The sequence below is a fragment of the Ascaphus truei genome, chromosome 5, assembly GCF_040206685.1.
Source record: "Ascaphus truei isolate aAscTru1 chromosome 5, aAscTru1.hap1, whole genome shotgun sequence".
In the NCBI taxonomy this organism is placed as follows: domain Eukaryota; kingdom Metazoa; phylum Chordata; class Amphibia; order Anura; family Ascaphidae; genus Ascaphus; species Ascaphus truei.
The window spans coordinates 172,269,164-172,341,252 of NC_134487.1; the positions used below are offsets into that span (position 1 = coordinate 172,269,164).

At 44.9% G+C, this 72,089-nt stretch overlaps 1 protein-coding gene and 1 long non-coding RNA gene across 2 annotated transcripts; one reads left to right on the forward strand and one right to left on the reverse strand.

Annotated features, from left to right (window-relative positions):
* Nucleotides 1–26,506: 26,506 nt before the first annotated feature.
* Nucleotides 26,507–27,868, forward strand: LOC142494495 (uncharacterized). The gene is made up of 3 exons (XR_012801486.1): nt 26,507–27,203; nt 27,313–27,385; nt 27,773–27,868. It is a non-coding gene; the product is annotated as an uncharacterized LOC142494495 (long non-coding RNA).
* Nucleotides 27,869–32,829: 4,961 nt separating this feature from the next.
* Nucleotides 32,830–35,857, reverse strand: LOC142494496 (uncharacterized). The gene is made up of 3 exons (XM_075598987.1): nt 35,739–35,857; nt 34,272–34,349; nt 32,830–33,908 (listed from the first exon to the last, which is right to left on the reverse strand). Exons 2-3 carry the CDS (start codon nt 34,318–34,320, stop codon nt 32,830–32,832), a joined length of 1,128 nt encoding a protein of 375 aa, XP_075455102.1. The 5' UTR covers nt 34,321–34,349; nt 35,739–35,857.
* Nucleotides 35,858–72,089: the final 36,232 nt, after the last annotated feature.

Here is a 72,089-nt window from a genome sequence, read left to right on the forward strand (position 1 = left end):
TGTTTTCTAAGATTTTTCTTAAACTGTGTAAGGAGAAAAGTTACATACATTAACACTTATTCAGTTTATCCAATAATTGGGAGTGTGGTTAGACTTAAGTTGCTGATAATTGCCCCCATAATAATTTCAGTCCAAAACATTCTTTGAACATTATAGATTACTTGGTCAAATACAGAGACACAAAATTGTTACAGTTGATGCACCTAATGTTACACATCGATGACCTTGGAGCGATGAGACTATGCACACTACATAACTATCTAGAGAAATCTGACCATAGATTATTTCAGAAAGTGATTAATGCTCCATTCAATGTTAATTCCATCTGGATAACGGGTTTTTAGCATGAAAATCCAGAATGATTCCCTACAATCTAAGCGTTGTGTCAAATCGCCACCCCTCATTTTGGGTAAAATTCTCTCAATTCCCATAAATGAAAAGCTTTCGGGGCCGCCCTTGGCGCATTCTATGAAGTGCTTGGAGACCGGGTGCGCCAAGTCTCCTCTCTTGATGAGTCTAAAATGCTCTTGCATTCTAGTCTTGAGGGACCTTGTTGTCCTTCCGACATATCTCTTCCCACAGCCACAACTTATTACATAGACCACAAAAGATGTGTTGCAATCAATGAAGTTGTTAATGTTGAAGCGTCTATGTGGGCTGTGGGAAGAGACAAATCTGGAGGGTTTCATGTACCGACACATATTGCAATTATTGCACCTGAAGGAGCCCTTTGTATTGAATGTGTTTGTATTGGTCCTAATATCTGGGATGACACTCGGAGATAGGTAATTGGCAATGGTCTTAGCCTTCCTGTAGACTATTTTGGGTCCCATTTTGGTATACTCCCCCAGGATGGGATCCATACGTAGTAGACCCCAATGTTTGTTGATTATTTTATTTACTTGGCCACTGGCCTTACTGTATTGGGAAATGAACAAGGGGGATGGATATACACTATCTCACTATCGTGAGTACTTACCTGGGGCCAGCCCAATGAGGTTAGGGGGGGTGTCTTTGTGCATTTACCCCTGCCTTCAGGGCAACTGGAGCTCTTTAAAAGGTTTTATATCTCATGTCCCAGAAGTGTCCCCCTCATATACTTAGAACAATGGGATTCCATGCTTGAGCACCAATCACCTTTACTGTATATCTCAGGGACAGGAGCCCACCGTCTGCGTACGTCCTCTTCGTCTCTCACCGCTCCACGGGTGCTCCGTGCGGTGTATGGCGTTCTCCCCCTGCAGCTCCAGGCAGGTCCCAGCAGGCCGTGCGCTCCGGCACTGCTGACGCTCGGGAACTGACGTCAGACGCTGGGAGGGATCGTAGAATCCCATGCAACAGGATTGCCAGCGTGCTCCAGCCGGATAGGTAGAAATAGTAGTGTAGAAAGGTGGCGGTCACTGCAGAAACGGAGCTCAGTCAGGATACAATAAAATCAGCATAAAATCTCTCTCAATGAGCTCCGGGTTCCCGACGAAGCTTATTGCGAAACATGTTGTTCCCTGCCGGAGCTCATTGAGAGAGGGACCCAGCACACTACAGGACATCCGGTACAGATCCCCTCTTCCGGTTCCGCTGCCGGACGCGCCAGTGGGAACAAGAACGGAGGAGGAGACCGTGCAGGAGTGTACCGAGCGGCTGAGGCTGGGCCATTTTATCTGACATCAAGTGTGAGTGTAGTCCTTGTGTTTGCTTTATTTCATTTCATTGTGTCTTATTTTATTGTATTTCATTGTGTTATGGTTCACCACATGTTTGCATTTCATATGCTTATGTCTCCACTGTATACCCATTAAAGACCTTTTTTATTGTTGTTAACCCTTGTTGGCATACACTCCTTTTGGTCATCTGGGAAACGGGGAGAGGAGACACTCACACACTACACCCATCGGGGGATAATTCTGCTGAGACAACCCAGACACCATCCATACAGGACATCACCCTCTGAGGACAAGGACTCACATCAGGCCGTGTGAGTTTTATATATATTGAGACTCCAGCATATGAGTCTGTAATCAATCCACTACAGTCAGCGTTGAGGGAGAGACACCACACAAGCCCGTGTGAGTCACTGAATCCATAATTTTATGTATTCTTTGATTAGTTAAAGTGGAAAACCAATTATCAACCCCTCCAGCATTATCCTCCTCCTTGCTTCCACACCCTGCCCTTACCCCCCTCCCCCTTTCCCCACCCACCCCCCCCCCCCCTCTTCCCCCATCCCCCACATGTGTATCTAATACACTGAGATTTTAATTATTTTTTATTTCATTCGGTTCCATCGACATCGGGAGGCCCATGAGGTTTGCGCTGACTATCTTCACACTACAACTGCCACGCTAAGAAGGAGACGGGATTCCCTTCTCCGAAGTCAAGCAGCAACCAGGAAATCATCAAAAAAGGGCCAGTATATATTTTTATATACTCTTTTACACTTCGTACACAATCACATATCTATATTCCAATTTATTTGAATAGCTTAGGTGTTGCAGCACTTTCTCCGCCACAAATCCTAGGGAGCGCCCCAGTTCAAACAACCTCCTGTACCTGGCAGATACCTGGAATGCGCCGCTCCTCACCTCTGACAAGCCCCGTTGCGTTTGCCTTCCCAGCCTGGGTTCATGCCTGGCTGACGGGCGGCTGATCTGTTAAATGATAATAGTAGAAAAGGTGGAGGTAAACCCCAAGTATCCTGCGCTCTAACTGGTGCAAATTCTTGTTTGTGTTGAAGGTATGCAGCCTCTATATATAGAAATGTAGGCAATGATGTTGCAGATTAAAGGAATAAATGGATAAAGTCCAGAAGGGGGGGGGGGAGGTATGGTTGCTATGAAGCCACGGTGGGGGGGCCGATTAGCAGAATATAGATAGAGGCAGGAGAAGAAGCCCTGATGGGAGCCTCTCTCATGAACTCACGGCAGTCTACATCTGCTGCCCTTACCCGACCTGGTTACCTCGCCGCTCGTCTCTCATCGCTGTCCCCGCTTCACGAATATCCCACAGGGTGGATGTCGTCTAGCAGCCTCTCAGGGACAGGACAAATGGGTTGGTGCAACGCACAGCAGAAAAAGGGGGTGATGGCAGGTCTGGCAAAAATATTTCTTTATTGGGTGGACATAAAAACAGAAGGCTGCAACCTTCTACGCGTTTCGTGCAGACAAATTGCACTTTATCAAGAAGTGTATCAACATGGTATACATCCGGTATATATAGGGGCACAGTCTGCCGATTTTGGCGCCAAAAACTCTCTAATTGCAAACCTCAAGCCCCTTACACTGCTTAAACAATTAGTGTATATCTGTTTAGGGCATGTGGGGATGGCTAATTACCTGTTGGCATTCGCAGGAGAGCCGCCTCCATACACCCAGCTCTGTGACACGCACCGCACTGCAATGGAGGGCCAAATCTCGTGAGATGCGCCTCATGCTAGCCACGTTCGCTCCGCGCATGCGCAGAGCTAAGTATGTCATGAAGCAGTCAGGAATCACAAGGGCGATGCCCACAGAGTACTATGTGCTCGCGCATGCGTCCCCATGCCCATTGGTGACAGGAAAAATATATAAACCCCACCACATAGTGAGGATATTGATGGAGATGCCTGTAAACATATTGACACTCACATCAAATATCCAAAGTGCAGAGGGGGGGAAAAAACAAGAGGAAGGGTAGGGAGGGGGGGGGGGGAAGGGGAAAAAAGGGGAGGGGAAAGAAAAAGGATAAGAAGAAAAAGAAATAGAAGGATAAGAGGAAAAAGAACAAAAGAGACGTAGAAAAGAAGAAAAAGGGAGAGAAGGAAAGGAAAGGGAAAGATAAATAATGGGAGAAAATGAAAGAAGAGAAAATAGAGTTGAGGGGGAAGAGGAGAAGGGAAAGAAGGAGGGGGGGGAGGAGGGAAGGGGAAAGGAGAAGAAGGAAAAGAAAGAGAGGAAGGAAAGAAAAAGGGGGGGAAGGGGGGGGAAAGGAGAAGGGGAAAGGAAAGGAAAAGAGCTGGGGGGATGAAAAGAAAGAAGAGAGAAAAACAAGAAGAAGAAAGAGAAAAATAGAGAAAAAAAGGGGAAAAGGAGAAAATTAATTGGAAAAGAGAGGGAAGTAGGGATGGGAAAACTAAATATTCTAAAGTGTATGCATTGTTCATGTTGGGGGCCAAATTGGGCAGACTGCACATCGCCTATACAAAACATACATTGATTGTGACCTTTAAAAACAAAAGATATACATATATAATCAAACATAGTATAACATTATTGTGAAATTCTAACTTATACCTATATTAAAAACATATAAGCAGCCTTCCAGAAGAATAAAGGATGACTAATAAATGGAAAATACATATATTCTGTTTTCTAAGATTTTTCTTAAACTGTGTAAGGAGAAAAGTTACATACATTAACACTTATTCAGTTTATCCAATAATTGGGAGTGTGGTTAGACTTAAGTTGCTGATAATTGCCCCCATAATAATTTCAGTCCAAAACATTCTTTGAACATTATAGATTACTTGGTCAAATACAGAGACACAAAATTGTTACAGTTGATGCACCTAATGTTACACATCGATGACCTTGGAGCGATGAGACTATGCACACTACATAACTATCTAGAGAAATCTGACCATAGATTATTTCAGAAAGTGATTAATGCTCCATTCAATGTTAATTCCATCTGGATAACGGGTTTTTAGCATGAAAATCCAGAATGATTCCCTACAATCTAAGCGTTGTGTCAAATCGCCACCCCTCATTTTGGGTAAAATTCTCTCAATTCCCATAAATGAAAAGCTTTCGGGGCCGCCCTTGGCGCATTCTATGAAGTGCTTGGAGACCGGGTGCGCCAAGTCTCCTCTCTTGATGAGTCTAAAATGCTCTTGCATTCTAGTCTTGAGGGACCTTGTTGTCCTTCCGACATATCTCTTCCCACAGCCACAACTTATTACATAGACCACAAAAGATGTGTTGCAATCAATGAAGTTGTTAATGTTGAAGCGTCTATGTGGGCTGTGGGAAGAGACAAATCTGGAGGGTTTCATGTACCGACACATATTGCAATTATTGCACCTGAAGGAGCCCTTTGTATTGAATGTGTTTGTATTGGTCCTAATATCTGGGATGACACTCGGAGATAGGTAATTGGCAATGGTCTTAGCCTTCCTGTAGACTATTTTGGGTCCCATTTTGGTATACTCCCCCAGGATGGGATCCATACGTAGTAGACCCCAATGTTTGTTGATTATTTTATTTACTTGGCCACTGGCCTTACTGTATTGGGAAATGAACAAGGGGGATGGATATACACTATCTCACTATCGTGAGTACTTACCTGGGGCCAGCCCAATGAGGTTAGGGGGGGTGTCTTTGTGCATTTACCCCTGCCTTCAGGGCAACTGGAGCTCTTTAAAAGGTTTTATATCTCATGTCCCAGAAGTGTCCCCCTCATATACTTAGAACAATGGGATTCCATGCTTGAGCACCAATCACCTTTACTGTATATCTCAGGGACAGGAGCCCACCGTCTGCGTACGTCCTCTTCGTCTCTCACCGCTCCACGGGTGCTCCGTGCGGTGTATGGCGTTCTCCCCCTGCAGCTCCAGGCAGGTCCCAGCAGGCCGTGCGCTCCGGCACTGCTGACGCTCGGGAACTGACGTCAGACGCTGGGAGGGATCGTAGAATCCCATGCAACAGGATTGCCAGCGTGCTCCAGCCGGATAGGTAGAAATAGTAGTGTAGAAAGGTGGCGGTCACTGCAGAAACGGAGCTCAGTCAGGATACAATAAAATCAGCATAAAATCTCTCTCAATGAGCTCCGGGTTCCCGACGAAGCTTATTGCGAAACATGTTGTTCCCTGCCGGAGCTCATTGAGAGAGGGACCCAGCACACTACAGGACATCCGGTACAGATCCCCTCTTCCGGTTCCGCTGCCGGACGCGCCAGTGGGAACAAGAACGGAGGAGGAGACCGTGCAGGAGTGTACCGAGCGGCTGAGGCTGGGCCATTTTATCTGACATCAAGTGTGAGTGTAGTCCTTGTGTTTGCTTTATTTCATTTCATTGTGTCTTATTTTATTGTATTTCATTGTGTTATGGTTCACCACATGTTTGCATTTCATATGCTTATGTCTCCACTGTATACCCATTAAAGACCTTTTTTATTGTTGTTAACCCTTGTTGGCATACACTCCTTTTGGTCATCTGGGAAACGGGGAGAGGAGACACTCACACACTACACCCATCGGGGGATAATTCTGCTGAGACAACCCAGACACCATCCATACAGGACATCACCCTCTGAGGACAAGGACTCACATCAGGCCGTGTGAGTTTTATATATATTGAGACTCCAGCATATGAGTCTGTAATCAATCCACTACAGTCAGCGTTGAGGGAGAGACACCACACAAGCCCGTGTGAGTCACTGAATCCATAATTTTATGTATTCTTTGATTAGTTAAAGTGGAAAACCAATTATCAACCCCTCCAGCATTATCCTCCTCCTTGCTTCCACACCCTGCCCTTACCCCCCTCCCCCTTTCCCCACCCACCCCCCCCCCCTCTTCCCCCATCCCCCACATGTGTATCTAATACACTGAGATTTTAATTATTTTTTATTTCATTCGGTTCCATCGACATCGGGAGGCCCATGAGGTTTGCGCTGACTATCTTCACACTACAACTGCCACGCTAAGAAGGAGACGGGATTCCCTTCTCCGAAGTCAAGCAGCAACCAGGAAATCATCAAAAAAGGGCCAGTATATATTTTTATATACTCTTTTACACTTCGTACACAATCACATATCTATATTCCAATTTATTTGAATAGCTTAGGTGTTGCAGCACTTTCTCCGCCACAAATCCTAGGGAGCGCCCCAGTTCAAACAACCTCCTGTACCTGGCAGATACCTGGAATGCGCCGCTCCTCACCTCTGACAAGCCCCGTTGCGTTTGCCTTCCCAGCCTGGGTTCATGCCTGGCTGACGGGCGGCTGATCTGTTAAATGATAATAGTAGAAAAGGTGGAGGTAAACCCCAAGTATCCTGCGCTCTAACTGGTGCAAATTCTTGTTTGTGTTGAAGGTATGCAGCCTCTATATATAGAAATGTAGGCAATGATGTTGCAGATTAAAGGAATAAATGGATAAAGTCCAGAAGGGGGGGGGGGAGGTATGGTTGCTATGAAGCCACGGTGGGGGGGCCGATTAGCAGAATATAGATAGAGGCAGGAGAAGAAGCCCTGATGGGAGCCTCTCTCATGAACTCACGGCAGTCTACATCTGCTGCCCTTACCCGACCTGGTTACCTCGCCGCTCGTCTCTCATCGCTGTCCCCGCTTCACGAATATCCCACAGGGTGGATGTCGTCTAGCAGCCTCTCAGGGACAGGACAAATGGGTTGGTGCAACGCACAGCAGAAAAAGGGGGTGATGGCAGGTCTGGCAAAAATATTTCTTTATTGGGTGGACATAAAAACAGAAGGCTGCAACCTTCTACGCGTTTCGTGCAGACAAATTGCACTTTATCAAGAAGTGTATCAACATGGTATACATCCGGTATATATAGGGGCACAGTCTGCCGATTTTGGCGCCAAAAACTCTCTAATTGCAAACCTCAAGCCCCTTACACTGCTTAAACAATTAGTGTATATCTGTTTAGGGCATGTGGGGATGGCTAATTACCTGTTGGCATTCGCAGGAGAGCCGCCTCCATACACCCAGCTCTGTGACACGCACCGCACTGCAATGGAGGGCCAAATCTCGTGAGATGCGCCTCATGCTAGCCACGTTCGCTCCGCGCATGCGCAGAGCTAAGTATGTCATGAAGCAGTCAGGAATCACAAGGGCGATGCCCACAGAGTACTATGTGCTCGCGCATGCGTCCCCATGCCCATTGGTGACAGGAAAAATATATAAACCCCACCACATAGTGAGGATATTGATGGAGATGCCTGTAAACATATTGACACTCACATCAAATATCCAAAGTGCAGAGGGGGGGAAAAAACAAGAGGAAGGGTAGGGAGGGGGGGGGGGGAAGGGGAAAAAAGGGGAGGGGAAAGAAAAAGGATAAGAAGAAAAAGAAATAGAAGGATAAGAGGAAAAAGAACAAAAGAGACGTAGAAAAGAAGAAAAAGGGAGAGAAGGAAAGGAAAGGGAAAGATAAATAATGGGAGAAAATGAAAGAAGAGAAAATAGAGTTGAGGGGGAAGAGGAGAAGGGAAAGAAGGAGGGGGGGGAGGAGGGAAGGGGAAAGGAGAAGAAGGAAAAGAAAGAGAGGAAGGAAAGAAAAAGGGGGGGAAGGGGGGGGAAAGGAGAAGGGGAAAGGAAAGGAAAAGAGCTGGGGGGATGAAAAGAAAGAAGAGAGAAAAACAAGAAGAAGAAAGAGAAAAATAGAGAAAAAAAGGGGAAAAGGAGAAAATTAATTGGAAAAGAGAGGGAAGTAGGGATGGGAAAACTAAATATTCTAAAGTGTATGCATTGTTCATGTTGGGGGCCAAATTGGGCAGACTGCACATCGCCTATACAAAACATACATTGATTGTGACCTTTAAAAACAAAAGATATACATATATAATCAAACATAGTATAACATTATTGTGAAATTCTAACTTATACCTATATTAAAAACATATAAGCAGCCTTCCAGAAGAATAAAGGATGACTAATAAATGGAAAATACATATATTCTGTTTTCTAAGATTTTTCTTAAACTGTGTAAGGAGAAAAGTTACATACATTAACACTTATTCAGTTTATCCAATAATTGGGAGTGTGGTTAGACTTAAGTTGCTGATAATTGCCCCCATAATAATTTCAGTCCAAAACATTCTTTGAACATTATAGATTACTTGGTCAAATACAGAGACACAAAATTGTTACAGTTGATGCACCTAATGTTACACATCGATGACCTTGGAGCGATGAGACTATGCACACTACATAACTATCTAGAGAAATCTGACCATAGATTATTTCAGAAAGTGATTAATGCTCCATTCAATGTTAATTCCATCTGGATAACGGGTTTTTAGCATGAAAATCCAGAATGATTCCCTACAATCTAAGCGTTGTGTCAAATCGCCACCCCTCATTTTGGGTAAAATTCTCTCAATTCCCATAAATGAAAAGCTTTCGGGGCCGCCCTTGGCGCATTCTATGAAGTGCTTGGAGACCGGGTGCGCCAAGTCTCCTCTCTTGATGAGTCTAAAATGCTCTTGCATTCTAGTCTTGAGGGACCTTGTTGTCCTTCCGACATATCTCTTCCCACAGCCACAACTTATTACATAGACCACAAAAGATGTGTTGCAATCAATGAAGTTGTTAATGTTGAAGCGTCTATGTGGGCTGTGGGAAGAGACAAATCTGGAGGGTTTCATGTACCGACACATATTGCAATTATTGCACCTGAAGGAGCCCTTTGTATTGAATGTGTTTGTATTGGTCCTAATATCTGGGATGACACTCGGAGATAGGTAATTGGCAATGGTCTTAGCCTTCCTGTAGACTATTTTGGGTCCCATTTTGGTATACTCCCCCAGGATGGGATCCATACGTAGTAGACCCCAATGTTTGTTGATTATTTTATTTACTTGGCCACTGGCCTTACTGTATTGGGAAATGAACAAGGGGGATGGATATACACTATCTCACTATCGTGAGTACTTACCTGGGGCCAGCCCAATGAGGTTAGGGGGGGTGTCTTTGTGCATTTACCCCTGCCTTCAGGGCAACTGGAGCTCTTTAAAAGGTTTTATATCTCATGTCCCAGAAGTGTCCCCCTCATATACTTAGAACAATGGGATTCCATGCTTGAGCACCAATCACCTTTACTGTATATCTCAGGGACAGGAGCCCACCGTCTGCGTACGTCCTCTTCGTCTCTCACCGCTCCACGGGTGCTCCGTGCGGTGTATGGCGTTCTCCCCCTGCAGCTCCAGGCAGGTCCCAGCAGGCCGTGCGCTCCGGCACTGCTGACGCTCGGGAACTGACGTCAGACGCTGGGAGGGATCGTAGAATCCCATGCAACAGGATTGCCAGCGTGCTCCAGCCGGATAGGTAGAAATAGTAGTGTAGAAAGGTGGCGGTCACTGCAGAAACGGAGCTCAGTCAGGATACAATAAAATCAGCATAAAATCTCTCTCAATGAGCTCCGGGTTCCCGACGAAGCTTATTGCGAAACATGTTGTTCCCTGCCGGAGCTCATTGAGAGAGGGACCCAGCACACTACAGGACATCCGGTACAGATCCCCTCTTCCGGTTCCGCTGCCGGACGCGCCAGTGGGAACAAGAACGGAGGAGGAGACCGTGCAGGAGTGTACCGAGCGGCTGAGGCTGGGCCATTTTATCTGACATCAAGTGTGAGTGTAGTCCTTGTGTTTGCTTTATTTCATTTCATTGTGTCTTATTTTATTGTATTTCATTGTGTTATGGTTCACCACATGTTTGCATTTCATATGCTTATGTCTCCACTGTATACCCATTAAAGACCTTTTTTATTGTTGTTAACCCTTGTTGGCATACACTCCTTTTGGTCATCTGGGAAACGGGGAGAGGAGACACTCACAGACTACACCCATCGGGGGATAATTCTGCTGAGACAACCCAGACACCATCCATACAGGACATCACCCTCTGAGGACAAGGACTCACATCAGGCCGTGTGAGTTTTATATATATTGAGACTCCAGCATATGAGTCTGTAATCAATCCACTACAGTCAGCGTTGAGGGAGAGACACCACACAAGCCCGTGTGAGTCACTGAATCCATAATTTTATGTATTCTTTGATTAGTTAAAGTGGAAAACCAATTATCAACCCCTCCAGCATTATCCTCCTCCTTGCTTCCACCCCCTGCCCTTACCCCCCTCCCCCTTTCCCCACCCACCCCCCCCTCTTCCCCCATCCCCCACATGTGTATCTAATACACTGAGATTTTAATTCTTTTTTATTTCATTCGGTTCCATCGACATCGGGAGGCCCATGAGGTTTGCGCTGACTATCTTCACACTACATCTGCCAGGTACATACTGGGTATTTGCTCGAATAAAGTGTGTCGGTGCAGTAAGTGCATTACTTTTATACTTCAAAATAAAAACGAAGATCTAATCTATCTATCTAAATATATATATATATATATATATATATTTATATATATATATATATATATATATATATATATATACACATATATACATGTAACGGGTGTTCCCCCACCCACTCGCAGATAATACTGTGGAAGTGTAGGAACATGCAAAGTTACTCAGGTGTGGTGCATTACCTGTTGGCTCACAGGAGGGCTGAGCTTCCGCCTTGGGGAACCTGGGGTACATACATCTCATACATCTCTAGGTGCAACGCCTCCACCTGTGAGGGATCCCAACGGAGTGGGAGGAGGCCCTCACAGGAAACAACCACACAAAGCGAATGAATGTAAAACAGGACTGACTTTACTGCAAAGCAACATATATCAACACAAATCAACATGCGCCACGGCGGACGCTAACCACACTGGGTGTCACGGCGGACACTAATCACACCAGGCGTCACGGCGGACGCTACCACCTCTAGGCGTCACGGCGGACGCTACCACCTCTAGGCGTCACGGCGGACGCTACCACCTCTAGGCGTCACGGCGGACGCTACCACCTCTAGGCGTCACGGCGGACGCTACCACCCACAATGTGACCCCACCCTGTGTCCAGTAACCCCCCACCCAAATGTCTCGTACTCCCAGAGTCAAATACCACTGTACATGTGTGTGTGTGACTGCGCAGCCACTATGTTTGGTGATAGGCCTGGTTGGTGCACGTGAGTTGCCGGTTACCTGCCCGGGCTTCAGCCACGGGTACCGCGATATCAATCCGCCCGATCCGACGTCGTCCTCCACACCGCGTGGGTTGAAAGTCCAGCGCGAACAATGTCTCTCCTTGTGTTAGAGTCTTTGGTGGTGTTCTGAGCCCAGAACCCACCTCGCAGGGCCGCACGGCTTCCGCTCTGTGTCCCTGACTACTTGATCAAATAATGAGGCAGTGTCCCTATCTAGGGCCTGTCCCTAAGCTCCACAAGCTATTAGGTGGCTCAGGACCTAACTGGGACCTTGGGGGCTGCTGGCCTATGCAGAGGGTCACTGACCCCTGCACCCACCTCTTACCCCTAGCTGGTCCGGATCCTGAGTGACCGCGTAGCTGCAAAACCCCGCGAAATGTATCCCCTTGCTAGCAGGGGAATCTGGCCTTCTGATTGGCTCCCTGGCGTCAGGTGCCTCTGCCCCTAAGCACCCTGGGGGCTGGCAGCCTATTCTCGCGCATGCGCGAGCTATCTGGGGCCTCCCGCGCTAGCGGCCTCCTGCGCATGCGCGAGCTCACTGTCATGGCGGTGCCCTGCTCTGCTAGCCGCCGGGCCGGTGGCAACGCGATCGCGGCCTTAGCGACGGCCCGATCGCGTCCCCGGCAACCGGCCTGCTCGCCGCTCGCGTCCCCGGCAACCGGCCGCAACCACGCGCGCAACGGGGAAGAAGGGGTGAGTGCGCGAGGGGGACATGGCTACATCCTCCCCCTGGTGAAACTCCAACGTCCCCGCTTGGACCACATAACTTACTACTATACACAACGTTATATAATAAAAATGCATCTGGTACGAATACAACTTAGCACATTGCATTAACTTTAAACAAGGTTACACAATTCTGTGAGCATCACAATCACGGATTGGATTTTGCTCCGAGACCACTGCTGAGCCTCATAATGGGGTGCCCCTATTTGATCATAGGTTACCCGAGTTGGAGGGTACCTGGCCCTTTGGCTCCTACGGAGTTGTTCTTCAGCAACTCCCTCTGGTGAGTAATAAGTACAGTCCTGAGGCTCCGCCTCTTCCCTTGAGGGGAGAAATGTCTCTGAACAGTCTCTGTTAGGCACAAAGCACGGGCTCTGTGGATCCAAAGGCTGGCCTGTTGGTGCCACCTTAGTAGGCATTGGCCTACGGGGCCCCTTACCCGTAGCTCCTCCGGGAGATGCCCCTTCTGTGGAATAGTCCCTTTGAGAGGGTCCCTCCATAGGGTCTTCAGGAGTTTCAGAGTGGGTCTCGTTATTTACAGTCTCTTGACCCACCTCTGATAGATCGGACTCACCGTTGAGCGGTGTGGCCTGTATTTCTTCTTCTTCGTCTCCCACTTGGGGGATAGGGAGGAGGTGATTATGATGCCAAACCTTTACCCGGCCGTCTGTGTCTTTAATGCGATAGACCGGGAGGCCGGGCATCTGTGACTCTACCTCATATACGCCATCTCTCCATCGGTCTGCCAGTTTATGTTTTCCGGGGACTCCCAAATTACGAAGTAACACAGCGTCCCCAGGACGTAACTCTCGATACTTGACTTTGTTGTCGTATCGTCTCTTATTGCCAGCATTCAATTTAGCGGTAGACTTCTCAGCCTGTTGGTAAGCTCGCTGCAAACTGTCCTTTAGCCTTTGCACATACTTGAAATGGGTAGCATTGTGTATCCCATCCGTTGAGACTCGAAGACGCACATCCACGGGAAGTCTTGCCTCCCGCCCAAACATGAGGAAGTACGGGGAGAACCCAGTGGACTCATGGCGAGTACAGTTGTACGCGTGTACCAACGTTTCTACGTGACGACTCCATTCTGTTTTCTGCGTTCCCTTCAGAGTTCCAAGCATGTCCAGCAGGGTTCTGTTGAATCGTTCGGGCAAGGCATCTCCTTCGGGGTGGTACGGCGTCGTCCGGGATTTGGCGACATTCAGCATTTTAAGTAATTCTCGGATTAGAGTACTCTCAAAATCTCGCCCTTGGTCAGAGTGGAGTCGGTTTGGAAGACCGTAATGGACGAAGAACTTTTCCCATAGCACTTTCGCGACCGTGATAGCCTTCTGGTCTTTTGTGGGGAAGGCCTGGGCATATCGGGTGTAATGGTCCGTGATGACCAGCACGTTACCGATACCTCGGCTATCAGGTTCGATACATAAAAAGTCCATACACACCAAGTCCATTGGACCAGAACTCTTCAGATGGGCCATAGGAGCTGCTCTGGTAGGCAACGTCTTGCGTTGAACACACCGGACACAACGGCGGCAGTGTTGTTCCACCGCTTCCCGCATCTTGGGCCAGAAGAACCGGTCTCGGACTAGCCCAAAAGTCTTCTCTACACCGAGATGCCCGTGTTCATCGTGTAGGGACTTCAACACCAGGTATTGTAAGTTCTTAGGTAGGACTAGTTCTCTCCTATCCGGGTGGTTGTGGTATTGCACCACCCGATAGAGCAAGTCATTGTCGATTTCAAATTTGTCCCATTCTCGCATGAGCAAGGCCACCAAGTCATTGGGCGCACGTTTCAGAAGAGCTGAGTTCCTCTTTTCAACGGCGTGCCTGATGATACTAGCAACCGGATCTCGAATTTGATAGTCTACCAGATCTTTCCACCGGAACACCTTGTCATGCGTGAGGTGCATCCCTTTTGGGTCGCAGTAGGCGGCGGGGACAGCCTGCGACTGGCATCCCAAGGAGTCGGCCACTCGTAACTCGGAGAAGGCCACTTGGTCATTAACTATGGCTGCAGTTTTACACATAGCCCGCACTCCGGGGCCGGGAAGTTCTTCCCATTCCTCGTCATCGGGGGTAGCGAGTAGTCCTGGCCTTCGGGAGAGGGCGTCCGCCCCAATATTCAATGGCCCCGGCTTATACTTCAAGGAGAAGCGGTAGTTACTGAGGGCGGCCTGCCATCTGTGGCCGGCTGCATCTAATTTGGCCGACGTATTGATGTACGTGAGGGGATTGTTATCCGTCCTTACCTCGAAGGTGACACCGTACAAGTAGTCGTGGAGCTTCTCGGTGATCGCCCACTTGAGAGCCAGAAACTCCAACTTGTGGACGGGGTATCTCTGCTCACTGGGTGTCAGACTGCGGCTGACGTAGGCTACAGGCCGAAGACCTTCGGGGTGCTTCTGATGCAGGACAGCACCCAGCCCATTGAGGCTGGCATCCACATGCAGGACATACGGTTGTTCTGGATCAGCATAGGCCAGCACTGGTGCTTCTGTCAGACTTTTCTTCAAGTTCAGGAAGGCCCGTTCACACTCAGGCGTCCACTTATCGCCAAACGGTTGCCGGGCCGACGTGGCCTTTCTCCCAGTATCTTCAGGGTATATCTTTAGCAAATTGTTCAGGGGTTTAGCTCGACTAGAGTACCCCTCCACGAACCGACGGTAGTACCCGCAGAAACCGAGGAAGGACCGCAGTTCCGTGACATTATCGGGACGTGGCCAGTTCACCACAGCTTCTACCTTGGCTGGATCAGTAGCAATCCCCTGGGCAGACACGATGTGTCCCACGTAGGTCACCGAGGTGTGACAAAACCTACACTTGTCGAGTGATAGCTTCAACCCTTCTTGACCAAGACGATCTATCACCTTCAGCAGCCTCTCCTCGTGTTCTTCTAAGGTCCTCCCGAAGACAATAATGTCATCCAGGTAAACCAGACACTCCCGGGGAATCATGTCTCCGATAGTCTTTTCCATCAGTCTTTGGAACGTAGCAGGCGCCCCACATATACCTTGGGGCATACGGGTGAATTAATAGAATCCCAGGGGGCAGACGAAAGCTGTTTTTTCCTGGTCTTCCGGTGTCATGGGCACCTGATAGTATCCTGATCGGAGATCAAGAACGCTAAACCAGTGACTCCCATTCAGCGCATTCAGGATCTCTTCAATGCGCGGAAGGTTGTACTGATCCGGAATCGTGCGATTGTTCAGGGTTCGGTAGTCGATACACAGTCGTACGGACCCGTTCTTTTTCCGCACCACCACTATGGGCGACGCGTAAGGTCCTCGTGATTCCGTCACAATCCCAGCGGTTTCCATGTCTTGTATGGCGTTCCTCACATCGTCCACATCCCGAGGGGCAAGGCGACGAGAACGTTCCCGGAATGGAGTGGCATCACTCATCCGAATGGTATGTTGGGCACTGCGGCTGCACCCCACATCCATCTCGCTCGTGGAGAACACATGTCGTCGTTGCAGCAACTGGGTGGTCAACCGCTCCTTCCACTCTGTGGACAGCGTCGACTCACCGAAATTGAAGTCCAGATCGAGTATCCGCTCCTTCGCGGTCGCCGCCTTCACCTGAGGCGTGGCTCCCACCCGGCTGACCGGATATATGCATCCCAACTTCTGGTCGACATCAAACTCCATCGGAAAAGGGGAGAGATTCTGCACATACACGTGGCTTCGAATAGGGATCTTAGCTGTCCATTCCCTTACTTCGGGTAGTACTCTATAACCTCGCTGAACCTCTTCTTCTTCAGGCTCACTCTCCAGCGAGAACAGTTGGTCGTTCTGGTCTCGGTCAGGATAACAACACCAGACGGCCATCTTTTGCACTCCCCCTGGTAATATGGTCGTCAGTCCTCGTTGACGATTGTAGAGGTCCCCATGACGCTCCAAGGCATACACCCGATGGCACTCCTCTCGTAAGACGGGGTCTAGGAGCGAATCGGCCAGCGGCAGCTCGTTGGTCTCTTTCAAGTAAGCTCGAATTATAGCTTGCACTATGTCCGCATTGGTTCCCAAGATGATGGGGTATTTGCAATGGTCGTGGGGCTCCGGGCATACCATGGCCGCTACCTGCATAGGGTGCTTCTTGCCGGTGTTCAGTTGGAGTATGTCCAGCTGGACCCTTGCAATCCCATCGATGGGGTAGTCTTCATTACTCAATCCCCTAACCTTCATATGTTCGGCCGGCCTCAGCGGGCAGTGTTGAAGGTGCTGGTCATAGAACTTGCGATATATTATGGTCACTTGTGACCCGGTGTCCAATAGGGCCGAGGCGTATATCCCTTCTATTACCACGGGCACGATGGCCGCGGGGCCCACTTGACTGCAAGCTTCACCGGGGGAGGCGTCCTCACTGGGGCCAGCGTCAGCCGGAGAATCCGTGGTTCCCTGAGGGGTGTTCACCTCAGGCCCGACGGTCTGGGCTCGGCATACCATCGATCGGGCTGTGCTTCTTCGGTCGGGAGGTTTTTCTTCCGGTTGGTCCTCCTTCTCCGGACAATAGTACGAGATGTGGCCCTTCTTCCCGCAGTTGTAGCAAGATACCTCACGGCGGTCCGGACGACTCTTATACGTGGATGAGGACCGCTCAGAACTACGACTTTCCCGAACAGACGACTTGGGGGTCATTTCCTCCTCTGGTGTGGAAGGTTTCTTACTCTTTGGGGCCGAGGGGGCCACAGGGTCATTCTTGGGGGTAGTTTTGGATTTCTTTGATTCATGGAAATGGCGCTGCACTTCATGGTCTCTTATGTAGTCCATTAGTTCCCCGTACTTAGGGGATACTGCTGCGATCGGGGCGGCCCGCATCATTATAGCTATGTTGTGATCAGGCAACGACCCCTTGAGTAGCTGTCTGAACCGGTATCGGTCTGCTTCGGCCGCGGAAATGATATGCTTGTCCAGGAGGGTGCCCAGGGACAGCTGTAGGTCACAAACGAAGGCAGATAAATCTTGTCCTTCACGTTGTCGGAGGGCTTTGAATTGAGCCAGTAGCTCATCTTCGTCGTCTTTTCTGGCAAAGGATTTAATTAGCATTTCCACTAGTTCCTGGGCAGTAACTTCTCCTTCCACGCTCCGGTGCGCTCGCACTAACCGAGCGGCGGGGCCTCGGAGGCACTCGACCAGTCTTTGTCTCTTGCTGGCTTCAGAACACGACCACTCCTCTATGATTTGAAGCGTATGGTCCCTCCATGCCTCGATCCCCTCTTCTCCGGTGGGCGTCGGCAGAATCCCAGAGAAGGCCTTGAGTTTCCGGTAGTTCTGTGCTTGCGTCGAAATGGTTACAGCTTCTGCTAGTTGGGAGACTATCGTGTTCACGTCAAGATTCCCACTAAGGGCCTGACTACGGCTCCCCATTCCTATGCTAGGCATGGTTGGGGTCCCGCCAGACCGTTGATCAGGGTTGGGTGGGATGAGCGGGCTCCGTGCCCAGCTGGCGGTACCTCCTAATCCGCTTGGGGTGAAAGAGACCCTAGGGGGGTCCACTCGGTGAGGCGTACTGGTCACTCGTTGGCTCGGGTGTAATCCAGTACTAGTGGACGCTTCTTCAGGAGATTGAGAGTCAGCGTAGATCATGCGGCAGTCCTCTGCGGAGGGCTCGGGTAGGTTTAATACCTGGGGGGCCGTTTCTAAGCATATGTCACTCATGGTGTACAGGAGACAGGTGATCCCCTGGGCAGCAATATCCAGTTTATAGTCTATCACCCGGGCGGTGGCCAACCCCGGGCAACTTCTTACTTGTGTGCGCACTGTAGATAATTCTGTATCCATTGCTACCCCGGTCACTGCAACCGCACGTCTTGGGGATACTTGGTGCGCTAAGGCCCAGGCATGGACATCCTGCGGTGTCGGCACGGACATGATAAAAATATGAATCGGGCAATTTAGAAAAAAAATTGGAACAGGGCACCCCAGGACTCGATCTCAGCAGCGCCTCCAAATGTAACGGGTGTTCCCCCACCCACTCGCAGATAATACTGTGGAAGTGTAGGAACATGCAAAGTTACTCAGGTGTGGTGCATTACCTGTTGGCTCACAGGAGGGCTGAGCTTCCGCCTTGGGGAACCTGGGGTACATACATCTCATACATCTCTAGGTGCAACGCCTCCACCTGTGAGGGATCCCAACGGAGTGGGAGGAGGCCCTCACAGGAAACAACCACACAAAGCGAATGAATGTAAAACAGGACTGACTTTACTGCAAAGCAACATATATCAACACAAATCAACATGCGCCACGGCGGACGCTAACCACACTGGGTGTCACGGCGGACACTAATCACACCAGGCGTCACGGCGGACGCTACCACCTCTAGGCGTCACGGCGGACGCTACCACCTCTAGGCGTCACGGCGGACGCTACCACCTCTAGGCGTCACGGCGGACGCTACCACCTCTAGGCGTCACGGCGGACGCTACCACCCACAATGTGACCCCACCCTGTGTCCAGTAACCCCCCACCCAAATGTCTCGTACTCCCAGAGTCAAATACCACTGTACATGTGTGTGTGTGACTGCGCAGCCACTATGTTTGGTGATAGGCCTGGTTGGTGCACGTGAGTTGCCGGTTACCTGCCCGGGCTTCAGCCACGGGTACCGCGATATCAATCCGCCCGATCCGACGTCGTCCTCCACACCGCGTGGGTTGAAAGTCCAGCGCGAACAATGTCTCTCCTTGTGTTAGAGTCTTTGGTGGTGTTCTGAGCCCAGAACCCACCTCGCAGGGCCGCACGGCTTCCGCTCTGTGTCCCTGACTACTTGATCAAATAATGAGGCAGTGTCCCTATCTAGGGCCTGTCCCTAAGCTCCACAAGCTATTAGGTGGCTCAGGACCTAACTGGGACCTTGGGGGCTGCTGGCCTATGCAGAGGGTCACTGACCCCTGCACCCACCTCTTACCCCTAGCTGGTCCGGATCCTGAGTGACCGCGTAGCTGCAAAACCCCGCGAAATGTATCCCCTTGCTAGCAGGGGAATCTGGCCTTCTGATTGGCTCCCTGGCGTCAGGTGCCTCTGCCCCTAAGCACCCTGGGGGCTGGCAGCCTATTCTCGCGCATGCGCGAGCTATCTGGGGCCTCCCGCGCTAGCGGCCTCCTGCGCATGCGCGAGCTCACTGTCATGGCGGCGCCCTGCTCTGCTAGCCGCCGGGCCGGTGGCAACGCGATCGCGGCCTTAGCGACGGCCCGATCGCATCCCCGGCAACCGGCCTGCTCGCCGCTCGCGTCCCCGGCAACCGGCCGCAACCACGCGCGCAACGGGGAAGAAGGGGTGAGTGCGCGAGGGGGACCTGGCTACATATACATATATAGTCTTCCTGAGAGGATTATAGAAAATCTACAACGGGACCACGACAACAGACAGAACCATTTCCTGCCCTAAACTGAGAGTTCCAGTTTACACCTTTTTCATGGAGACACGCTCTACACAAAGAAAACAAATTGTGAGTTCATTACTTACTTGCTTGTGGAGAGAGTGGGAATTTGTAGAACGTACAACTCTGTTTTTTACTTTTTTTTCTTTTCTACTCTATTCTTCCCCTGGTTCCGTTTTTTGCGCCTAGGCATTTTTGGGCTTATGTACTGTGATGGGAGGGGGTAACCAGGCTATATAATAAAGGTGTGTAGAGAAGCAAGGAGCACAGCTGAAGTAGAAGTCTGCAGGGAGAATCCTGTAGAAAAAATGAATAAAGGGCACAACTCCGTGCTAAAACTGAGGGTGATTTATTGGATAAATGCACAGGGACAGAAACACAGCCCACACACCGACATGTTTAGTCCCACGGGACTTTATCAAGGTGTACCACATCACTATACCTCCTTACCTTTAATACCCCCGTTTGGCGCCAAAATCGCCCAACCGAGTACACTGCGCATGCGCGCCGGCGACGCGTCGCATCTCCGTGACATCGCCACCCCTCTGGCACCAGTCCTGGAGTCAGAGACCACGTCACTGGGATGCATCCGTTTCCACCCTGGAACGCATGCCAGCTGTGCTCCTATTGGGCGAAGGCGATTTTGGCGCGAAACGGGGGTATTAAAGGTAAGGAGGTATAGTGATGTGGTACACCTTGATAAAGTCCCGTGGGACGAAACATGTCGGTGTGTGGGCTGTGTTTCTGTCCCTGTGCATTTATCCAATAAATCACCCTCAGTTTTAGCACGGAGTTGTGCCCTTTATTCATTTTCTCTACAGGATTCTCCCTGCAGACTTCTACTTCAGCTGTGCTCCTTGCTTCTCTACACTCTGGTTTCTCTGATCAGGATTGCATGCAGTGGAACTTCGCCTGGATGGATTTCGTATCCCTATACACTCAATGGAAAGGTAATGGGCAGTAGCCCTCATTCTATGTTACCTTGGTCCCTATTTAGGGAAGTGTATATGTTAAGGGGGGTAAGCAGGGTAAACCATATCTGCGGTAGTCGCGCTGACTGACCGCTAGGTCCCATGTTCATGTCCCCCCTTGACCTAGTATTATATACATGCTGGAATTATTTATAGAAGTTCCTATCTACTTATATGCTGTAATACAGCTTGTGAGTCCATACACTTGTATGAGCGTCAATCTCTACGTTTATACATATATAATAAAGGTCAAGCCGTTTGGTTACCACTGCTCCGTGTTTAAGGGTCCAAGAGAGTTAGCTCTTGGACCCAGTAACATTGTAATATTGCATTGTACTTCATGTAATAAAACAATTTTTTGCCATTTTGGGCATGCAATCAAGCAGGGATTGCTAGTGTATGAGTTTCAAGGGGGGTTTTGAGGAGGAACTATTGCCCGAATGTGCCTAGGATGTTGAGGTCCAGAGTTACTGGTTCTCCAACACATGTACCCAGGAATTATGCCTGATTCTCGGATACATGTAGGCACATTATCCCAGCAATACCTCCCCCTTGAAAACGTAAGAGCTACTCACCACTAGGGTACCCTGCTTCAGCACAGCCCAGAAAGGAGAATGAGGCACAGGGATAAAAAATGTATTCTGTTATTGGAGGGAATCCCCAGGTTAAGGGGGGTACCCCAGCTAGTGCCAAGGTGACCCTGTGACGGTGAAGGGGTACCCAGGCCAGTAAATAAAGGTATTATGCCTGGCTGGGTGCCCCTGATTCATATTGTAAATGTGAAGTGTCAGCTCTGCAGCCCACTGCTGGCTGCAAGTCTGTAAATGCGTTAGAATTGTCTGTGTGTCCTGCTAGGAATAAGGGACCACATGTATTATACTAAGTTACATTGTATGAGTGCGGTCACCGTTATGGATTAGTTCAGAGTATTGCAACAATGTTTCACTGCCAAACCGCAAAGCGGAAAAAGGGTTTTAACTCCAGCCGTTTTTTCACACAGCATAGAAGTAGAGAGCTAACTTAGGTTAGGAGTATGCGAGCGCTATGAAATTTCGTGTGAGTGCTGCTGGGGTACAAACAGTAAAGCAGTTATGTTTTCCTTATTATTAACTTTAATACAAAATCATGAATGAAAGTTCCTCGCTTTTTAGTGCATTAAAGTTATGAGAGTAAAGAAATTAACATTCAGCCAGGCAGGGCAGCGGATACATTGGGGATTCACAAGCACAGTGTATGACCGGCAATTCCGGAGAGTTAATCATGCATACCCTAAGTGCGGACTTCTGAGGCACCCCGCTGATGCGTCGCTGGGCTGTCGGCAGAAGTCCGGACTTAACAAAAACAAGTGACAGATCACTTTGTTACTTTAGGAGGAGTTATTATAAACAGTTTGCCCAGATGTCTGGGACAGAGGTAGACATTCTGCCGCCAGAGAAGGGGGCTTGGATAGGTATACTAAGTGGCTCAGGTGTGAAGTTAGCGCATGACCCTTGGCATACCATGAAGCCTCTTGCCCGGCTGCAGGAACTGTTGGCAACTCTGCTTTGAATAGTTTTAAAAGTCTGTGCAGTCAGTGGGGACGGTAGATTCATCTAAGATACATTGTGCGGTACAAAGACTATTCCATCGTAACTAAGGCCTGGGACATAGTGGCTTTTAAGCTCCTGCTCTGCCTCGCCTGCTGAAAATGACGCTTTTCCTGTCCTTGCAGGCGAGGCAGTGAGCGTGCTCAGGGGGCGGGGTGGGGCGGGGGCCGAGCGGGAGGCGGGGCTAGTCCCCCACTCCCCGAGCGACAAATTTCAAACTTGGGTGTCTGTTCCAAGTTTCTCAGCCTCCGCACGCATAAGCGCACATGCGAAGGGAGAAACTATAGCCGCGCTGATTACAGATGCAGGGGCTTTGTGCATCTGTTCAGCATGGCTCAGCCCGCCTCAGCGACGCTGAATGTACTATGTCCTAGGCCTAAGGATTGTACCCCGCTTCAGGCGTTCGTTAGAACTAAGGATTTGCGAACAAATCCTGCAAGGGCAGAGAAACAGGGGTCGAATGCAGCGCCCCTAGCCAAGGACTGTCGCATGGCTCTATTTGTGTACCAACCCCGCTCCCGGGAATTGGTGCCTGGAGACTTTATTTTTGTGAAGTTTGTTCCGTGGACATTTTATTTCGTTTTGCCCAGTTCCAGTAAGTGTTTATTCGTGTTATTTTGTAAATCAAGCTACAGTATGCGTGTTTCTCTTGTAAAATAAATTTATTTTATCTCACGTTTTGCTCAATCAAAGGATCCGGGTATTTTTGTGTGAAAAGCACTGGTCTCCAGTGACAGACCCACAAACAGTATATGGTTTCTGGGTGCTCAAACATACGTAAGGTTGGGGGGACTCTTAGGCTAAGGCCCCGCTCCCTCCGTCAGCGCTCCCGCACTGCAGACAGGCGGGGCGCTGACAGACACAGACCGCCATATGTGGTCTGTAGGGAGCCGGAGCGGGAGGTGGGCGGGAGTGGGAGGTTTGAGCGGGAGGGGGGGCGTGGCTTGAGCGGAGGGACCCGCTACTCTCCCCCCCCTCCCTCCCTCCACGGGCTCGTGCTGGCACTTATACACACACGCAGACACACACACACTCAGGCACACACACACAGACACACACACACAGACACACACACAGACAGACAGAGCTAGGCACTCACGCACTCAGACACACACATACACACACACGCAGGCACTCTCACACACACACACACACACACACGCACGCAGGCAGGCACTCATACACATACACACACACACACACACACACAGAGGCAGGCACTCACACACTCAGGCACACACATACACAAACACAGATAGGCACTCAGACACACACATACACACACACAGACAGGCACTCATGCTGCTTTCCCCCCACACTCCTCCCCGCTCCCCAAAGCCTCTCCTCCTCCCGAAGCCTCCCCTCCTCATTGGCTCACAGCCACACCACGTGACGCGTCAACGCTAGGGATCACAATTATCTTGTATCCCGTAGCGGCTGACGCATCACAGCGTGTAGTGAGCTGTGCAGCCAGGGGGGACCGAGACCGGCTTGGGAGGATTCCCCTGCTGGTGGGGAACTCGCATGTGGCCGCCCGCGCCGCCGGGCGCACCGGGTCCCAGGCCTAAGACTCCAAACTGACTCAGAGGTGAAGTGTGTGGGGAAATAAGGCAGACAGAAATAAAGAGACATTTTTCCCTTTTTTGTTCCCTGTACCCTAGAGACTCCAAACTTTGGGAGTCTAAGTCTTAGGTAAGGTTTTGAGGTGAAAAGCAAGTCATTTTGATTGCCGGAGGTCTGGGGACAAAGTTACCGGTGCCCTATAATTCTCCCCTGCTTACTCGCACTATTTTCGGGTACCTGGAGCGAGTGGCACTGAGGCCATACAGTGTCTCCCAGACTCCTAGTTTTCAAATCCCAAGATCCTCACCTAATGTTCTACATAGCTGAAGGGGTTCCGCGAGACTAAGTGTTTATTAAAATGTATTTCAGTGTGTTTTACATTCGGAACCGATGTCCAAACAGGCAGCCCGTGCAAACCCATAGGTGCCGGTAGGTCTGCTGGACATCGGAGTTCAAAGCAGCCAAAGGATGCCCAGAGGTGTGAACAGCATTTGGTTAGTGGGGAAAGGTGGAGTACTAGGTCCGGAGATCAATAGCAGTCCTCCGGGATGCCACTTTGATGGAAATATCTTTCTCAGAGAGCGCTTTAATAACCCTTTACGTTTTCACGGAAACGGCTGATGAATATACTGATGTACATTGGGGAAGATTGACATATTTTGCAAATATTCGTACGACTAATCTGACAAGTGCTAATTATTAAATCTGCAAATCAACATATAGCTCCAACATTTTGTGAATTTTCAAATGTCTTAAAGAAATTGCGGGAATGTTTAAGAAGCAAGGATCACACATCTTTAACATTTATATAAATGTATGTATGTGTGTGTGTATATATAGTACTGTATATACTGTATATACGCACACAATTCAGTATGCTTATTTTTGTAACCTGAAATTTTTTATTTATACTGCTGTACAATAGAGTTTCACCTCTCACTGCTAAGCTCCCCTCACTTAGAGACATTAGTACTCATTAAAGAAACTTATCTGAGAAGATTAGGGGCCTCATGCAGTAAGCGTTGATAAGGGAAATATGGCCATGTTATAGCCAAAATTGGGTTTGAGATTCAGTAAGCGCCGATAAGTGCTTCATATCGCCAGGTTTCGGAGCCGATAATTTGGTTATGGCCAGTCGCCTGCCGATAAGCCTGTTTTCGACACTGATCGCCACTTTTTTAAATCGGCTGGATTCAACAAAAAAAAACAGCTTATCGGGGCTGATCGGCACTACGAAATTGAGATGTTATGGCCGATTTCTCCCGCCAACTAAAGTTGGCATTTTGGACGGGAGAACGATCGCTAAGGCTGCCGGAACGGCACTTAGAAAAAAAAAATCTTCTGTACATCAATGGAGTCAATGGAGCGGGGACGTATAACAGTATAGTACTGTTTACGTTTCATTGCTCACAATACAAGGGGGATTTGCATTACAGTGTGGGGGCATTCCCTGCATTGTGTCACAGCTGATGTGTCTTATTTGCATAACATTCGACTTTTACATGTTTGCAGCATTTGCGGGTCACATTACTCATCATGTGATGATGTGGCAAGGGAAAATACTATACTCAACTCTTAAAGGAGAACCTCACATCATAGCACACATTTTACTGCATTGATCGACAATTGTTTACATGATGTTACACATGTCACACATGTCACACATACACCGTATATTCATGTTCCTTTACATTACACAATGCTTGTAATGTGTCACGCATCTTTAAACGTTCATGTACATCTAAATTCTCATGTTTACATCTACGTTTGGTCCTCCCTATTTTCATGACGTCACTTATTGGACGCGCAATCACATTGCATATTTACATTATAACCGTTGCATTACAAGCACTTCAACCTAACTTATACGCACATGTACAGTAATTCATCATTGGGACACCTTGTAAACTCATTCTATACCAACTATCCTCCTTACACAAATGCATGCATATGCACACGACTATTCATTGTTGCCAACATGTCACAATAACATGGATAATTACACATGTTACACAAAACTTTTCCCACGTCAATCTCAGCCTTTTTGTCTCATTACATGACTGACTCTTGCGTTCACAAGTGTTACATGCATTGCACATGCAACTATTTATTTGCAAGCAATCTTTGTACAAAGCTTCACGTCACATCATTGCCAAATATCATCATTCCCTGCAGAATACACACAACAAATACTTAGAACAACAAGTGCACACAGCTTGCCACAGAAGTACTTTATTATGTTAATGTAACACCTTGCATTTTACTATGTCACCTGACATCATCACATACCTATTTAAAGGACGCACATTACCTGATCATTCACAGCTACTCATTTCAAAATGTTGCGAATGTTTAGGAGACGGAGGAACATTCTTTTCTATGACATGCTTGATGATGAAGACAATCATATAGGGCAAGGGAGGGACACACCGAGGGACAGTGACAGTGACGCGGATACGACAGGGACAGGGAGAGGGACAGGCCGAGGGACAGGTAGAGGGACAGGAGATCAGAGGAGAAGACAGAGGAGACAACTTGTGCCTCGTCCGCGTCTGTACAGGGAGAGAACCCTGTTAGATGGGATGAGTGAGGAGGAGATTGTAAGTCGCTATCGTTTGAGTTCAGCAGCAATCTTAGCTCTTTATCAGGAGATAAGGGGGGATTTAGATTTTTTCACAGCCAGAGGTCGTGCAGTCCCTGGGCTTGTTAAAATGCTGTGCTCATTACATTATCTTGCTTCCGCGTCATACCAGACAACTGTGGGCATAGTGGGCGGGGTCTCGCAATCTACATTCTCGCGGGCCTTGACCCAGTTTCTCTATGCACTCAATAGACGCGCTAGGAATTATATTCATTTTCCTACAGAGGCGACAGAGTGGCTGGAAGTCAGGACTGGCTTTTATAATATAGCAGGGATACCATGTGTGCTGGGTGCAATCGATTGCACACATGTTGCTTTGATTGCACCTAGTCAGAGTGAGCATGTGTACCGCAATCGGAAGCACTACCATTCACTCAATGTACAGGTGGTATGTGATGCCACGATGAGGATAATGCATGTGGTACCCAAGTTCCCTGGTTCCAGTCACGATTCCTCTATCCTGAGGAACTCTTCAGTCTTCCATGCGTTCGAAGAGGGACATTTTGAACCTGGTTGGCTGCTGGGTGAGTACATATTTACATGTTCTAACACAAAACACATGTTGATTTAGGAATGTTGGCATTGTACAATTTGATCACTAATGTCAGCTTATGTGTGCTCCATTCATTATAGGTGACTCAGGATACGGAATTAGGCCGTGGCTCTTGACTCCGGTGCTAAACCCTCAAACTGAAGCAGAGGACAGGTACAATGCAGCCCATATATCTACAAGATCTGTTATAGAGAGGACATTTGGCCTACTCAAGACCAGGTTTAGGTGTCTGGACAGAACTGGTGGGGCTCTTCTATACAAGCCTCAAAAAGTGTCTGATATTATCCTTGCCTGTTGCATTTTGCACAATGTTGCACTCAGGCACAATGTACAGTCAGACCTAGCTGAGGCTTTGGTAGACGAGCATCCCACCCATGTAGCTGCTGAAAATGAACAAACAGCCAGTGGTGGCCAGACACGACAGAATCTCATCAATTCATTTTTTTCTTGTAAGTACAAACTCATATGTTCCTAGTACTACTTTTATAGTTTAATTATGTTATATTAACAATAATGTTTCTTTATATAACCTTCTGTTAGGACACAGATGAATATGGGTTGCACACCTTTCTTTTCTCTGCTGTGTGCACAAAGGGATGTGGCACCGGTATGTTATTGTTGCACAGGTTATATAATCCCTCTTCAATTGTACTTTAGTTGTGTGTATGTGAATACAACTTGGGTAACAAAGCAATAATATTTTAGCATTGTGTTATTCCTTATGCTAAGACAAAACACATATTATGCCCATAATCATTCATGCTTCTAGTATGCTTACATACAATGTTATTGGTGCAGTGTAACATGTACATCCAGATGATGTGTACACCAGGCTGATTTACATTTTGAATGTCATTAAATATACATGGTGTTGTACATTTAACACCAAATACACACTTTGCTGTGTTGTTTACGGTACTGAAGATGGCATGTCAATGTTTGCAATTTATATATTGTTCCTTTGCATTATAGGTATATCTCCAGTATGACTGATCATGGTATGTATATTTGCTGACATCTCTCATAAGATGTGGCTACCTCAATCTTCCTATAATTATTGGAACTAAAAACCCAACATATTGGTATAAACACAAATGTTACATATATGTACTTTCTGTATCATGTATATGCATTTAGCTACTCTTGAGCTTTCATGTGCATTGTATTACAAAATGATTACTCACATTTCATCACATTTTATGTAGGTTTCCTTATAATTTCCATTAATGTAATATAGAGGTGGTTGGAGAAAAGGGGATAACTGTACTTATTTGTTTACTTACGGGAGCACATTCATCACTAGCATAGACACACTTTTTAAGACAACTGTTTGTGTCTCTATCAATTGGTGTAGGATCCATGTATAACACCGACAAATGATAACACCAGCTTTATTATGGTAGCTTATATCATCATATTGACTATACTATGTATTTCTAAACGATTAATAAACACAGTAAACTATAGTTAGTTAGGTTAATGAAATATACACAGAAACGTACTTCATAACATGATGGTGATGTCATATTCAGAACATCATGCATTGGAGGGGACCATAACATCTGGCCACTAACATTATTTGCTACAGTCCCAAACCATTTTATCTACATACCCATGTAACAAGAGATTTTAAAAATAAATGGCTACTTGGTTGTAAGTGTCCTTTACATTGGGAGAAGGAGTGGCTCAGTGAGTAAAGACACACACTGGCACTGATAGTTTGAAGCAGGGGAGTCTGGTTCAATTCCCGGTGTGGGCTCCTTGTGACCTTGGCCAAGTCACTTTATCTCCCTGTGCCTCATGCGGCAAAAAAACATTTGTACGTTCCACGGGCCAGGGACCTCAGGCTGAAACATGTGTCTGTAAATCGCTGCGTACAACTAGCAGCCCTATACATGAACATGCTCATATTATTATTATTATTGTTACATAGTTTCGACAGTCATACGTTCCATTACATATTAGAATACACAAATGTGTTAGCAGAGTGGGAATGGTTGTTATATATAAAACACACCATGTCATAAAATGTTAGTAGTCATTAAAGAACACTCAATAAAAATTCATGAGGCACTCTTTTGCAACATCATTATGTTAATTAAGTGCTTATGCAATATAGGCATAAGGGTATCACATTTTTAATTGTTTGTTAATAAGCGCTGCAAGCAATATAAAATTAGTTCCATATGTAGTATAGTAGTCGGTGGCTCCTCCTCACAATCATCTCATATAAAGGTAGACTCTTCTGAAATCATACATTGATCCGATTGTATCTTCCCCGACATCTCTGAAATACAGCAAACACATGATGGTCAAAGATGGCACCTTACTAGATATGCATCCGTGACAACGCGTTACGCAGCTCTATATGATTGTGTAGATACACACGTCACTCACTTATATGTTAGAAGTAAAACTGTTCATCAGTATGTAATGTTTCTTTAAATTTGTAGCAGGCATAACTATGTATAAGAAGTGAACGTTGCCTGTATACTGAAAGATGTGCGCGCACATCTTTGTGTGCGCACGCACTTCACGCTTGGCTCCACTAACTGTTAGCGCATGCGCAAAACAAAGCGTACGTTGTGCGTTCAATACATGTTGAAAATACCAGTAAACATAACATCTTTATTTCAAATACAATGAAGACGAAACTACATTCGTTCTAAACGAGTACATCTGTATTCTTTTTAAACAGACGTGTTTGAACAGAAAGCACGGCCGATAACACAATGCGCAAATGCAATACGTGTGACGTCATGTTAAGCCAGCGTGAAACGCACGCTAACACTCCTCCCACTCAATTAACATTCGGCTAACGCCCAGGGTACGCCTACAAACACTGAGCCGCACGCATCACACACTGCAGTTACCGTTACTATAACAAAACATGACAGCCAATAGGCTTTGAGGCGCGCACGTCGCTTGGGGGCGGGGCTTACATCAGTAATCCTTTTTAAGGACGCCTTGGCCCATGACAAGGGTCCCACGTCATACGTGGTGGACCCGGTTTTCAATGTTGTAGATGTTGCATGATAACAAAACAGGTATGTGTTAGAGTAATGGTAAAATGTTGCTAATATGTTTAAAGGGATAGGAAAGTACGTATATTTATTCCGTCAGCAATGTGTACTACTCTTTCAGGTCCTACTATATTGTATTAGGAAACAATTTGTTTGTGATCGCTACATGTTATGCAGTCTGCAATGTTACGCTGTATCCACGCATTGAAAGTGAAAATGGTGGTTACAAAAAAAAAAAAAATTTACACGCAGAGTCAACGCATAACGATTGTTATATTTACCATTCTTCTAGAATTAACTCTTCGCCTGGCTGCAACTGGTCGCTCCAGAAATGCAAGCCATTTTCATCCACGCTTAACCCAACCGCTGAATCCAGTATGGCACATATCTCCTCCAGGATGCGCTCATAGGAATCGCCACTGCTTTCTTCAAATAATTGGTCGGGAGGTAGGTTCATTTCTTCCGGTTCCCATTCCAATGCAATTTCAGCTGAAAGGCTTGGTACATAATCATAGTACTTTTGTTCTTGTACAATGTGGGTTTCAGGAATGGAGGCTGCAGATATTGCAGCACGTATCGATTCAAACGGATCAGTAGTAGCGGATACATTGCTATTGCCATTAGGAATAAATATGCCTTTCACGACAATATAAGTGCCGTCTTTCAGGATAAATTGTTTTTCCGGGGCAATCTTCCAGAAACCATAGGTGTGTTGTAGCTTATCCTGGTCACGTTCAAAAAAGTCATTACTTGATAAAGTGAATCTTATTGAGGAATTAAAATTCCGTGCATGCTTACGGTCTTGGTAATAAGGATATTTTGCTCGAATGAAATCATCGATTTGGCGTGTGCTTGCTTTCTGTCCGCGACTGTTCAAGATGGCTTCACAGATCATGTACTTATACCCTAAAAGGGGATTAATATTGTTAACGAATTCATCAGCCATGTCTGAGTAGCACAAAAGCTGTGTGCAGGTCTGTGTTATTTGCTCATCAAAATGAATGTGCTGAATGGCTAACAAACTCCTGTTTTTCCTTGTCAAGGTCAACAAAAGTAACTACTTTGACTCCTTATTTCAAACGCCAATTGGATTTGTTTGTCTAATTGGGTTAACAGTTGTGGTTCGTGATATGGGACTGTGGGAGAAACATTTCTCCTTCTTTTATCTCGTTTGTGAAAAACATCCCTAGACTGTGAATGCGTTCACATAGTGTTTTTTTGAAAACTAACAAAGGCCAGTGTGTGAAAATATTTCTTAGCCAGGCATATCAGTAAAAACACACCTGCAAAAAGAAATGTTTTTTCCCCGCTTACATTTCTGTGTGTATGTGAAAGTCTGGTTAACTCCCTGTCTGCATGAGTTTAAATACGTGTGTATATATATATATATATATATATATATATATAAATATATCTCTTATAAAAATATATATATATTTATATATAATATTTTTTTTTTTTTTATATTGCAGGAGTACACACAACATTGATGGCATTAAGTATACCTTGTATGAAACCTATTTAAATGGTGAGAAACATGATTGAATTAAGTAATAAACATTTGTTTAAGCACAATACTGTTAGAGTCTCATACTTAGGATATTTCTCAAACATTAGGCCTGTATTATTAAAATAGTGTGCTTTCACAAGGAAGCATGAAGTGTATTAGTTTGTGTATACCAGTTTATATAGTACTATATATATATATATATATATATATATATATATCTATATATATATACACACACACATATATATACATATATATATATATATATACACATATATATATACACATATATACATATATATATATACACATATATATATACACATATATACATATATATATATACACATATATATATACACATATATACATATATATATATACACATATATATATACACATATATACATATATATATATACACATATATATATACACATATATACATATATATATATACACATATATATATACACATATATACATATATATATATACACATATATACATATATATATATACACATATATACATATATATATATATATACTCACACTCACACTCACACTCAGTGTGTGTGTGTGTATATATATTATTATACATTCTGAGATGTTATAGAAACGAACACACAACTGATTAAATGACAAAATTACAATGGCCAAGCAAGGCAAAGGTAAGTAATAATTTACACATAATCCTGCTGTACACGTACAAGAAAGATGTTTGCACTTACTTAGGTGTTTTAATAATTGCATGTGACTAATATGCATATGCAATTCTTACATCAATTAACACACCCAAATGCAATGTTTTGATGCAAAGTCAATGGCAGGTTCTCTAAACTTAGCAACTGGCTCCTGGTGGACCATTACTGAACAGACGATTACAACATAAATATTTATAACACAATTAATTATGAGTGTTAACATTTCCAAACCTTCACGTGTACAAGAACATAGTTGAAAGTTTGGAAACAACACAGTCTTCAGCATACATACAATAGTAATTAGATAATCTGAAGTCAACAAAACAAGGCCAAAGACATATTTTCTGAATTATAACATTTATTTTTTTTGTTCCTTTTGCGAGCGAGTAACAGGCCTGCTTGTTGTCTCTTGAATTTTCCTTTTTCTTTTGCCACCAACTTTAGGCACAACAGAGCCACTTTGAGTGGCCTCTGGCACTTCACGGGCAGGGCTTGTGGCCAGTGACAGTTCACCTACAGGGCTTGTGGGCAGTGATTCACCTACAGGGCTTGTGGCCAGTGACTCACCTACAGGGCTTGTGGGCAGTGATTCACCTACAGGGCTTGTGGCCAGTGACTCACCTACAGGGCTTGTGGGCAGTGATTCACCTACAGGGCTTGTGGCCAGTGACTCACCTACAGGGCTTGTGGGCAGTGATTCACCTACAGGGCTTTTGGGCAGCGATTCACCTACAGGGCTTTTGGGCAGCGACTCACCTACAGGGCTTTTGGGTAGTGACTGTTCACGGACAGGGCTTGTGCCCAGTGACACATGTGAGCAAGTTGGTAGACACTGCACAAGTGATGGTTGGTCTGTTTCATGTGTGTCTTGTTTTGTTTTTGTCGCCTCCTTTGTAGGTGTCTGCTGCTGAATTTGTAGAGATGGCAGCGGTAGGATGTCATCAGGAACCTGCACAGCAATGTCTGCTACTTGACCGGTAACATTTGGGCCTGGTGAATGAATCTCAGATGATTGTGGTGAAAACTGACCTGCATGAACAGATCCTGGCTGGGAGGTGTTGAATTGTGGTACATTAGTCATTCTCCAGTAATTAGCTTGTGTTTGCTGAACAACTAATGCTTCAAATGAGGTGTTGATTTTTTGCAACTGTTTAGGCACTTCAATGAAGACTCTGTGGAGATGTGCCAATTGTGATACTGTTTCTTCCTGCAGTCCAATCATCCTTTCCAGCACTGTCATCATGTCTGAATGGCGACGATTTTCTGCGTCCACTATTTTTCCCTCTGAAGCTACAATTGCATCGTATGTGGAAGTTGATGGACGATTTGGCGGTACAACAGTTTCTATTGGCACCTCTTCATGGTCACATGATTGTATTTCAGTCTCTTCTGTGGCGTCATCCTCATCATACTCATCATCCTCATCACCATGATGTTCTAAAAAGAAATGTACACATTATTAAATGGCATGTTAATGTATGCTGTGTTACTATGTAATTGTACTGTGTCCTAAGTAACACCTAACATGTTAGCATACGTTTTATAACCTCATTAAAAACTACCTTGACTTACGAATAATGTTTGGACTCAGTATGAAATATGAATGAATGAAAAGTTGCTCTAAACTCAGAAGTCCTACATGATAATTTACATCACTAACACAATACATGTTGCCTTACACTTAATTTTCACTGACACTAAGTAATCCTATTTAAAGAAGATGTGCAAAACAAATAATGCACATGACAACATAACATATAGAAGAGCACATATTATATGGCCAGCAAATGATACACTCACCTTCTAGTAGTGTTGAGCTGGCTGACCCAGGTGAAGACACTTGTTCCATCTCAGGTGACACATGTCCTCCAGGGGCAACTATATATAACAATAACATAAGTTTTACATTTACATGTGTAAATATTGAACAAACACTTATTGTATGTTCTGTATTTATGATTAACTAACAACATCAGTTCCTTAACCGAAAATGTGTGTGAAAGTGAACATAAATAGTTGTAATAACACTGTACATGCCTGTGTACTTAGAAGTTTTGAGTTCCCTAACATACAACATACTATGTTTCTGCAGTAATGCGTGAGGATAAATAGATTAAATGAGTACATAAAAATCATATGTTGTGTAGTGATATCAGTATCATAATGTACATAACTATCATGAGATGACCATTCACAATGGTTATCATGAAGGTGGTCATATTGCAAAAAGTGTTGTTTTTGGTAGAGGATATGTGTGGTACATTAATCGAAGATGTGGCACACCTGAATGTGGCTGTGACTCAACAAGACAACACATGCAGTGTGTGATAATGTGTCTTTCATAGTAGTTCAACTATAGATATGAGTGAACTAATGTGTGACGTACGCTTTGATAAGTAATGAGTTGTTGGGGCATTTAGTAGCTAGAGTTAAGCTTTCAAATGAGTGTGATTAACTTCAGTTGTGCTATTCAGGTTGTAAGAAAGGTATTCCCTTCCCCAAAAAGCCTAATCAGCCACACCTTTCAATGACTTGAAACAGGTGCAAATGGTGTGAACTAAGTTGACCGTGAAATGAGGCTGTAATTAGTGTGTGTGCTGAACCCCACCCCCTCTGTTGAAGTGTATGCTGTGATGAGATATTAATTGCAGCTGCTTTAACACAATGGTAGATGAGCTAAGTAGTCATCTGCAGTGTTTAAGTTATGAAAACAATGACATAACATATGATACGTGTGCCTCATTATGCTGTCTGTATATGACATAAAGCAAAAATGGACCTTTTCATAAGCAACTATAGATGTGTTAGTGCCAGTGATGTTTGTAGGCCGTTACATGCAATTTCTTTGATGCATGCTTAAAATAGGCAGTAATGTCATGTTTGTCGGAGTAAAATCAATAAAATACACAATAATATGATACATATTTCTGTTCTGTACCTGTAGCTACTAATAATTTCTCATGAACATGTGTTACACGTGTACTACCCTGTTGTTCCCCATCTTCGCCCACCATCAATTGCTTCCACTGCAGCTATGCATTTTGGGAATTCACATGTAAATGAGCACGCAATGGCACGTGCTATATTAGTTACTGCTTTTAGTAGGACTACTACATATATGTCTATTTTGAGATATATATATACAGAATCAGACATATACATATATAGATGCAGGTATGCTTATATTGTGAAGACAGTATAAAAAGCAGTGTAACTATGCAAAATAACTGTAAGCAACGACACGCCTAGTACAGTAATATTTATCACCTGCTGGAAATTGTGACGGATAAATTCCAATGTCACGGTCACCAGCCAAGCCTTCCACGACGACGGTAAGTAATTTTGGCCGAAGCAGCTCCTCCAATGGAGTCAATATGAGACGTTGTGGTGTGGGCCCACCTCCAGTGCCAGTAGCATGCACGCGTTGGTCTTGTATTTTCTTTTTCAATTTGGACCTAATATCATCAAATCTTTTCCGACAATGATACTTGTCCCTGACACGATTCCCACAGGCATTGACACCAATGACTATTGTGTCCCACATTTCTTTTTTGCTTGCTGCACTTGTCCGCCCTTGAAAAACATATAAAAGATATGAGGTAAATGAATAATAATATAAGCACCAGTTTCCTACACTGCTAGCTGTTCCAAGTGATAGCAAACATGCTGTTTTATGTGTAATATGTGCAGCACATGAGCATTCACTACTAAACCTATACATGTAAGCAAGGTTGCATTCATATTGTATGCAGTTCTGGCAAATTGACCGCCTGTGTTTATTTGTCCTTGTAAGGCATGATAAAAAGCTGTGTTTCCACACTAATGAACATAGAAAGATATTGTGTACCCATATTTGCATATGAACAAAACTCAGATGACCTAGGATCACATGTATTTGAATAATAAATGTAAAGTTACACTTACCTACTAAATGTCCATATATACTGTCATAGTGCTCCAGAATGCCAGTGACAAGAGCCCTATTTTCCTGGTCATTGAAGCGAGGATTACGTGGCTTCTCCACACGTTTTTTCCGAGCAGGTTTAGGGTCAGAGCTTGGCTGGTGCTGACTGGACTCTCCTTCTTCCAATGGAAGAGCCTCCAAAAGCTGGCCACCAGCAAGCACGCCACCACCATCCACCCCATCAGCAACTGCGCCACCAGCAGCACTCCCAGCACCAGCACTCCCACTCCTAGCACCAGCACTCACACTCCTAGCACCAGCACTCACACTCCTAGCACCAGCACTCCCACTCCTAGCACCAGCACTCACACTCCTAGCACCAGCACTCACACTCCTAGCACCAGCACTCCCACTCCCAGCAACAGCACTCCCACTCCCAGCAACAGCACTCCCACTCCCAGCAACAGCACTCCCATTCCCAGCAACAGCACTCCCACTCCCAGCAACAGCACTCCCATTCCCAGCAACAGCACTCCCACTCCCAGCAACAGCACTCCCACTCCCAGCAACAGCACTCCCACTCCCAGCAACAGCACTCCCACTCCCAGCAACAGCACTCCCACTCCCAGCAACACCACTCGGTGCACCAGCAACATCACTCCCCTGAACAGAACGTTCACTCCGACGCGTACTCGCACGAGTAGCACTCCCACTCCCACCAGCATCACTCTTCCCACGCTTTGCGGGCATACTTCCAGCACTCACAAAAAACAGACAAGAAATGTACAGGCAATCACACGAAACACTTCCACATATAAAACAAGACAAAGATGTAAACAAAACAACAAAGGACAAAGCTCTCCCAATACACAACAAGTCTCTCAGTCAATATGCAAATGTTCAATCGTCCAGCTCTGTGCGTCTCTCTCTCTCTCTCACTCCCAACAACACAGAGAATGATTAGCAGTACACGTTGCCTTTAAATATGGCGCGCAATCAAAAACATGCTTGTTTCGCCTGATTCAGCAAGATTTGTGATTGTGCAACCTAACAGCACCCCGCCACGCACGCCGATACACCTGTGTGTGATCGGCTCATCATCGTGAGAGTGGGCGGATTTGTTTTCTGGTTGATTTTGAATGTATTCGGCACTTACTGCATACGGAGAGGGAAAAACGCCAATAACATGACTAATCGATAAGCTTGCCGATTTCACATAATCGTCGCTTACTGCATGAGGCCCTAGAACACTAATTTTGTTCTGATAAGGGTCTTTGCAGTTATCAGGCTAGCTCTGTGTTGCTTGGTGGAGTGGAGAAAGTAAGAATAAATAGCAGGTGTTGCCATGTGAATAGTCTACTGCAGGCTTTGGACCTGTATAAATAATAATAAAATGAAACAAGTTAGAGGGAGAAAAAAAGGTTTGTAATGGTAATCTTCTCTCTTTTACATATAACCTCTGGACTGACCCACTGCGCCCAAGAGAACCATCTACACACAGGTAATCTTCTTTAAAAGGCCCCACATGGAGCTCAATATCAAAATGGATCATAATGGAGGGAACTATTATTATTATTAGTATTATTATAGTTATTATTATCATTTATTTGTAAAGTGCCAACATATTCCTCAGCACAGTATAATGGGGGCATAGAGTTGTGTACAGAACAAAAACAGGTACATACCAATGAGGACGGACATACACAGACATATAAAAAGAGGTAATGAGGGCCCTCCTCGTCGTGTGGGTTTAGCCTTTTTTTACTGTGCCCTTAAGACGTCCCTGGTACATCAGAGACCATATTAATTTGCCATATACTGTACGTCATAGGGAAATGCTTATTTTCCTCTGAGTGATTGGGCAGATGGCTGCAATAGGCTCTTTAATAAAAATTACCGCGGCGAGACACGAGCAGCCAGAGAGAGCAGAGTGGCTGCATACTGCGGAGGCGGTGAGACGTGTTCATTAACGGCATGGGTGCTATGCTCCACTTATATGGGAGAAGGTGTGGCTCAGTGAGTAAAGATACTAACTGGCACTGAGTTTGAAGCAGACGAGCCTGGTTCAAATCATGGTGTCAGCTCCTTGTGACCTTGGGCAAGTCACTTTATCTCCCTGTGCCTCAGGCACCAAAAACAGATTGTAAGCTCCATGAGGCAGGGACCTGTGCCTGCAAAATGTCTCTGCAAAGCGCTATGTAAAACTAGCAGCGCTATACAAGAACATTCTATTATTATGTAGCGGACATGTAAAATGGCTACAGTCATCTCTCCTGCTGACAGTAAGGCCTGGTAAGTTGTGGGCATGCCAGCAGTAATTATGGAGGTTTGCCCTCACACCCTGGTGGGGTGCCCTGTGTATGGATGGGACTGGTCACATGCTCTGACTCCATGGTTAGTGATGTCAGAGGTGTGTCAGCCTCAGAAGTTACATAAGGCACAGCACTGTTTTCTAAAGTTAGTTGAGGAAGGAGTTCCAAGTCTAGCAGGAGTGCTAGAGGAGTAGTCTGAGAGGAGTTCAAGTTCTGCCAGAGTGTTAGTTATGTTATAGTAACTCCAGAGGAGACTGTGTCCAGGGACCTGGCACAGGGCAGTGATCCCTGCGGGGATAGGGAATCCCTATTAAGGAGAGAATCACCTTTGAAGGGAAGCAGAGTGAATAATCATGAGAGGCTAGATCTCAACTGCGAGGGGCAGCTAGCCCACATCACTCAATAAAGATGTGTTCATTCAGAAACCCTCTCGTGTACATGTGTGGAGTGAATGTACAGAGAGGAGCACCACGGAGGAGTTCCTCAACAGGATCATCCCCTTGCGGACGCAGGGACCCTGATGAGGTGGAGGCGCTGCACTGGAACTAGGTGAGATTCAGCACACTACCTCAGCTGCCTGTCTGGACGGGTCCTCCCCACACACCATCATGCGGGAGACTCAGGAGTCCTGTTGCCAACAGGTGCACCACCAGACACTACCACGCTGTAATGGGGGCCGGTTAGACCACAGGGGCCAATGTGAGATTGGGTGGGTCAGGCCGGGCCAGAAACACCGTTACATTTGGAGGCGAGCTGCTGAGATCAGATCTGTCATCAGGACAGGCTCTAGCTAGGCACACTGGGAAACAGGGATAGAGTCTGCTGCCACTCTGTGCTGCGTAGGGACGGACCTAGGGGTGGTCAGGGGCTGACGGGATATTGTCAGTTCGCAGGGACAACCTAGGGGCCTGAAAGGAGTGAGGGGTTTGGAGCCGGGCTATAGCTGACCGAGTCACCTTGAGGCAGTGCTAGTTGGTAGGATGCCAGAAGGGATAGCCTGTTAACTTGGTCAGGAATCCTGGAGAGGGTCTGCGCTAGGCTGACCAAGAGAGGTAGACGCCCCAAGTACTGCATGGCAGAGCCAGAGTACCTAGCCCATTCCAGACACTCACCGTAGGGAGCACAGACTGGGAGGAAGGAGTCACAGCAGACACTGAGAGAGTGAGCCTAGCCTGAGGTAGTGCAACATGAGTCCAGCCTAGTTCAGGTACACATGTGGTGGTGCATCTGAGCAACTCTTTATTGTACTGATGTGGAGGCTGCCCCACAGAGCGGAGCCCCATGTACGATAATTGGTACGAGAGTGAGACAACCCAAAGAATGGAGGATCCGCGTGGTGCGGAGAACCCAAAATGGCGACCAGAGGCTGATGGGGAGGGCACCCGTGGCGTGCACCCCACTGAAGAGCAAACAGTCGCCGAGTTATCATTAACCAGTCTGCTCTGGAGCGGAGCGAAGGCCGTGGCTGCCCCGTTTTTATCCTGTCTGGGACACCGAGGGGCCACCCTTGAAGAGTGTGAGGAAATTGTCATAATTGGGGGAGAACCCCGCGAGGAGAGCAAACAAAATGACTTTTTGGGCTTAAAAGCCAACCAAAATGGCGGTTCCCGCTTGCTAGGGAAACCGCATGGGCCAGTCACAGAAAATGTGGCTGATACAGGACTTGCTAAGAGCTGGCCGGGAATGGCGCGAACAGCAGAGCCCCGCCCTGATGGGGGGCATGGCGCGAAAGCTATGGCTGCGCCTTCATGGACAGTGACTCACTCGGCCCCTGTGCTGAGTCAACCGCTTAGTCTATGGGACCCTCCCCTGATTTCTACCAGGGGGAGTGACTTTCAATTATTGCCTGTGGGAATGCACCCACTGGGCCCAGGGACTGATATCCAGACGGCGCCACTACAAAAAGTAGTTCCGGACGCGGAAATGATTTGCAAGAAAGAGGGATATTTTGCACGCAAAGCTGCTGCAAGGAGAAGGCGGGAACTAGCCGCGGGAAAAGAATCCAGCTCTGAGGAGGAAACTGGCGCGAAAACACAGACCGCGCCCACCAGGACTGAGAGAGGCGCGGCCTTAATTAAGGGGCATGATATTCCCCTGTGGGACCCGCCTGTAATTGCAACCCCTGGGGGCGGGTTCCAGCTATGTCAGCGAAAGGAGGAGTCGAGGCAGGAAGTGGCTGGCCCAGAAGCTTCTACCGGTCAGTTGCGAGGAACCACTGACCTGGAGAGACCCACACTGAAAGTGGTCCCTACCAAAAGAATGGCCTGCCCCTCCGCTGTGGGAACTATGGTCTCCACTCAGCCCTACTCAGTACCCGGCGGGCTACTGGTAGTAAGGGTGGCTAACACTGAGACAGTGGTCGGGCTCTGCCTACAATGCGTGCTGCCCGGAGGCACGGTCAACATGGCGGCACGTTGCCCCATTTGCAGGACACTGTACTTATGGCCTATGCCAACGTTTATTCCAATACAATCGGCTGACCCCCAGGGGGACCAGGCTAAGCGAACTGCAGAGTCCCCTGGCGCACTGTGGATAGGATGTGCGAGTCCCAAAGAAAGGGGACTGGAGCCGGTCAAGTCGGCTGGGTCGGCCACAACCGCAGCAGTCGGGGCACCTCCTGACTGCACTGAGAAGGGAGAATACTCGGACGAGGATCTCCGGGAACTTGCGGAGCTAACAGCGAGGCCCAGGATAGAACCGGGGAGGACGACACCCCGTGGTACTAGCAGCTGTCAAAAAGACAGAACGTCCCCGCAGATCGGCGAGCCGAGAGACGGAGTCCCTCCGCCTCAGAACGTGGCGGCGACGGACGAGAGACGCCGGCACCCCTGCGGACGGGTAAGAGGAGTCCCTTCACTTACCTTGCCTCAGCAGACGGTGTAGGAGCGGAGAGGCCATGCCAGGCCGCAGGCGCACGTGGAGAGACGGCATCACTTCCGGTGAGGACGACGGCGGAGCTTCCGGATGTCGTCATTGAGGAAGAGATCCCGAATGGGGGTCCAACCCGCGATGACGGTGTTTCCGGTTCCGGGGAGGACATCACTTCCGGTGGCGACAGCGGAACCCCAAGGAAGAGTGCAGCGACGCTTCGGCGATCGGGGGAAGGTCCCCGATCACCTACAAGGCCCAGGAGTTGGAGGGGCGATCCAAGGACTGAGGAGGGTGAGATATCCTCATTGGACCAGTCTATGGACAGCCAGGAACGGGTCGTAACCCCGTGGGGTCCAATCCCTTGCCCCTCCGCCCAATACCCCGCCCTAGCTAAAACCCCTGCCCCAATTACACGGTCCCCGGGTTCCCCGCCTAGTTTGGAATCTGTGGACTTATCACCAAGGGGGGAAGAAAGACGGACTGGGGAAAGACAGCGCAGTGGCGCTACGGAGGGTGATTCTCGGGGAGGGGGAGAGTTGAAAGTGGCCACGACAGCACCCGTACAAGCGGTACAGGCCCCGGGGTCGTCCAGGTGGTTCCTGCCACGATCCGCACGGTCATCGGGGATATTTTCCATAGACGATGATAGGGAGTCAGGGAGGTCAGATAGATTTAAGGAGAGCCGTTGGTGGGCCCCATTATTTGAAGGGTACTCCGCCTGGATGGACCGCACTCGGTTCCTCATCCGGCGAGAGGACGTAGTGGACTACTGGTGGGCTGTGGGAGAGTTTACCCCAGAACAGAGGGACAGAGAGCTGCAGTGCAGGAGCGATGGCTGCAGATTGAGAATAGGGAAATAGAGCCTATGGGTCCTAGCATACTATCAGACCCCATGGATCCTGATGAGCCCCTATCATGGGTGTTGCCTGGGAGGGCAGGTAAGGCTGACCTGACTAGAATTAGTAGGGCCGAGAGAACCATAATGGCTCGGTATAAATCTTCCCACGGTTTGGAGTACCCGTATGTCCCTGAGCCTCTCATGGATGAGATAGAGGACAACCGGGATAGGTGGCTTAGGGAGGCCATAGAAATGCACCTAGTGGGGAGAGGGAGTTCCGTGATAGGAAAGAAGGCTGAGGAGCGCATAGAGCACTTAGTGCGGGTATGGGGCATTGGCCGAAATATCTATAAGCACAGGGTGACATATAGGCCTGAGAGGGGACTGCCTAGGCATTATCACGTCACGGTCATAGATATGGGCGGGAGAGAGGTCAAGAAGCCTGACCAGAATCACTATTTTTAGGAGGTACTGATACATTACGCGGGTTTGTGGCTGCTGGTCGGGGCGGGCTTGGCGGAATGTACTGTAGTCATTTTGTTATGGTATTATGAAAAAAAATTGTATGTGAACGTTAACATGATTATGTCATATGTTACAGTGCTTCCTGGAAGAAGGCGTACAAATTTAGGTCCCAGCGAGGACGATGGGATTCACCAGGGGGAGAATGTAGCGGACATGTAAAATGGCTACAGTCATCTCTCCTGCTGACAGTAAGGCCTGGTAAGTTGTGGGCATGCCAGCAGTAATTATGGAGGTTTGCCCTCACACCCTGGTGGGGTGCCCTGTGTATGGATGGGACTGGTCACATGCTCTGACTCCATGGTTAGTGATGTCAGAGGTGTGTCAGCCTCAGAAGTTACATAAGGCACAGCACTGTTTTCTAAAGTTAGTTGAGGAAGGAGTTCCAAGTCTAGCAGGAGTGCTAGAGGAGTAGTCTGAGAGGAGTTCAAGTTCTGCCAGAGTGTTAGTTATGTTATAGTAACTCCAGAGGAGACTGTGTCCAGGGACCTGGCACAGGGCAGTGATCCCTGCGGGGATAGGGAATCCCTATTAAGGAGAGAATCACCTTTGAAGGGAAGCAGAGTGAATAATCATGAGAGGCTAGATCTCAACTGCGAGGGGCAGCTAGCCCACATCACTCAATAAAGATGTGTTCATTCAGAAACCCTCTCGTGTACATGTGTGGAGTGAATGTACAGAGAGGAGCACCACGGAGGAGTTCCTCACCAGGATCATCCCCTTGCGGACGCAGGGACCCTGATGAGGTGGAGGCGCTGCACTGGAACTAGGTGAGACTCAGCACACTACCTCAGCTGCCTGTCTGGACGGGTCCTCCCCACACACCATCATGCGGGAGACTCAGGAGTCCTGTTGCCAACAGGTGCACCACCAGACACTACCACACTGTAATGGGGGCCGGTTAGACCACAGGGGCCAATGTGAGATTGGGTGGGTCAGGCCGGGCCAGAAACACCGTTACAATTATATTATTATTATTATTATATATGCTTTTAAAGAATGTGCATATTGTGAGTACATTTCTTACCGTTTTTTTATTAGATAAAGTACCTTTTTATATTGATCTGCGCTATGGTACCTTTTATCCTTTTCCATCGATGTATTTTTATACGAGATATCCTTACACAAGGCAAGTACAAGGAAAAGTTTGGATTTGCAAGTTTTAATTGCCACATTGCGAGTAGAAAATCTATAAGACCCAAGATCATCTTCATTACATACCCAGCAGTTTAAATAAGTTATTGCACTATGATGTGTTTTCTTCTTTTGTATTTTGGCATTTGGATACATACATATAATCATGTTTTTGTCCATTCAAAAGAAATCAATAGCCAGCCACCTTATGGTAAATTAAAGTTGTACTTACCCCCGCCAGGATGAAGGCTGCTCTCATCCTCGTCCTTCCCGCTAAGGTGATTTAGGGGTTAACCCCTCCATCTTACCTCCCCCCCCCCTGTGGGAGGCCTAACCACCGTCCCTGGGGCACCTGCTTTCCGACATACAGGCTCCAGTATGGGGTACCGATATCTCCTGCAAGTTTAAATGTCCCTGTCTCGTGTGCCGTGACGCTGGACATTTAAACTTGCAGGAGATACCGAAACCCGATACAGAGACCTGTACCTTAGGAAGCAGGGGGTCCCCGGACCTGAAATGAATACAGTCCAGCTTCGGAGACCCCCTGTTTCAATCCTATGTAATAAAATTGTGTGATTGCCTGTAAAAGCGTCTCAGGGAGACAGCGAGGGACCTTCTTCTCTCTCTGCACAGCTCTTCCAGACTTTTGGCTGCCCAGTAGGATTAACGGGAATGGGACTCCCATGAATGGGTGTCCCATTCAGAAGCAGGGACCCCCACTGTGTTAGTCTTTATGGGAAATTCCCACTGCGCTGCACTTGGCATTATCAGACCGCACTTGGGCCGTGGTCCACCCGCTCCAAGAGCAAGGTAGGGTGAAGATAAATAATTTTCCATCTGTATGTGAAGTACAGACATAACCGTGAAGATGGTGTCTGTCTAAATATTAGGGACATTAAGATATTAGGCCTTTCATATATGTAGGCAGGCTTCAAACATCAAGAACTTTTTTTTTTTACTAAGTCGCAAATCTGTCAACCTAGTAGCTGATTTACGACTGGGGCATGTCTAATGTGTGTTTCAATGTAAGAAGGTCTGGGCATAAATGTTGGCATGATTTAATTGAAAATCAGAATTAAACAGAGATGTGTTTGGGATCAGACATGTAAGTTTTCATCTTTCTGCATCAGTGACATCTCAGGGAACAACTTACGATGTGTGGTGATATTTACGGAATTCTGTTTGCTTTATCCTTTTATGTTAAGAAACTTTTATACATTTATTGTCACTATATGTTCCTGTAATAATCTTTTTATGTAATCTAAGCACTGCCTTTCTGCATATTGAAGCCAAACTTTAATAAGTAACGCTTTGGGCTCTGAATGAACTGGTTGCACGCTTTGTAGAAAGTAAAGTACATTTTCAGACACATTTTGCAACAAAAGATTTTTGTGTGTTAAGTGTATAGTTTTTCTTTAAAAAACAGGGACCTTTGACCCTGGCAGATATATATTAATGACATATTTTTGCATATTTCTTGGGTGGTAGCAGCGGATAGATATGATTGCAATCTAGTAAGAGGTTAATATTAACTCATTGAAAGTACCTTGCACAGTTTGACTTTTATGTTATCTCACTGTAGATTAAATTATTTTGTCCTTTTGACTTTCCTGGGATCTTCATTTGTTTCAATAGCCTTTTATGTTACTTCTTTCTTAGCATCCAGTATGGCCTTAAATCTCGAGTACAAGGGAATCCACCTGTTATGTGCACTTGAATTTATTGCAGCCAAGAGGCTAAAAAAGCTACATCATTAAAACAAAGATTTTCCATTACAGATCCGGTGCAAGGCTGTGCGATTTTATTAGTATTATGTTTTTTTGGGACGTACCGTACTGTACTGTATTTCTCGAATCAAGTTTTGTCCTCCTTTGGCTCTGCAAGTCTGTGTGTCCTGTCAACACAGACTACTGACAGCTGTCATTCACCTACAGCCCTGCTGCCTCCAGACCAAAGTAATAGCCAAATTGAATCCCCAGGGGGGCCTTGAAAAGTGGTTATTACTCTGAGGATGAAGTGGCATTGAAGAAAGAGGAGGTCTGAGCATTAAAACCACAGGGCTTCTCACCTTTTTCTTTTAAAAGGTACAATTCCGGCTACACAGGATTTTGTTATTGTAAAGCAGACCACCTGTTAAACAAGAGACCATGTTCTACTCTTTATTAAAAATATTCTTTACTTTTTAGAATATTTTCCTGAATAATCATTTCTGGTTTCTTATATGATGCTGACAGTGTATGCAGCACCATACATAGAGTTTTGAGGGGGACGGAGATTCCCTTGCTTACTGAGGCATAGGGAGATAAAAGGCCCTTTCTTGCTAAGTGGTGATTGAGACAGTAATAGCGGCATATTAAAAAGATATGTCTAGTCCAACACTGGCATATATAACAAAAATATTAATGATGCATTCATTGACTCTTGCCCGTTTTTTTTTTGTTTGAATAAATGCAGCAGTTTAATATATTTATGGCAATGTAATTATTTAAGCAGGCTATCAATCTGTTCTCCCATGATTGATCAGTGAAGATCCTGCTTTCCTGGGCACGCAATATGGCTGCCTAATTCAAAAGAGGAAGCCTTGGGGTTTTCTGATAGTTTGCTATAACAACCCAAAGAAGCATAATACATTGAAAATCATGAAAAAGTTCATAAAGAGGGACAGACAAAATGCAGTCAGAATGATCTAATACTACACAATGGATTTAATAAAAGAAAAACACACACAGGATTTTGAAAATAATAATGTTTAGATACTGGATAAGCCGTGATTGTCCATAGACACATTCAGACACAGGAAGACACTATCTTACTCATGTACTGTAAAGTAATGGCCAAAGTGTCTTTCCCAACGTCACAAGGAGACCTGACACTGGAATTTGATAAGGATAGCACCCCTTCAAAAGCAGTGTTCTTGCCACTAAGCAAATCATTCAGCCTCTACAATAAAAACGACAATATTTCCTTTGGGTAGATTTATGACTAAATATTCAGGGCACAATAGGACTGTACGTGGATGAAACCCATAACCTACAGTACAACACAGATACAGAGGGTGCTAAAATCACCTCAGGCAGTGAGCGGGTGGCTGAAAGGGGCTCAGTTTGGTCTCTAAGTTAATGCCTCTGATTCACTGGTTGACGATCAATGGTAAGGCTACATTTAAACTTTGCTCAGCTGTCACGTAAATGTTTATAGCTGCCCTCGCTCGGATTAGTAGAGATCCAAGAGGAAACAAAAAATCTCTGTGGCAAGAAGCATTTTATCGAGGTGATCAAATGCTGTGATGAAAAGAAACCCTTTTCCACATCAGTGGCCACAAACTTTCCATTCCTGGGCCAGGGAAAGGACCTTGTCACACAAATTCAGCACATTAAAGTAAATGGCTTGATCAATTGGAAGTTTGTTTTCTTAAACTGCCTGGAATAAAAATTTCAGCTGTCAATCAAGCAACAGAGTTTTCGGGTGACAGAATGTGGATAAGACGTAATACACCTCTCGTGTATATGTAGCACCTTTCAGAAGCATTCATGCATCCACCACTGGGGTGGAATCCTGACTTTTTGGACTGCATTGTTTCCTCACCAGAGAAGAACAAACAATGACAGTATACCGTATATTGGATCGATGATACATTATTACCCAGTTACAGAGAGTGTAACGTGGGGGTTGGAATCGATCTCACTAGCGCATGTATTTAAGATTTTATAGGTGCAGTCTGTCAGATAAAAATGTTGTTGGACAAAAGCCCTGGATATAAAGAAAGTACTTGTTTTTTCTTTTTAATTTGAATAAGGAATTTTAAAATTAGACTATATATTTGAATGCCCTCCACGCACTTCAAAGACCAGTGTGGCGGCTGGAACAATCTGTCTTATACACCGTGTCCTTTATTTCCCTCGTCCCTTTCTGAGCTATCTCATACCATGCTTCCAATGATCTTTCTGACATGGTGAAACTGTGTTGTCTAATCCTGCCAATTTTACCTGTCCATGTGGCCCCTTGGGCAGGGTTATCTGATGGTAGAACTTCTTAGGAATTCAGAAATCGTCATCATAATCATCTGGAGTTTACTGGAGGATCATTGATATTATATTAGCTCTGTTGTTTTTCTTCATATTATAGTGAAAAAAAGAAAAACATTCATAAAGCACTGTGTGATTCTTTCATCCAAATAGGATTTCTATGGGGTCCCCCTCTACAAGAAATTATTTGTCTCCATTGTCTTTCATGGGAGCCCCCTCTACCAGAAATATAGAGGTCAACAACATTGTTGCACCTAAAAACACGCTATGATGGATGCAAAAAATTGTGGGGCGATTGTCTGCCCATAGGCATCTAATCGCAATATGTATTTGCTTGCAATACCAGTGTTAAACATCTGGTAAAAAGAGAATGTTCACCAGATAAAAACACCATTATTGGTAGGGTGACCAGATTTTAAAAATGAAAAACCGGGACACATTTTTTTTTTTTTTGCATAACAGTTTATTTATTGTAGTACACTTATACTTTACTACCATTAGTCCTTCTTACATAGTTACGTATGTGTGTGTGTGTGCGTGCGTGCGTGCGTGCGTGCGTGTGTGTGTGTGTGTGTGTGTGTGTGTGTGTGTGTGTGTGTCGGATGACCTCACTAATCGAACAAAAAAAAAAAAGCCAGATGTGAATGATTCTGAACCCATTAACCAGTGTCAGGATGCCGCCTCTTCACAATTTCTAAAGCAGCAATCCCGCCGGGGATCTTACCTGGTCCACAGTCCCTCAAGGTACTATACTGGAGGGGAGGTGTTCCCTACCTGTCTTCTGATGTCTCCCGCATTAAACTTGAGTCAGATCTGGAAGAAAGCAGGGTAGGTTACTTCGGTGTAGGTAAATGGCAGTTAAGATAAGACATAGAGGGTGAGGGAGACAGGGAGGGTGAGGGAGACAGGGAAGGGGGAGGGAGACAGGGAGGGTGAGGGAGACAGGGAGACAGGGAGGGCGAGGGAGACAGGGAGGGAGAGGAGGGAGACAGGGAGGGAGAGGGAGGGAGACAGAGAGGGAGACAGGGAGGGATACAGAGAGGGAGACAGAGACAGAGAGGGAGACAGAGGGAGACAGAGGGAGACAGAGAGGGAGACAGAGAGAGGGAGGGAGGGAGGGAGAGGGAGACAGGGAGGGAGAGAGGGAGGGTGAGGGAGAGAGGGAGGGAGAGAGGGAGACAGGGAGGGAGAGAGGGAGACAGGGAGGGAGAGAGAGGGAGACAGGGAGGGAGAGAGAGAGCGGGAGACAGGGAGGGAGACAGGGAGGGAGAGAGAGAGGGAGAAAGGGAGGGAGACAGGGAGGGAGAGAGAGACAAGGAGACAGGTAGGGAGAGAGAGGGAGACAGGGAGGGAGTGGGAGACACACCCACTGATACACACACACCCACCCACTGATACACACACACATACCCACTGATACACAGACACACTGATACACACACACTGATACACACACACACACACACACACACACACACACACACACACACACACACACACACACACACACACACACACACACACACACACACACACACACACACACTGATACACACACAGATACACACACACACACTGATACACACACACACACACACACACACACACACACACACACACACACACACACACACACACACACACACACACACACACACACACACACACACACACACACTAACACACACTGATACACCCACACACCCACTGATACACCCACTGACACACACACACACACACACACACACACACACTCACCGATACACACACTGATACACACACACACACCCACTGATAGACACACACACACATACACACTGATACACACACTGATACACATCCCCCCACTGATACATACACACACTGATACACACTCTGATACAAACACTGATACACACACACACACTGATACACACACTGATACACACACACACACTGATGCACAGATACACACACACAGACACACACACACTGATACACAAAAACACTGATACACACACTGATACACACACACTGATACACACACACACACACACACTGATACACACACACTGATACACACACACACTGATACACAAACAGATACACACACAGATACACACACAGATACACACACAGATACACACACACACACACTGATACACACACACGATACACACACACACTGATACACACACACACTGATACACACACCCACACTGATACACACACCCACACTGATACACACACTGATACACACACACTGATACACACACACACAGATACACACACAGATACACACACACACAGATACACACACAGATACACACAGATACACACACACAGATACACACAGATACACACACACACAGATACACACACACACACACAGATACACACACACTGATACACTGATACACACACACTGATACACACACACTGATACACACACACACACTGATACACACACATACTGATACACACACACTGATACACCCCGCCTCCCCCTGCACCGCCCACCAGCCCCTGCACCGCCCACCAGCGACCGCGCTGCCACCACTGCCCACCCCCAAGCCCATCTCCCGCACCAAGGGGATGGGGGGAAGTGAGCTCAAGGAGAGGCAAAGGTGGGAGCATCGGGGGACAAAGGTGGGAGCGCCGGGGGGGGGCAAAGGTGGGAGCACCGGGGGGCAAAGGTGGGAGCGCCGGGGGGCAAAGGTGGGAGCGCCGGGGGACAAAGGTGGGAGTGCTGGGGGGCAAAGGTGGGAATGCCGGGGGGCAAAGGTCGGAACGCCGGGGGGCAAAGGTGGGAGCGCCGGGGGGCAATGTTGGGAGCGCCGGGGGGCAAAGGTTGGAGCGCCGGGGGGCAAAGGTACAAGGTAGGTGGTACAAAGGCAGGCGCACCCCCGCTACCACCTTCTATTACCCCCCCTGGCTGGGACCCGGGACAGAAGGGGGACACTCGCCGCGCAGCCGACAGAAGAGCCAGGAGCGGGAAGACAGACACACTCACGTGTGCTCTGCACAAAGCGGAAGCCCCGCCCCCGGCTTCCTTTGACATGCCTGCGACCAATCCCCTGCGGGCCGGCCGACATTCTAAGTCCCACCCCCGGCATTCTCCTTCATTTAATCCCCCCGGCAGCATGAATTAATTCATACACACACATAGAAAATACTTACCGGCTGCCGCATTCTCCTCACCGCCGCTGCCCCGCAATACCGGGACCAGGGACAAAAACCAGGACATTTCCGGGACGGACCTGAAACCGGGACAGGACAGAAAAAAACGGGACTGTCCCGGCAAAACCGGGACAAATGGTCACCCTAATTATTGGTGTAATACCCAGATGTGGTAAATCAGTAAAAATAAGGAATTAATCAATTTAACAGCATGACAACTTTGTGGGCAAATATTAAATGTCACATGAAATCACATGTATATGAGATAATGCATATGGTATTGTATTAAAGTAAAGGGTTTTTTTCATTGTTCAGTATAATTCTGACTGACATCTCAGAACGCTGATTTGACTCCTATTCTCCTGCTTGATAATATACAGTATGCCTGCCGCTTTAAAAATAAAGATTGAAGCTGCTAAAATACCTGAATCCTAATTATTATCCAGAAGAGAGAAAAACATATTATCACACATATTATTGAGAAGTCTGTCTTGGGTCAAATTTAAATACGTGTAGTATGCTGCTCCAGGTCCATATTTACTGCATGACAGGGTACTGCTTATACTTTAGCATTGATAACCATTTTCATTAAAAAAAAATAAGACACACTTCAAAATATAAGCCATATACTGTACATAATATGCTACATTTTAAAATGTAAACCCTGGCGGCTGTTTAAAGTGGGCTTTTTTCTTATATATATGTGTGTGTGTGTGTGTGTGTGTGTGTGTGTATATATGTATATATATCCCTAGTTGGTAAGCATGTACTGTCCCTAACTGGACACATTTTCCATGAGGGCAAGCTTGCTTGGAAGCTGTGCGGTACTGTGTACTGTACTTTTTCATATCTATTAGATATATGTATTGTAATAAAATGTTCAATAGAGTAAACATGTAGTAGGTAAAATACATTTTACAGTGTTTGTTATGTCATACAAGCACTGAACAATTTGATACAATTTTGTATTTGCTTGCCATCTTTGATAACACAAAGCACATGCTTAGAAAATGTACCTGCTCGTCCACTGCTTTGTCTCAGTGCGCATGCACATAATCCTGCTGTACATACAAGTGCTGTCATATTCCGTACAGTCTACATGGCAGCAGCCATTAACAATACAATGCATGTGAACTACAGTTCACTGACAGTGCTACCTTGTGACTGTAATGGTTGAGTCACACAAGGCATTACACTATTAACACAATATGCACAATTTTGTGGATTAGTGCGGCATACATGAAGCACATTCCCGTGTTTATTGTTGCAATAACATTGGCTACATCTGTCATTTGTCTCCATAGACTTTCATGGGATCCCCCCGTACATGATATTTTTATATAATTTTAATATTTTGCCCATTTAGACTTAAGGTGTCCATGGAATCACCCCCATAAACAAACAGACCTGAGGCTGAGGATCTATCTATCCAAATATAACCCACAATTAAGGGGTTAACATCATTTCCATAACCTGCCCCTTGCTCTGCATTTTCTAGTCTTTCTTGACAACATTCTGGCAATCGGTACCCAACAAAATAAAGGTCTCATTAGAGCTTCTGAGAGATGGTCTACAGAAGGTCACATAATAGAGCATGACAATGCAATTATAGTTCCTGCAAAAAAGGTCATACTTACCCATCATACTAATTATCTTGACAGAGTGGCGTTCATTTGTTCTTTTTCTGCACTGAACGTGTAGTAGAATCCTGGGTGCTGTGTTATTGATCTGTTCTGCTCTTTTCTCAATCCATGAAAAACAAAGGGGATCCCTTTACTAAAGTCTCCCGGTTACAAAACTGGTGTAAACCCTATGAAAAAACTGCACCAGGTTCATAAAAAAAAAAAGAACCAAACCGGTGTCTGGACATCAAAGCATAGCTTTGACATGCTACACTCGGACGTGATAATAAACATGATTGTACACGTAATTAACGCAATTATATTTGTAATTATATAGGTTATATTTTGAACTGAACAGTTCATTATAAAGCAATCACTATATAATTAGAATCTAAATCTCTTTTAAGAAGAGACTGCAGGGTGCACAACAAGCTATATAGATTTTTTTAGACAAGGGAGTTGTCAATATATAAAGCAGCTTTTCAGTGACCACCATCTTTATTGGGTCTTGTAAACAATAGATGACACAATAATTCAGTGTTATTGTGCTAAAAGCAGCATGGACATGACACTGGTGTCACATGGCCTATCCAGCCCCTGACATCGTCATGGTACTATTCATGAAACTGCCGATCAGAGCATAGAAACTCCTATTGATGTAAATGGGAGTTTCCTTGCAATGGTTCCCCGATCGGCACTCCTTAGGGTCATGATGCACATTTGCATCCCTTGATACATAGCTCCAGTGTCATTTCTGAGTTTGTTACACAGAAGTGTGACATTTAGAATTAAATTCAATGGAAATCTATGGGGACAAATAATTTCTTGTTGATGTGTCCCATATGTTTTTTTTCACCTCACGGATGTCCAATGATATCCCCGTCATAAGATATTATATTGGTCAGAATTGGGTATGAAAATGGCATGGTGCCTTTGTAATTGGCAAAAGTTAATGAACTTTTAAGTGGTTAACCTTAATTAACCACTTGACACAGCGTGTGGCCAGGAGTTCATATACAGTGTATGAGGCATATAATGTGTCCAAGTTACTGTACTATACTAAGTCATTGTAATGCTGAGGTTTCTGTGAGATTTACAAACAGAAAATCGGCTTCTTTGTTTTTTCCTTATTTTTTATTTTTTTTATTTTTATTCTCGACAGAGCTGTAATGAAATAACAAGGCTGTTTTTAAAGGCCTGAAGGTCCCGAAGATGCAATACTGGTCTGTACAAAAGACACTGCTGATTTTACAGTTGGTGATAAAAGAGTACAGAACAAAAAACAATTGCGCGTCTCCTCACTATTATTAATTCTTTCTCCGGAACCTATCTGAGAGATTTTCTGACAGTATTTACTTACATTTATACCGCAGACACAATCAGATTATGGTGGGGGGAAAAGGGACAGCAATTATAGCAAGGACATAGAATCCTTGAGTGTTTTGCATGTTTTTCACAGTTGCCAAACCTGCTTCTTTCCCCCATCTCACGTCAGCTGGTGGGTGCAGACAAGGATTGTGGGTAGTGATATGCAAATGAGCAAAGTGAGTCATATTTAACTTCTTTTTCTTTTTAAACAGGGATATTTCCCTAGAGCATTTGTCTGCTGCATTACGCAGCGTGTACAGCTCAGCTTGAGATGAAAAAGTACAGTCAGCAGATACACGGCTAAAAGTGACAGCTACAGTGTGCTCATTTGCATGTCACTACCCACAATCCTTATCTGCACATTACCCACTACATAACATGGGGTCAGTGAGGCAGGTTTAGTAGACCTGAATAATGCCGAAATGAATACAAATTTGTACCCTGTTTCTCAATCCTTCTGGAAATGTGTCTTCCAGAACCAAACTTCTTTCTCCTGTTATTGAATTAGGTAGCGCTTTCATTACTTTAAATAGGGTATCAGAGATTGCATCTCATGGAAAGAGCTCATCCTCATACAGAACGTTGCCTTCTCTCACTAATATATTCTGTAGGATGACTTTGCTCCCCCACACGTATCATCCCATAATGAGAGCATGTAGTGTGAACAATCCACTCCCTTCTTTTAATTATCTCTCTTTATTCAGGGTAGAAGCTCTCATCCCCTGTCACTGGGACCTACCCTCTCATTCCCCCATAGAAAGGTCAAGTGTAATTACTAGGCTACTGCCAGCTCAGAGTGTTAGGGAATTAATTAGAAACCTGAGAGGTGGTTAGCAAGATTTGGCACTATCATATTCATTGAGTGTTGCGCCTCCTCTCCTATCCATTTCTACACAGTCTATCTCTTTTTGTTCCTAGTATCACTGAGCTTCAGACAGAGGAAGTAGACTTGTCAAACTTGCCTGAAACCAATGGCTACAAGCAAGCTGTGGGACTAGGGATTTCCACTTTACAAAAATACAGTATATACTAACAGAACACTTTAATTTATTCCTATATCCCACTGTAATTCTCACAGTCAAGATAGTACATTACAGCCACTTGTACGGTATAGGCTCCCGCAGCTTGTTCCAGTTTCTAAATGTTGCAGAGGTCTAAAGTGCAGATATTCAGATTGAGTGTGGACATGTGAATACCGCCTCAGACCTACTGGTCTTAATTGACACACAGAAAATAAAAGACAGTGTCAGTTACAGATGCAAACAATATATCCCATTATAATACAGCACTGAGCAGCACTTCTTCTACAGAAACTCCTCTAACTGCTTTTATGAGCGTTCCCAATAACTACTCTTCTAACTGCTCCTAAAAACGCCGCCTATAATCACTTCCTATAACTCCTCCCCTAACCGCTCCTGTTACTATTCCCTAAAACTACCCCCCTAACTGTTCCATAACCGCTCACTGGAACTCCTACCCTAACTGCTTCTATAGCTGCTCCTTTAATAGTTTCTGATAACTCCTCCCCTAATTGCTCCTATAACAACTGCTCCCTATAGCTCCTCCTACAACTTACTCCTTTAACCGCTCTTTAAATCTCTCAGTGATGCAGGCTGAGCAATGCTGACACAAGGCATGTTGTTACATTAACTCAGTGTTGCAACATTAAAGTGATGTTCTCTGGGGCATATTCATTAAACTGCGATATGTGCTGAACACTATTGCATGGAAACTCCTATTGAAGTAAATGGGAGTTTTTCTTGCAATGGCCCCCCAATCAGTACTATCACAGTTTAATGAATTACCTCTTTAGAGTCATGAGGCCCTTTTGCATCCCTTGATACATAGCTCCAGTGTAATTTCTAAGTGTTTTTACACAAAATTGCAGAAAATTGACACGCACATATTCAGGATTTTTTATTTTCAAGCAAAAGAGAGCATTCTGCTTTATGTTGGTTCAGGGCAGTGTAGGTGTCTGGGGCTGGTACTGTTCCGGATATGCATTTGGGAACAAAGCACATACTCTATCTATGCATTTAAAATGAGAGCTGGCAGCTTGATGTGCTATTTCAGTTTTATTATCAATGGATCTTAATATTTTATCATTGTGTGTTTTTATTTTTAGCTGCTGGGCTACGTCATGTGATTACACGTAGACCGTAGAGCTGCTGTATGCCGAGGTTAGGCTAAAAATAATCACATACAAGGCCATTTAAACTCAATGACAGACCTAATGTACTTAAACCCTTTGCTCCGGCAGCTCTTAACTGCTTGTTTGTCCTACATACCACTTTGGAAAAGAGTTTGCCTTCTGCCTCGTGCCCTATTATCTGGCGAACAGTGATACCATAATTAGTGTAAAACCATTGCAGTCATTGAGCCAATGTTCATCCATTTCTTTATTGCTATACAGGGCCACAGACTTTAAATTTATATTGATGCAGATGAAAGCAAAGAAAGACAAGAACAAATATGCTTTTAACCTGTTATGCAATTGTATATCACTTAATAGGCTTCATTTCTAAGAAGATCTCAATGCCCATATTTATTAAGTAGTGCTAGTCCACGTGACACTTTTTGGTGATGGAAAACCCCTTACAATCCGTTCACTTAAGTGATCCGGTATATGTCTTATGGAATTGCACCACCTAGTAAATATGGGACTTAATATCTTCTTACAGTGGAAGGTTATTGACTGGGCTGTAAGATGTCTTCCAGCTCTGGAAGGTATTTTATGGCATTTTATGGCATAGCTGTTTTAGTATTTTATGGCATAGCTGTATTTTATGGCATAGCTGTTTAGCCAGCACGGCCTAATTTCACTCCCTGAGAAATTCATGCATTGGCCCTTATTCTGTAAATTGTGATAAGTGCAGGTAAAATCCTATCTCATGAAAAGCACCATTGACTTTAATGGGGATTTAACTGCAATGTACCACATCTGTACTTATCACGCCTTACAGAATATGGCCATTGTATGAATGTGTCAGGGAGTCAACCTTCCACTGTAAGAAGATATTGTCACCAGGGACAGAAACCCCTTCCAAAGGGATGTTACAGGTACCTTTTCCTGAGAAGTATTTGATTCTGTACATTGTCACCTTGTTGTTGATGCCGTTTTCAACCTACATTCACACACATAATATCACGAGACTATTTTATTTTTCTGGATTAGCCCATCAACCAATTTTGCTGTCAGCAAGTGCTCTGAAAGTACTCTTAATGGATCACATTGTAATGGTGTCTGATAATAGTTGTTCCAACTGGTGGTTTATTCACTAAATGGAGTGCATTTAATGGAAAAGACACCAGACACCTCTTCAGCTTCATATTCCCTCTGAAGACATAAGGACATTGGTGGATAGAATTGATTGTTTGCCCTACAAATTCATTCAGCTACATTATTTACCTATGTTTTTTCTTCAAACAAATCGTAGTGAGATTGATCAAACCCATTGTTCTATGATGCTGCCTAAATTGTCAGTTGCTCCTAGAACCAAAGTGTCCTAATGGCACTGATAGATTTGAGTCGAACATTAATCACTCACCATTTGACCACTTCAATATATCACCTATTATTATTTTAAAATCATTTTTTAAGTTTGTTTGTAAACATGGTGAGCTTAAACCGTGGTTTTTAGAAGCCATTCATTCTTTTCCTTCTTCTTCGGGTAATACCCATTATCCATACTTCTTTCAGTTGTCTGACGCCTCTTAATTGTCTTCACATTTTGTGTCCAAGTTTCATAGCCGGATGGGAGAACTGCCAGGATACACTATTCAAATACTTTCCTTTTGAGGCCCAGTGGAAGATTCCTTTGAAAGGTTCACTTATTTCTTCCAAGTGCGCTCCATCCCATATTAATTTCTATTGATTTCATTCAAAAGGTTCCTGTCCATAGATATTGCTGGCCAAGGTAGACATAGTTTTTGACTTATAGTTCTATTCCATTTATTTCAATCTTTGTAGAGTTGACATATTTGTTGAGCATCACATTGGTCTTGCTTAGATTGATACGGAGGCCCACCTTCTTACTTTCTTTGTCAAGTTCAATATGGGGGAGGGAGAGAGGGGGTGATATGGGGAGGAATAACATGGGGGTAGAGAGTGACATATGTGTGTGGGGGGCGGGGGAGTGTACTTATTCAACCTCAAACGTACCTGTAATTGACGAGCCTGTCTGATTTCTCTGTGCTGCTGGATCTATCTCTGATTTGAGACCACCTGCTCTGGACTTCGGTAGCACCCTCTTCTTCCCCCTGCTTTGCCCTTGCACCCACCTGACCCAGTACAACACCAGAATCATCACATAATGCACAGGTCCGACCAAGGAGTGTCGTCCATTTATACTCCACTGCACACTACAGTGACTGCCACACCCTCTCCTCCCTAACAGCTATGTGGCCTGCCATATGACTAAATGCAAAGAATTTAGTGGGGACCAGAGTTAAGGCCACCCCATGGGGATTTTCCTGTCAGTCCAGTCCAGTCCAGCTCTGTATAAAGCACTGGATTAATACATGTTCTGTCTACTAGAGCCTGTGATGTCTCGAAGCAAAGTTATTTGCAAAGACATCAGGAAAGGTATCTGAGACTTGGACATAGCACAGCCTTTGAAGATAAGTTAGATATCATTTAGAGAAAAAGTGATAGTGTATAACAAAGGCGCTAAAACTTTAAAGTGAAATCCTTCACTAAATAGTGACTAAATCAAGTATGACATATAGTGCAATTATTATGTTAAATAACGTGATAAAATATTTAGAATAATAACCCTCTGGTGGGGTTTGTCTTCACTCAGCCCCAAAATGTAGAAAGTTCCGTTTTCACAATCCAGGGGGAGCAAGTAGGGAGAAAAAACAAGAGTGCAAAAATCTAAGTGAAGATGATAACCAAGGCGGACAGCTCGATTGAACACAGTGGACGTCCCAACGAAGGCGGAGTGGTGAGCCACAGTACCGGGTGGTCTTTCCGGCTTGCACTAACTAAATGCTGTTTTAAATCTGTTTTATTGTAAGCGCGCAATCTTTGAATATATAAATATTTATTTTTTATCACATTGATTTGCGCTATGGGTGCTTTCCTGTTTTTTCTGCATCCCCTTTCCCTGCTGAGTTGCGGTGTGAAGTGACAGCGATCCCGAACATAGAAGTACATATCCCAGTTCACAATTTGCTGCCCTGAACTTCAGTTCATTCTCGTGAGTAGGACACACAGAAGAGCCAAGATTTTAATTTATTCACAAAAGTTTATCATCTGCACTTAGATTTTTGCACTCTTGTTTTTTCTCCCTACATGCTCCCTCTGGATTGTGAAAACGGAGATATCATTTAGATACAATAAAATGATACATTGTAGCAGATAATAGACGACACTGTCACTCACACTGATACTGCAGGAGAGAGCAAGCAGGAGACATAATTATATTAACACAGTAACTGAAGGGACCAATGGCTTTCTCCTGTTTCTTTTGACCACAAGGTGGCACAGTGACAGACAATGGCATTCAGTGTAAAATAATGAAAACAATGAATCTAGTAATACAATACCAATGTGTGCCTGGTTTGCAACCACTACCAGCTTCACAATGTAGAATCTCCGACTAAAGTGTAACTGCGTCCAAAAGGATTTAAAAAAATCTCTCTGAGTGGGTGTACTGACTCTGTACTTCCTTATGCCAGTCTTAGTTGTACATGCTGTATAATTATAGAGCATAAACTCTATATATGATCTATGGAAAGGAAGCCAAGTAAAAGTCACAAGCCAGTGTTTACATTTGCATGTCACTACCCAGAATCCTTGTCTGCAGCTTAACCACTATGTACCATGTGACAATGGGGGAGTGAAGCAGTTTGAGGACCTGTCGAGGACATGTAAATGCATTCATGGGAATTTTATCTCGTTTTGATTTTATATTATAAAGGTACCACTTAACCCTTTCAGTGCAGGAGTGCCATGAACAGTGACAAATTAGCACTTGAGATGCTAAACTCTGGGGCCTATGCAGAGAGCTGCGAGAAGCCCAATCTCGACAGTTTTTAGCCAAATATGCCTATAGCAATTTAGTAAATGGTGAGAAACTGGCGAGATGAGTAAAAAGCGCCAGTTTTTTTTTTTGTTTTAAAAACTCGCCGCGCGGGTGGCGAGAAGCAGTATCTCACCAGTTTTAAAAAGGGCCGTATGCAGGAAGCCCCGATCACCATCTCGCCGCTGTTCGCACCATTAAAATGGAGAGATGTTCTCCAAATAGCTCCGCTAAAAAAAAGTTGGCAAGAAGCTGGAGCTGAGCGGCGAAAGGGACCATAAAAAAAAAATCATCCCCTTTCCTGGCTCGGATTGATGCCGGGGGGCTCCAGAGCTGATACCTAGGAATATCAGCACCGAAGGCCCCCGGCATGCATCCGAGGCAGGAAAAATGCATGTACAGCCCACTTCATTACCTTAGCGGGTAACCGCTAAGGCAATTAAGGGGTTAACCCACCGTGCCAGCTTTATTGTGGGTAGCGGGTGTGGGTGAAGGGGGTATTTGGCCCTTGGTGTGAGTTTAGGGCTTGCGGGGGGTGGCGGGTGCACTTAACCCCTTCAGGACCGTAGCAGTTAATACCGCTATGGTCATGAAGGGGTTAACCCATCCCGCAACCCCCCCCGCAAGCCCTAAACAACCACCGTTGGGGCTAATACCCCCTTCACCCACCCCCACTACCCACAATGAAAAATAATCACACACAGCAGCCCCACACTAAATAAATAAATGTAAAAGAATAAATAAATAAATATATATAAATATATATATATATATATATATATATATATATATATATATAACAACAACACCTATAACCCCTAACATACACATATATGCACTGTAGACCGGCGGGGGCCCTCGGGTGATACCCGCAGGCCTGCAGTACCAATTATGTGCCCCCCCAAATTAATGAATAAACACATACATACGTTTAAAGAAATAACCCCCCCCACCTAACACATAGAAGTATAGTTATAGTTATGGGCACAATTACTATTATCCACAAAGGGATAATAGTGAATGTGCCCATTTTAAATACATTAACAGCAATAAATACATTAAATACATATAGTACTCACCCATGTACGGCTTCAACGATGAAGGCCATCCTCATCTTCATCCTGGCCATGCCCCCTCCGCTACTGCAAAACATACACAACAATGAAAACATCCAAAGTAATGTCCCCTAACCCCTTAATCACCATAGCGGTTACTAACCGCTACAGTCATTAAGGGGTTAACCCACCCTCACTCGCCACTCGGGATGCCTACATACCCTCCCACAGTAACCCCCCAGCCCGCGAGGCCTAACCACCCTCACCCACTACCCACAAGGGAGGCCTACCCACATTCCGTTTTTGTCACCCGTGGAAACCGCCAGCCTGATACCCGTGAGATACCCGAGGAGACCCACAGGATGAAGAGGAGGATGGCCTTCAACGTGGCAACCGGTAATGGGTAAGTGCTATATGTATTTAATGTTTTTATTCTTGTTTTTGTATTTTAAATACACAGGGGGTGTATGTTGTTTATTGCCATGTTTATTGGGGGCAATTGTCCCAAATAAACATGCTATTCTGCCTTAACCCTTCATTGCCTTAGCGGCTATGCGCTATGGTAATGAAGCAGCATTTCTGTATTTTAATAATATTGTGCAGGAGCAGGGGTCCCCTGAGCTGAACCGCATTGATTTGTGGCTCAGAGACCCCCTGCTCACTGTACAATATTATTACAAATACATTCATGCTGCTTCGTTAACGTAGCACATAGCCGCAAAGGTAAGGAACGAGTGTTTATTGATATGTGTGTTTTATTTATACTGTAGATGTGCAGAGGGTCTCCGGAGCTGAAGCGCTTTAGTTTTAGGTCTGGGGACCCCCTGCTTCCCGAGATACAGGCCCCTTTATGGGGTGCCGGTATCCCTCTGCTTGGTTTACATGCCGCGGTCACGTGATCGGGACCTTTAAATGCAGAGGGATACTGGCACCTCATAAAGAGGCCTGTATCTCGGGAAGCAGGGGGTCCCCCGACCTGAAACCAATGCGGTTCAGCTCCTGAGACCCCCTGCACATGTACACTATCAATAAAAATGGTTTTTCAATAATTTTTTATGTGCCGATGTTTGCGCAGAGAGAGCAGCTTCTCGCCAGTTTCTCGCCAGGCAGCCGTCTCGCCACTGCTTAATAGCCATTATTTCAAATAGTGGTGGCGCATTCATTCGCCAGGGATTCGGCCCTCCCTGCATACAGCGAGGTTAACACGCCAAAAACCTGGCGAATTGAAACCCTGGCGAATGCAATTTTTCAGCCCTTTCTGCATAGGCCCCTCTGTGTCTGAAACTAGATTTTTTTTCCTCCCAGTTATAACAGGGTTAAGTAATATTCAGTTAGGCGAGTTTATTTGTAACTGCCTGAAGAATTAATGATATGTTTTACATTAGCTCTTAGTGAAGCTAATGAGATTTCATATACCATAATGCAGAACACTAATAAGATCGTTATGTCAAACTGAGCTAAATTGGGGATTTATCTGTTGTTTGATCTTAACCAATTGAACCGTTGCATGTATTAAATTATGGAGCCATTGGAACATCACATGATCTGCTAAGAAAAGGGGCTCTGAATCCCGTTTGCTATCATAAGTAATAATTTCCATAGTACTGTAGCCTCAACTGGTGTGGAATCCTGGCTGCATCGCTTGAATACTCGTTTATGTAGTGAGGTACATAAATACCATGTCAGTCACATATTTATTTTGCTCAGTGTAAAATCCCAAACTCTGTTTGTAGCTCAGGTAAAAAAAAGACATGTTCAACATGTTCAGCCTTTCATTTCTTCTGTTTTGTGGTTTGTTTTTCCCTCAACTTTGTAATATAATATTTCCAGATCACCATGGATGGTCGGCTTGTGCTAACAGCTCGCAGACCTTACACTGATTGATTGATTGACTGATTGATTGTGTTGGTGCAGCTTGTCCTAAGACATACTTTATGCATTGAGATAAGAGGTGCCAACATGGATCTTTATAATCTGGGTTTTTGTAGTCAGTTTATCGTTCATAATAATAATCATCTCTATATAAAGCTTAAAGAATAATAACCATAATAGGACGTAGGCATTTCTAAATGCAGGTATTGGTTATAAATGATTTCAGACAGTGTGTACACTCCATCATGCTCTCAGCAATAACCTCTTCTTTATCATCATTATATATATATATATATATATATATATATATATATATATATATATATTATATATATATATATATATTATATATACACTTTGATTTTCAACATTGAGTGCTGTCTCTTGTTTACCAATCCTTGGAACTGTAATGTACAACTACATTCTCTATATGGGAAGTGCACCTGTGGCTTACCAGCACCTATTGGAGTGCCAACTGCCTTATCTGACTATATATACATATATATATATATATATATATATATATATATATATATATATATATATATATATATATATATATATATATATATTAAGTTGTTTGTATTTTTATCCATATCCATGGATACATTTGATTCCATTTTTCTGATTATTATTATTATTTTTATTTTCTTCCTTTTATGGCTTGACTTATCTGGGTCACGGTCATATAAAAAAGGGCTATTACTTTGAAGCTACAATAGAAGAGGTCTGAGAAATTGTTCCCATGCACAGAGTTAGTTTATTACAATGTTTCTTCCCATGGAAGGAATGGATTTTTATTTTTTTTACTTGAAAAGTTGATTGTAAAACCTCACATTATTATTTATCATTGACATAGAATAGCATGCGAAGCTCCAGCGGGTGACTGCAAAGGGGGGGAAATTTATTGTTTTTAAAATTACATCAAGTCTTCCAAAGTTACTGCAAAGAGAAGGCAGAAATTCATTTTAAGATCAGATCTGTGTAGTCAGAATAAACCTACAGAAACAAAACTGTATCAGCATTACATATTTGGGAGAGAGAAATAAATCCAAAGCCCTGAAATGTACCTTGTGCATTTTTATAATGATGCTGAGCATTTAACAGACACGGGGATCTATGTATCAAAACCACAGTGAAACAAAAAGAACATGCTTTATTTTTACATTGGATCACCGCAGTCAACGTTTCCAAGTACTTTGCTTTATTTTGCACCATGTACACATTATGTCATAAATTGTGGAGCGTCAATAGGACTGTGTAGGCAGGAGCTGCATGATGCATAGATTATAATGAGCATTGTGCATATCTGTGCTTCATTCTTTCTTTCTATTTGTATGCATCAGAAACTCAGCCAGGTCTGTGACTGAGTGAACCTCTTTTGTTAACAATCTGCACCAAATATAAGGAATTGGATTAACAAGCTTGAAATATACAGTATATGTTTCTACCTATCTACAATGTTTTATGGTAGAAGGGAATATCCAAGATGTGATTTGTTTTCATTGGGTATGGTTTCAGAGTAGCACAAATCATTAAAGGTTAACTTATGGCACAGGGCTTAAAACGGCCTTTCTTTTCTCGCATGAAAGCTCGTCTTTTCTCCGCTTGACTTTTGACCAGTGTCTAGATTGTGTTGCTGAGGTGTCAACAAGTTGACTGGGAACTAATTAGCTGAAAACAAGTGTACTTTTAAAAATGGGTTCTTCTCTTCAGCTGATTCTTTGTGTCAGACAAGTGTTGGCTGTTTGCTGATGTCACAACCAATTATAAGATAGGCTGAACTTGCAAAGATACTGGGAAATTGGCAGCTGATAACGGCCGCTTGTTCTAGTCCAGACACTTTCACTTTTTACTGTGAATGCACCAGCCTATGTTGTTGTATTTTTTTTTTTATAGATGCTCATTGTTATAATTAACAGTCTTAAACCTTTCCCACTGACTGCCCCACACCTCTGGAATGCCCTTCCCCTCAACATCTTACTAGCACCCTCTCTATCCACCTTTAAGACCCATCTTAAAACACGCCTGCTTAACAAAGCATGAGTATCTCCCTGGCTGATACTATACACTTCTTACATTAACCTTGGCTCCTTGCAGACGCCCTTACCAGAACACCTTCCAACTGTCTCTGTACGTTCTTCCTACTTACCAATTAGATTGTAAGATCTTCGGGGAAGGGACTCCTTTTCCTAAATGTCACTTATGTCTGAAGCACTTCTTCCAAGTATGTTATTAGTATTATTAAAATAATAGTAATATTTTGTATATAGGAATAACTGCCGTACATAACATTTACAATTGAAATGCCTCAGTAACCCAAATAATTTACAATCTAATAATTGGTGCCTGAAACACAGTGGCTCATATTAACTAAGCAGTCTTCTTCCGTAAGACACCTTACAGACCATTGACTTGAATTGGCTATAAGCTGTTTTTCAGCACTAAAAGTTGCCGCGTGGCAGAAGATTATATGGTCCAAAGAGTCTTGTATACGGTAACAAGGGGAGAATAGTGTATCCATTTGCATGGCATTGCCATTTTTGCTTGATTCTCTTTTTCCTAAACAGAGTTCAGTAGCAGAGATCCTTTGTGTTCATCATATCCTTTCTGGAATTGTTACTGTGTCTGTTCTCCTTCCCTTGATCAGGACCCTGTTCCATGCACGCTATCAAGGAAGAAGGACTTTCCCATATCCTGCCAAAGTTGGTTCCCAGCAGTGCAACTGTGGGGTCTGTGTTTCAGTATACAGAACAATGTGTTTTGATGCGCTACTCTGTTTTTGAGCAAAGTGGTGTATATGTAATAACAGATTTTACCTCTGATGCAGTATGTTGGACGTAAGCCACTTAAGATATGGCAGATTTTTGGGGCATATAAAAAGGAAAAGGCATGGCGCAGACAGATGGAGAATATTATACATCTCATTAAAATATGTTACATCTCATAATATGTAACTACTCCTCAAGACACAAGCTGGGGCAGATGGGGCAATATTGTAGCAAAATACTTTGATACCTAGGAGCAGGATGAAAATGCCCCAAAATTGCTTTGATACACAGCCCCCGAAACCTATATGTATATGTTTGCACTTTTAACAGCAATAGCACTAAACTGTTCTCTGTTACACACACATCCTAATACAGAAGGCAGCACACAATTCAAATTATATGCAGCTGACAGGAGATAATTGGATTTTTCTGGGGGGAAAACATAAAAAACTAATTCTAATAGGTAGTAAAACCCTTCACTGAGATATGGGCAGCAACATAGAGTATTGCTTTGCAAAACAAATGGGCCTCTCAGGCAGGTTAGAGCTTGAACAACCAGAGTAATATATACATTTCCAGAAGGCTCAACTGTCTATAAGTGAGTCAACAGTTATCATTGGATTATTTATTTTCTATACTTCTGTCCAAACTAAGATTCTCCTGTGTAAACCAAGAGTTTTGTTTTTTTAAGGATAGAAAAAAATGGAGCACTATCCAATGGAATAAGGATAAAGAGGGGCTACCTCATAAAAAAGGCTTTATTGGGTCATACAATAAAAGCGAACAACTAAAGAGGTAGTGGAAACACAACGTGTTTCACGCCGATAGCGCTTCATCATATAGGCATGAAACGCGTTGTGTTTCCCCTACCTCTTTAGTGGGTTCGGTTTTTTTGCAAGACCCAATAAAGTCTTTTTTTATGAGGTAGCCCCCTCTGTATCCTTATTCCATTGGATGTGCTCTGTTTTTTTTTATCCTTGTTCCTGCTACTTTCCCACAGCAGATGCACATCCCAGGACCTCCTGCAAGATTCAACAGAACTCTGAAGTGAGTTGTCTGAGTTGTGAGTTGTGAGGACTCTGTCCTATTGTTTTATTCAGCATATATGCCATACTGTGCATCAGTAAAGAGATGTATTAGTGTGTCAGCAGGGCTTTGTGTGTCCAACCCACGGGAAACACTATGCACCATTCTCCATGCCCTCTATATTGGATTTCAATATTAAAAATAAAGGGAGGCATTTTTTTAAATATCATGGATTGTTTCTCAACTTCATGGGACAATTGATTGTTTGAGCACCAGATTTACGCAATTCGTTTTGTGTTTTTAAATCATGAATTGCATTATTCCGATGAGATTGTAGCAGAATCATTTAGCAAGAGAGCAATGTTTTCTTACACAGAACAGACACCGTTGTGTTGTTCAGGACCCTGGCTAGCTCCCTTCCATAAATATATATATATATATATATACTGTAGTATATACAGTAGGCAGTTACAATAAAAGTAAATCCTTCATTGTTTCAAACAGACACAGCTGGCCAAAAGTGCTGTCAGTCAAGCTGACCCTGTCCTTGATTGTGATTGGCTGCTTCTATGCATTTGATCTCAAAGAGACGTTATAACAAAGTGACCTCATTTAGAGAAGACATAAAACATTTCTGGCAAAGATGAACTGTTCAGTTTCATAAAGCCAAAGTGCTGCACAAAAAGGACAATATTAAATCATTAATAATGTGAAATAATTATACTGGGCAGTCCTGTCACCTCCACATCCCTAAATTAATAGAGAGCAAGAGCAGTATTTCTTAAAATTACAAGCTGGGCTCATGTCAGTGAGACAGCCGGGGATGGGAGACAATAAACAGAGGAAGCAGTTTTCAGAATGTGATTACAATTTATTTCTGCACGTTACAGCCTTAACCTTATATTAAGGTTCTATTACAACTAGAATTGGTTTTTACCACTTCAAATGCCAGTCTCTTAACCACAAGGTCATTATTATTATTATTATTAAGTTTAGTTTTTTTTGTGCCCTTAAGCTATATTCGGGTTGTGTTAAAGCAACAATTCATGCTACTCGAATATATATATATATATATATATATATATATATATATATATATATATGAACTAGGCGCTCTCAGGTACCTTTGAAAAGATAAAGTGATCTACTTAATACATCAACATTTCAGTCCTATTGCAGGACCTTTATCAAGATCTTGAGTGCCTAGTTCAATTAACTTTGATTATGATTCGTCTATACATATGCACCCAGGCAAGTTGCTATACTATTACATAGGTGCTAATATATATTTACATTCGGGGCACTAGAAAGTAATTACATCCTTGTGAGAAGAATTGTCTGTCTGCAAGCAATCCTATGCTATGTGTATTTTTAGTTGTAGTCTTTAGTCTAGTCTTAATTAAATTAACTTACACTAACGCATAGGCATGACAAGACCCTGTTGAAAAAACCATCTGTGTTAATATGCCTCACATGTGCTAATTAAGGTGGTTGGCCTGAAATAAATTCTGTCAGGTGACTTATTAGGCCTTTATAAGAGCAACCAGAGCAGCCCTAGCTGTGAAAAGCAGGCCAAGATTCAAAGTGGCCCAGTTTTAAGTGGCATGGTCGAGTTTAACAGGGAGTTCAACAGGAGGGAAACAAGGGGACTACAGAACACCTAAGGACCCTCAATCCTGGATGTGAACTACGCTGGCAAGGTGGACATTTTCTATTCCAGACCACACATCTCAGCACTAAACTACTGCTGCCATGATGCTGCTACTATTTATATTTGCTCTGACCTCGCATCTTTTCAAAATACACATTTCTTTCTACCAGCCCCATGTCTCCAACTCTATTCATATATCTCCATCTTCTTTACCCCTCAATAAAAAACACCAACACAAATCCTCTATTCATACCCTCTATCTACTCCTTCCTGCTGCTGGGGATCTCCCCTAAGCCTGAAGCCAGACATACACACCTGCTGTCACCCACGCCTCCCTGCCATCTCTTCCCCTTTAAATGGTGTCAACCTTTTCATTTAACACCCATCTACAGCACTTATTCCCTCACCTGCTGTCTCTGTAAGTTTCCCCTCAAACCTCTTAGATTGTAAGCTCTTCGGGGCAGGGATTTCCTTTCCCATTGTCTGATTTTTGCTACACTTATTGTATTTTTAAAATTCCCTGTATTGTATTCTTTGTGAAGCGCTGAGTACACTTTTGGTGCTATATAAATAAAGACATACAATACAATAGTCGTTTTAGATTGGTTGACCCCACAGCCATTTTTATTTTTCAATGGAAGTACTGGAAAAAGTAAAGAATTAAATATCTTGGCAATTGGGGGGTACCCAGAGCTCTGAGGAAAAATACCTCATGGTCATAAATAGTGAAAAACAAATACTTGATTTGGGTGGGGGGGTGGGGGGGTTGGGGGGAGGTTGCTATAACCCATTCTGCCTTTGTGACACCTTTCAGAGCTTGTTCTTTTCTGATCACACAAAGTTTATCATCATCCATTGCGTCTCTAAATGATCATTATTTGGATGGTCACCAAACTCCGGAGGAGATCACTTGCACCTTTTTGCAATGATGGAAAGTGACACCATTTATAGAGGAGACATCTCAGTTGTAATACTTGAGATATATGGCCTTATATGCCTTTATTGTTTTACTATGCTCAGAGCTTTGCAACATAATAGAAGAAGAAAAGTGTACATTTTTACAGGGTTAATCGGAAGTCTCAAATAATGTTTGTGCCATCCATGCAGCAGAAATATTTGCTCTTCCTTCTTCCCTTTTATTTTTTATATAATAATAAGGTATTGATTAGACGGCATCACATTACAAAACACATCCATCTCCCAGGACGGATTACCAAATGCGGAGGCCCAAGCCGAGAATTTACACCGGCTGCAAATATTATAGACTGCTGCAAACTCCCTTCGAAAATTTATCACTGCGGCGAGGCGAGGGAGGGGAGGGACAAGACACTGAAAAGTAGAGAAAGGTCTCAGGAAAACATTTTAGGTAATATGTTTTCTGTGCTATGTTAAACATAGATATTAGGGCCCATATTTACTAAGCAGTGCTAAGACATAAGGCACTTGGTGTGTGAATGGACTTTGAGGGATCCAAAGGATTAACACTCCTTGGTAAATCTGGCCCTAATATTTCTCTCTCTGCCAAAGGGATCTGCAACAGATTGGTCTCTGGGTCCTAGTTGACGACTGCTACCCGAAGCCATCACTGTATAAAAAATACTGCGTTATAAAGAGACATCGATAGATAAAGGACCTCTTGTCCCACCCAGTCTTCCCAATTCCCAACCTGCTGTGAAGCTTCAGACCCCATTGTGTCCTTGGCTTTTTGAATATTTAGGTTTCACCTGTGTTTATTTAGGATTCTTTTGTGTCTATAGCAAGCTTTCCTTTAATGTACTAGCACCACCCATCTCTGCTGGGTGGTTGTTCCATGTATCCCCTTCCTTTTCACTGAAGGACTTCCTTACTGCTGTCCTCTGCCTCCTACGTTCAGTATCAAAGCATGATATCTTGTTTTAGCGCTACTCTCTCTCTGAAGGATGTCGTCAGTCTGCACTTTACCGAATGCCTTGGTGTATTTGTCATCCTCTTCCTCCTTTTTAGAGAGTACACATTGAATATCTTTATTTTTTCATGTTGTTCTGTCACCAAAATAGGCAGACGGGCTTATCTGAGGATACCCAAATGCCTGTGGTCTTTGAGGCACAGAGGGGAGAAGTTTCATGGGAAGGTTGAATAATAAGTACTGTATAATAAGCTTTATGTCTACACTACCGACACGCTTTATTACTCTGCGGCCAGATCCGCAAGCCGGGAGATTTCCCGGCTTGCTAGTGGCCGCCCCTCGGCGTGCCGCGCGTCATAGACGCGCGGTCACGCGTCTTCGGAGCGTGCGCCCCCTGCACGCGCGTCCAGGGGCTCCCCGAGGGATCGCGGGACAGCGGCAGGGGGTTCCGGGGGACCCGGCGGACCCGGCAGCGGTAGGGAGAGCGCCCCGATCGGAGGGCGCTCTTCCGCTGCTTCGGCGCGCGCCCGTCACTCTCGGGCGCGCGCCAGGCTACTGCTGCGGCCAAGAACGGGCAAATGCTCGAATAAACTTGGCCGCAGCAGTACATTGGAGCAAAATGCAGACAGGCAGGAGATATTTCCAGCGTCTGCACCAAGTTTTGATTATTGTACCCAAAGGAAACATTTGCATTCTGTAGTAGAGCCAAGCACAGCTCACTCCTTTCTCAGGCAGGGCATAAAACATGCAGATTACCTTGGAACACTGCACAGGATCCATTGCATGCTGGGGAACACTCAACCCTTTCAGTTCTGCAAGGGGCAGTCCCTCTTAGGAACAAAGTGAACTGAGGAACGTGACTTGTTTAATAGGTTAAGTAGCGATGATTGCCACCACAACAAAAAAACTAATCGGAATTTTTGGATACTTTTTTTAAACTTTTGACATTTCTCTAGAAAGCAAAAGTTTTTGGCGGGGGCTTGCGATCTTTATCTAATTTATTTTAGTGATCAAGTAATTAGGAAGCCTTTATGAGTTAATTCACAAAAGTAGTTGATATGTTGGAATTCAGTTTTACTGAGAGAAACGGTAAAACATACATTTTCCACAAGATGCAAAAGAGTAAACTGATAAGGGTGATTTGAATCTTTGTAAGGTCAGTTACACTGATAAGTTGTTAGTATTGTTTTATTGCCTGCTGCGTTGAACTGCATCTTTAACACAGATGCCTACACTGGAAGATAACTGTGCATTACGATCTCTACAATACACATTTAGCCTCTTTACCCATTCAGTGTATATTAAAATATATATTTACCCCTTTGCTGCAAGGTGGGCCTGTATCACGTTCAAGGCCGCAATATACTGTATGTGGTATTGTTGATCCACAAAACAGTCACAGATGTATCCCAAAAATTCTATTGCTTTCGTACAGATTTCTTCAAGGCATGAACCTGGCTAGTTTGTTTCAAACAAGTCGAGTATTAGAGACTTGAAAAAAGTCACCCCCGAAGTGTTGAATTTCATGTAAGAAGGGGCTTTGGCGACTGCTCTGTTTTGTGTGAGGACCTCCTGAA

What these genes read in the sequence shown, in the direction of transcription:
- LOC142494496 (XM_075598987.1), bottom strand. Translation starts at nt 34,320, where the DNA reads ATGGAACAAGTGTCTTCACCTGGGTCAGCCAGCTCAACACTACTAGAA. An exon ending in CAGCTCAACACTACTAGAAG is followed by an intron (nt 33,909 to 34,271) that starts GTGAGTGTATCA and finishes ATTTCTTTTTAG; the next exon opens with AACATCATGGTGATGAGGAT.